Source organism: Phyllostomus hastatus, unplaced genomic scaffold (assembly GCF_019186645.2).
Source record: "Phyllostomus hastatus isolate PE091 unplaced genomic scaffold, TTU_PhHast_1.1 phas_scaffold_21, whole genome shotgun sequence".
In the NCBI taxonomy this organism is placed as follows: domain Eukaryota; kingdom Metazoa; phylum Chordata; class Mammalia; order Chiroptera; family Phyllostomidae; genus Phyllostomus; species Phyllostomus hastatus.
Window position 1 is genome coordinate 22,824,014 of NW_025334017.1, and position 69,190 is coordinate 22,893,203.

A 69,190-nucleotide genomic window follows, 5' to 3' on the forward strand; every position below is an offset into this window, starting at 1 on the left:
CCACTGGGAGAGCCACAGGCTCTGCCCCTGAGATTCCGATGTAAGTGGTGCATCAAAGCCCAGGGACAAACATTCCTTATTTTAAAGCTCCCTGGATGATTCCAACGTGCGCCTGGTGTTGAAGAGCACTACTGTAGCTCTTGCTATTTATTCAAATAGCAGTGAAGGTTTACTGCATCTCCCCAAGTTTTTCTTACATATCTGCCCCAACCTGCGCAAGACGCTACAAAGAGACCAAAGAAATATGGAACTGAAAGAAGTAAAGGACTTGGGGAGTCAAAAGGTTGAGGTTCCAAACCCAGTTCTGCCACTTTCCAGCTGTGTGACTTTGAGGAAGTCACTTACGTTATTTGGTCCTCAATTTTCTCATCTCTAAAATTCTGGGGCCCAGAGAGAAGACGATGAGAAAACCTGGGGTTAACTCTTTCCTCAGCTCTTAAACCAACTCAGAGCTCACATTAAGAACAATTAACTATATCCAGAATCCACAGTGTTGAACTTTACAGAACTTTCCTTCCTGTTGGAGCCGTAAAAATCTACCTAGGGATGTTGGTCTCTAAAGCATCTGACACCCCAGTGATTTACCTCATGCATGCCCACTTCTCACAGAGTCCACTCCCAAGAGCTCTGTGGCCCTGATTCTTATTCCTTCCTCTACCTCTTTGCTTGTGTTATCATCCCCACCTCATATACCTTTTCCTCCACTTCTCTAACCCACTACCTATCCCTTAGTTTTCCAGGCCAGTCCCTTCTCCCCTAAAACATCTTTGGAGATTGGTTCTGCTCACACCGATTCTCCCTCTTCCATCTATTGATTCTTTGCTAATTATGGGGTGCCGATGTGTGCCAAGCGCTTGCTAGGTGCTTAACATATGTCATTTCTAATCCTCGAAGCAACCTGTAAAGTAGGGCTCTCCACTTTTTACAGATGAGAATGCTAAGGCTACAAAAGATCATGTAAATTTATCTGAGGTCCTGGTATAGGTGTCAGAACTCAAGCTGATTTGTCCGGCTCTCAACCCATGCAGTTTCCACCATTCTATGTTGCCTCTGCAGTGGAACATTTGTCAAATGATGGATTTAAATAGCCATGAATGATTACAAGTAAGATATGTTAAATGGCCAACTTGAGGAAAAAGCAGGGAAATCTCTTTGGTCCCACCTTCTCTGAACAGGACATTGACAATCTATATAACCCTAGCTGAACATCTGCTAGATATGTTTAATTTATCATTCAGCTTGATGGATTAAGTCCAATCTGACATAGTCACTAAAATGACATAGAAATATAAATTCCCTGTGGGAGGGAATTATGAAACAGAAAAATAACAGGGCTAAGGTTAAAGGTCTGCAGTTCTAGCCCTATTGCCTTTGCTGTTAACTTGCTACATGACCATGGGCAAGTCACACAACTTCTCTGGGCTTCTGTTGTTTGGTAGATTTTAGGAGTGAGATTATATTAGTTGTTTCCTGATTTGGCTTTGAGAAGCAGGACACTTTCATTAGAGGTGTTTTGTTGAGGGATGGGAAGACAAGGAGACACCTATTCTTAGGGACCGCTTCTTCCCCCTCCAGAGGTAACTCCAGGGGACCTATTGGAAAGACACTGGACTGGAAGATGCTCTCGCAGGATCCCTGCTGTCAGGTCCTGTGGTCCTGTCTCTCACTTACTCTGGACAACCCCTCCAAGCAGTACTTCCTGCACTTAGGTGCTTGATGAATATTTTCAGATGATTAGTGGGAATTTTCTTGGATCTTGTCCACCAGGCACATTCTCCTCCTAAGCACGTGGCCACTTCTCCTCCCTGCCTTCCTCTCGCATCCTATCGTTGATTAGTTCTACTTGGCAAGTTTGTCTTAATTTCCAATCTTCTCTGCCAAGTTCTCTCCTTGTAGGATGAGTCTGCCTTGAGGACCATGATGCATAAGTCCACTGGGGATTCTGGAAGAGAGGGGACTTCCCAAAGTATGTGTTTCTGTGATTTCTACAACTCTTCTCTACTAGGAGTTGTTAGGCTGCCTCTCTCCACTGTGAACTGTGAGCGCCTTATCTCCTCCATCAGTTAAGCCTGCTCCAGACCCCATTAAAGGAGGCACAGACAGGGTGCTTCCTAATCGATGATGCCTTTATTAAAATTTTATACTTCATAAGCTGTTACAGGGCTTAAATCAAAACCAAGACATTATGGCTACTGGGAGAAACAGAGTTGTCTCCAACTCTTCTGTGTCAGCTGGAGTCTTCTGAGAAGCAGACAGCAAGAGAAGCAAAGAAGATAAAAGTAAAATCAAAGAAGCAGAGCAGAATGAGGCTGGACGGGCCAGAGAAATAGTGAGGGACATCTGTAACGAATAAAGGATTGGAGTCAAGAGCAGCCAGGGGGAGGCTTCGGCCCACAGGGCCAGTCTAACTCCAGCAAAGGACAGTGGGAAGGAGGAGCGCTGGAAAGAACAACCTCAGACTGAAGTGCAGCTCTGAGGATGTCCTGGCCGGCAACGAGGAGTCCCACCCACATGGGGCAGGCACACTCGGCTCCAGGTCTCTGCCCTGGGACAGTGTGGCCTTGGTGTGCATGCTTGGTACAGACACACGTATGCAGCTGCACATAGTCGGTTACCTATGTTCCCTGCAGCTTCTCTCGAAAGGAGTTGGGAAGGAAGCACCTCCTTGGCTGCCATGTCTCCATTCTTGATTCATCTTATTTCACCCAAAGGACCCCAAGAAATTGCAGCACCCTTGTCATGGTTTTAAAATTTGGCAGGATTCCGTGAGCACATTTCGTACAGCCAGCAAAGAACCTCAATGGAAAGGTCATAGGAAACCTTGATAAGCCTCACAAATATAAAACCTTACGTAAGAGCATCACTTTCCTAGGGATTGTGTTAAACCATATCACGATTGTACCGTCTTCCGTAAGACCTCAATTAACCGGAAATACAGCTGAAATTTAAAGCTTAGACTAAATTCTTTGAAAAGAGCAAAAGCAATGCAAACTTAGATCAGAGAGTTATCTGAAGTAGCTTTCTAGCTTAAATAAGCAATAATGACAATGAAAGGCAATTTTAAAAAAATTTAATCTTTATCATATTTTTTTCCATTACCATTTAGTCCTCTTATACCCCCTCCCCCGGCACAATCACCACACAGTTGTCCATGTCCATGAGTCCTTTCTCCTTTTTGCTCAGTCCCTCCAGCCAGTCCAGTGGAGGCAGCATTCCAATGAGCTCACAAATAGAGTATAACCACAGGTTAATTCAGGTATTCTAAGGATGAGTCAACCATCATCGATTCCCTTATTTTTTGTATGTTCCTCTACTAAGGCAGGAAAATATATATTTTCTGGAGAACTTTTTGCTAAAAGGGTTAAATTTCTTTTAAAATCTCATTTACCCAGAAAAACCAATTACTCAAAACAGCCCAGCTCCCCGACTGCCTTCCTTCTGAGCCCCCAGGGCTTGGCAGCATTTGGCTCCCTGTGTCTGCCCCGCCTCTCTGCCTCACTCTGATTGGCTAATTTTCCTTTCTCTCCATAACAGTACTTTCACCTGCTCAGTTTGTTTGGCTACCAACCCTCCTCCTCCAGCCTCGGTTACAAAAAAGTAATTATAGAGATTAAAGAGAAAATAAGTAGTTAGCTAATTATTAAGTAGCCTTTCCCAAGAACACTGAAGACATTTTAAAATTGTATGTAGCTTTCCCCCCATTAGGTCAAGCAGGCATGGAAAATCATGAGTGGTTTTAAATCTCTCCTGGGGGCGCATGAGTGGAACATGTACTTTTTAAACCAAAACAACCTCTCTGGAGCCCTAACAGCTTAATGCAGTTGGAATGTGCCTTCTTCATCCCAACCAACATCTTTCCTGAGGAGAACTGAAGCGAGGTGGGCAGCCAATGCAAAGGTCTTAAACACAAAGAAAGGGCTTTTTATGAGGGTCTGTGGCCTTATGTTAAATTAGGGAACAGTGCTTTGCTTGGGTTACTGTTGCCTTGGGGGTTGCACTTGGAGAGGGTGAGAATATAAGGAAGCAGAAGCATCATTTTAATAGACTCTTTGAGTTGTTTGAAGTCAGTATGTCTATTTACTCCATACAAACAGAATTTTTTTTTGAGAGAGAGATCGATCAATTTGTTGTTCCAATCACTTATGCATTCATTGGTTGATTCGTGTGTGTGCCCTGACTGGAAATCGAACCTATAATCTTGGCATAGCAGGACAACACTCTAATCAACTGAGCTACCTAGCCAGGACACAAACAGAACTTTTATATTCTCAAATTTAATACTTAAGAGTCTCAACTCTTTAAGAATAAACATGTACTCTTAAGGTGTCCCTACAAAATTTGTATGTTGAAATCCTAACTCCCCCAGGTGATGGGATTTGGAGGTGGAGATTTTGTGAGGTGATTAGCTCACCAGGGTAGAGGTCTTATGAATGGGATCCATGCCCTTATGAATGAGACTCCAGAGTGCTCACTTGCCACTTCAGCCTTGTGAGTTTATGGTGAGAATACAGCCAGCCTGTATTCTGTAAGGGAACAAACAGGCTTTTCCCAGACCCTGGATCTGCCAGCATATTGACCTTGGACTTCCAGCTGCCAGAATGGTGACAAATAAATTTCTGTTATTTATAAACCACCCAGTCTATAGTATTTTGTTGTGGCAGCCTCAATGTACTAAGACAACATGGAAGTTTTAAAACCTGCATTAACTAATGACTCACCAGTGAAAGTTGTGCCCCCGAGGTTGGTGGGCCAGAGCTCATCACTTTATGTTAAGTGTGGCTAATGAGCCTCCCAGAAGTCCTTTCTCAGCGTGGGTGTGTGCTTCTCACCTATGACTGGATTTCATTCAGTCATCACATCTACCCTCTGGAGTGGAGCAGAGACATCTCCAACATGCCAGGTCCTGCTGTCTTCCTGGTGGGGACCGTTGTGCTTCCTTGCCCCCTTGAAATTAGGCTTGGCCATTTAACTTGCTTTGGTCAATGAAATGTGAGTGCAAGTGACGCATTTCACTTTTGCATGGAAGTACGTTAGCTCTGTCTTCTCTTCCTACTGTGACCTTGAAAGTACATGTTGATATAGAGGTGACTTAAGACCAAAACACCCTAGAAAGATGAACCGGCCCATAGAGAACAGCAGCCTTGGAGAACTACTGGACCCACAGTGGACTTTTTGCATAAGTGAGAAAAAAATGTTAATGGTATTAAGCTACTGAGGTTTTGGAGTCTTTGTTACTGCAGCATGAAATAACCTATGTAGCCCGATACACGTAAATATTGAAGATATTGAGAGAGAAGGAAACTGTAGAGTTTAGATGGTGAAAATTTAATATTCAAAGAACCCTGATATCTGCCTCATAACTTATGATGTCTTTTATCTTTTTCTTTTTCTTCTATCTGCTTTAAACATTCTCAAATCCCAACTCCTCCACTATGCCATATGCACCTTCCATTGGTCCCCATTTTTCTGGGATAAAACCCTTGAGGGCGGAGACTGTATCACAGTGTTCTGCACACAGTGGATGCTCAATGAAGATTAGTGTCATTGAATCACTTCCAATAATGTCATGTTTGCTTTCGTTTTTGAGATACAAAACAACCCATTCTCTGATGATTTTCGTAGAAGGGAAGTCAAACACTTTGAGAAAAATGAAATCTTTATTACCAATATTTATTGAATGCCAGATGCTGTGCTTGGCATTTTACATAAGTGGTCTCATTTGACCCTGGTGTGGTAGGTAGTCCCCACGGTGGCTGCCATCAAGCCCTTTTTTCGGTGCACATACCACTCCTCCCACCCATGTCCTCTGCCCGGGCACCTGGGCTGGCCATGTGACCTGCTTTGACCAACAGACTGAGGAAGAAGTGACACTGTGTCCATTCTGGATGTAATTCTCAAGAGACCTGGCAGCTCCACTTCCACTCTGAGAAAGCCAGGAACCATGTGGTAAAAGTGCTCAGGCTAGATTACTAAGGAGAGACCACATGGAGAGTGAGGCTACTGGCAGGAGCACTAGGCACCCCGCATATGAGCAAAACCCTCTTGCACCTTCTGGCTGAGTCATCTGGCAAGCTACAGGCACCTAGAAGAGTGGCCCCAGCTGGTGTTGTGGGAAGCAAAGAACCACCCAACTGAGCCTTTCCCGAATTCCTGACCTACAGAATTGTAAGACATGAAATTGACATTCTAAGTCAATACCTTGGGCGGTTGGTGCAAAGCAATGGTTACTGGCCACACCTAATAACAACCTTAAACTGTAAGTACTATTTTTTTAAAGGGAGGGAGAAAGAGAAGGAGAGAAGCATCAATCTGTTGTTTCTCACACCGCCCTGACCGGTGACCAAACCTGCAACCCAGGCTTGTGCCCTGGCGAGGAATCAAACCTGTGACCTCCTGGTTTGCAAGATGACACCCAACCAACTGAGCTACACTGGCCAGGGCTGTAAGTACTGTTGGGGCTGGGAGAGGTTAAGAATCTTCCCCCAAGGTCACACAGTTAATAAGTGGCACAGCCAGGATGAGAATCTAATTTCACCTGACTCCAAAGTCTAAACTCCTAACCACACCCTGTATCACCTCTAAAGTCAATCCGTTTGCTTAGGAACTGGAAATACATGTTCTATATAACTTGACCTTTTTATTGACTCAACACAATTAGCATATGAGGAAATTCAATAACTGCAAACTTTCCACAAGTTACTGCCTCTTCCAGTGGTGAAACACCATGGCCTTCCTGTTTGTGACACCTCCTCCTAGCCTTTAGAAAATGAAGGGACGCACCACAGCTGTCATTCCCGCTGCTGGCGGTGATATGCTCCAAGGAGGCTGGGAGGGAGACGACTGTCAGGTCAGAGTGTGCTGTGCGGCACAAGGTGGGCATCTGGGGCACTTGTGAGACTGTAGAGATAACCGTGTTTCTTTACAAGTTGGTGTCAACTACGTGTTCACACGGAACACGCTTATTGAGTGAGGTTGAATTGTCCAAAAGTGGCCATACCATTCCACATCCTCATCCTCAGTGTGACTCACCATTCCTCTCTCAAGGGGTAGAGTCCACTTCTCCACTCCTGTGGCCTGGAAGGACTTCGTGCCTGCTTTGACCAATATCATATGGTGGCAATGACCCAGTGCCAGTTCTTCTTATAGCCCCTAATTGGCCTGGCATCTGCTACATCCCACCTTTTGGAAGCTCTTCCGTGTGAGAAATGCAGCTACTCTGCGACCACCATGCTCTAAGAAGGTGAAGCATAAGCCCTGGATGATGAGACGCCAGCCAGAGAGGGAGACCAGAGGCCACTGAACGGGCCTGACCTGGGAGTGAGAACCCTGTTGGAAGTGGCCTTCTAGCGGCCCCAGATGACATTGTGTAGCACAGAGACAAAGCATTCAGCCGGCCATCCTCCAAATTCCTGACCTACAAAATCATGAGCAAAAGAAAGTTTTGTCTTAAGCTAGTATGTATTCGGACATCTTGTTTCTTAGCTATAAGTCACCATAACACTGAATAATAAATATCTGAAAGTGACCAACAATTATTTCTTAATTGTCCTGTATGTACAATATAAGTCATATGCCACAGGCTTTCACTGGTTATCAGTTCCAGGGGTGAAATGTATTAAGTATATATAATATATATTATTATATACTATACTACATTATAATTTTAGTACTTAAAATATATTATGTATAATATCATATAAACATCAATGTCCAAAATGCAGTGGCTTTGAGCCCCCAGCCCCTTGGCTGCCACCCATAGACCCTGCCACCACCTTTACCCTGTTCAATTCTCCCAGTCACTTCCAGGAGCCCACGTGTGCCCTCAAACCCGTCTGTCAGTGGCAGCCCCCATGGAGTGTCCTGTGTCACTCTCCTCGTGCTCCAGATCCCACTCATTCTCGTCCATTGCCCTAGGTGCCTCTGAAAGCTAACTCAGCGTAGCCACTGCCAAACAGCCTTGTCTCGGCCACCAGTGCCCGGCCTGCTGGAGCGATGCAATATGAACCCAGAGCCTCACCAAGTCTGATGAAAGCAGTGCCTTCAGCTCTGGTCTTTACCCCTCACAAAGGCTTCCGTCCTGCTCAAGGTGCAGGTGGGAAACAAACAGCCAGCACGCAGCTGATCCTGTGGTCCCTGATCCCCCTCTCCTGGCCCCGCTGTTCCCTAGGAGCTGCTACAAGTGCCCTCCGCCTTTTCCTCTCCTCTGCTGCTCACAAAACTAGCAGCTCCCAGGCAATCCATGGGTGCAAAGGAGCCATCAGACAGAACGCCGACGGCTGCCTGGACAAGATGCCCCGTTTGAACAACTCATTGGAAAAAATAAGCAACAAACAGAAACTGATGGAAGTTCCCATACATAAATGGAAACGTTTTTAATGTGGTGGAGAACTAGAAGAATGTCTTTCCTCTTAGACGTTTGTATCTCTGCTTGTGTTGGGCAGTAGGATATAGACATAGGAAATTCTACAAAATCGGGAACGATCCGCAGCACACGACGGGCAGAAGCCTCAGAGAAAGCAGAAAAAAGATGAAAACGTCGGGCAGAGAGAGAGGAAGGGAGAAGCAGCCACGGGAAGGCGCCTAGCCCGGGGCAGGCTTCCCCGCACTTAGGAGCAAGGCTTTAAGTGCCCGCTTAATAATGAATGGAGTGTGTCAGCTCCCCGGGGGGGCCCTGGAGCCTCTGCTCCTAAGGTGGTTGCATTATTTATGGAAAATATGTAATGTTCTGCCAGCTGGAAGACAAGCTGATGGCAATTTAAATGGACTCTGCCCCCAGGAAAGTGAAGGCCACTTCCTGATCTCTGGAGTTGCTCAAGGCCCCTGCGGGCAGAGATGGCGCGGAAGCTGGGTCTTCGGAGTCCGTGACTTTCCCTTACCAGTTGTGGAAGCACCCCGGGCTTCCCCAGGGACGTTCTGCATTTGCGTGTGAAGTCCCGGGCCCCCTAGTAGATCCCCAGGTCTCCAGGCATTTTTCTAGCAGTGTCCACTCCCCCACTCTAATCTGCTCACTCTCACTGACTTCTGGTTGAAGCCTGTACTAGTTTGCCAGGGTTGCCACAACCAGTACCACAGCCTGGGTGGCTTAAGAGACAGATTATTCGGCCCCAGTTCTGGAGGCTAGAAGTCTGAGGTCAAGGTGTCAGTGGGTTGGTTCCTTCCAAGAGTTATGAGGGCGGCTGTGTTCTGTGCGCTCTCTCTGCTGCCAGCTGCCTCGCTGGCCATCTTTGTTGCTCCTTGGCTTGCAGACGAACAGTCCTGATCTGTACGTCGCTTTTACATGGCGTTCTTTCTGTGTTCAGGTATTTCTCTGCCTAAACTTTCCCTTTTTATAAAGACGCAGTTATATGAAATGAGGGCCCACCCTAATGACTTCACCTAAACTTGCTCATCTATTTGGTGATCTTATTTTCAAATAATTGTCCAAATAAGTGTCAAGGAGATCCTATTACCTCCTTTTTAAAATATTTTATTTATTTGTTTTTAGAGAGAAGGGAAGGAAGGGAGATAGAGAGGGGGAGAAACATCGATGTGCGGGAGATACATCCATCAGTTGCCTCTCACACACCTCCAACTGGGGAACTGACCCGCAACCCAGGCATGTGCCCTGACTGGGAATCGAACTGGTGACCTTTCGGTTTACAGGCTGGTACTCAATCCACTGAAGACACACCAGCCAGGCCTATTCCCTCATTTTTCAATATATAAGTGTATCAAATGAATACATTGTGTACCTTACATTTATATAAGGTTTTACATCAATTATATCTCAATACAGCTGGGTGGGGGGATGAAGAAGCAGGGTGAAAAGCCTATTTCCAAATAAGATCATGTTCATAGGTGCTAGGACTTAGGACTTCAGCATCTTGTGGGGAGACACAATTCAATCTGTAATAGCACCCTTTATGCGGGACCCGGCTTTCTTTCCTCTGCTCTAATTCCTGGGCCCCATTGATATAGAGGACTCTTCTGACCTGTCTTTTGGGCCAGACCCCTGGGCATCCTGCTCACTCCTGGAGCTCCTTGCCTCATCTGTGCCCAGCTCTGGCTCCCCAGCACCCCCTCAGGGTGGCACCCCTGACCATGAAGGCCCAGGCTCTTGGGACAATTTGGTGCCCTGGGTCACTGTCATCAGTCTCATTGGCTTGTAAAGGGCCCAGACCACTTCTGTTCCCCCAGTGTGTGCAGGATCCAGCCCAGCCAAACTGCTGCGCCACACCAAGGGTCTGGAAGGGTAATAATCAATACCATAGAAGTGCATTTGCCACCATGTCCATGTTATCTTGTTATCTTTAAAACTAGGGCAAAAACTAGATTTCACCAGCCTCTGAAGTCACCACCAGAGCACAGAACTGGCCCCCAATGGACCACTATACCAGTCCCAGGTCCCACTGACCATCCGAGTGGCTTCAAGCAAGTCACTTAACCTCTCTGGAGCTGTGTGTGTGTGTGTGGTATGAATTGTCTTGTTAAAATATGATTTTCAAGGATTTAAATGTATTTACCTAATTAGAGGTCTATTCTCTCCTCAATATGCGCATTCTCAGAAGTCAACTCACATCTGCAACTGGGGAAGGCAACGTGCCCCTTAGAACAACGTGCCCCGTGGAACTTCCTTCCCTTGTCTATAAAACACGTGCTTGAACGAGGTGTTTCTAAGCTCTTCAGCTCTGTGGTTCGAGATGGGCAGGGGGAAATCAGGCAAGAAGCACGTATGATGTGTAGTGATAGCTGTTTTTCCTGGAAGTTCCACAGGGCAGAGAAAGTCTGTGCCGTGCATTGGTGAGAATTAGGGGCAGCAACACTGCCTGGAATGTGAAAGGTGCTCAACTGATATTTGTCGAATAGATAGGAGAATCAACAAATTGATGAAAGTTGCAAAAATGCCATATTTTCATAAGTTCCCTTTTTTTACCTGATCTGAGACAACCTTGAGGAAAAGGATTTCTTACCATCTTATTGACTCCCCAACTCGACTGAAGCAGTTATAGCTCTGGGGGGCCTGGCTATTCCCCAGCAGATGGTAGGGACCCCAGTAAGGAGATGGCTCCTGAAAGGCTTTTCTCTCACAAGTTTTGTCTTCAGGTTTCTCGGGCACTCTTTTCCCAGCTACTGCTCACTTACTCTTCTGTGGACACAGCCACGCTTTCTCTGCTGTTGACTCAGTGGCTAAACCTTGTGCGAGTTTAGCATTTAACCACAGCCCCACCCCAGGAAATTTTCTCCAGAAAGGAGAAGGTCCCAAGTAAAGCACTGAGGTGATGAGTTCAGTGTGTTTGGGGTTTTTGGGGGGGAGCGGGGGGTGTGGGTGGTGGATTCCAAGAGAACAAAAAAATTTCTTGGGGTAAGAACATGTAAGATTTTGTTGCTTCCTCTATAACTTCTCCTCGCTGTGCCCCTTGCAGCCTCCAACATGGTCCCCCTTCCTCATCCAGGGGCAGAGAAAGGAGGAGATGAAACAAGTATGGAACAGATAGAGGCAAAAAGGAAGGAACGGCCCCAAAATGGATTAATAGAATTCTGGAGAAATGTTTTCCTTACCAGAAAAAGGAGAAAATTGTGCACCACTGGCATCTCAGCAAAAGAGAACTGGGAAACTCTGACCACAGGCCCCTCTGGGGAGCCCTTGCACCCCTGCCCAGACTCTCTGCCTTTCAGAGTGGCTTCATGTGGCCCTGGGCTCCATGACCTCCCTGCTTATCTGGATTCCTGCCCAGCGGGCAGGGCGGGTCAGGGGAGAGAGTGTAGCTTCATCTCAGGAGCCGGTCTGTGGTCTAGGGGCCAGATGTGGAGCTAAGTGCTAGAGATGCAAAAATGGGAAGGCAGGGGTCCTGCCCACCAGCCAGAACTGTAGCAGGCACCGTGGGACCCTCAGGAATGAGTTCCTACGTCTGCGTGGGGGAATCGGAACACCTTCACAGAGATCTAAGACTTGAAAGATAAATAGGTACACGTCAAGTAGAAAAATAAAGGGGGCACTCCAGTGAAAGGGAAGAGCGTGTGCAAAGGCACAGAGGCACTAAGGGACCCCAAAGACCCTGTCAACCAGCAGCAGTTAATTATTGATGGGTTGCACACCTCACGATGGGAAGGAGCAGAAGAGGAGGTCAAGCTGAGGTTGGTTATTAAGGTGCTAAATGACCATTCAGGAAAGGGACACAGTGAGATTTGTCATCTAGATAGGGCACTACCCAAGATTATACAACCAGGAAGAGCAAGAGTTGCTATGGTATTAATGTGCATGTCATCCCCATCCCCCACTGCTCCCAATTCCTATGCATTCAACAGAACTCTAATGCCTAATGTAACAGTATTAGGAGGTGCATAGGACATGAGGGCGGAGCCCTCATGACTGGGATTAGTGCTGAAGAGACTCCACAGAGCTCCCTGGCCTGCCCTTGGCCATGTGAAGATGCAAGGGGAAGTCTGCAACCCAGAAGAGGGCCCTCACCTGACTATGCCAGCACCCTGACCTTTGACTCTGAGCCTCCAGAACTATGGTAAATAAATATCTGGTGTTTATAAACTACTCAGTCTTTGGCATTTTGTTACAGCACCCCAAACAGACTAAGGCAGGGGCCAAGAAGAGAATGCAGATCTAGAAGCAGCGTGGCAAGGTGGAGGTCAGGGGCTTGGTGGGAGATAGCACCTACCATTGGACAAGTTCCTTAGTTTCTCCAAGTCTCTCTTGTGAAATGGGCATAATGGAATCTATACTTCTAGGCACTGTGATTATGGGAAATAATGTCGGTGCCTGGCTTGTGGGAGGCTCTCAATGCACAGAAGTCATGAGTAGCAGAAGAGTGGGTAGCCACTTAGTCACACTGAGGTGTTGCAAATTCAACTAGCTATATTCAGCACCCACCCCCTAAAAAAAGTTCAAGAGAAGAAAAGAATTGCATTTTACTTATTGTGGTTTTCAGAATGGCCACAGATTCTCTGACAGTTAGGTGGGAATCATTGTCCCCTCCCTTTGAGTTGACGCAGTCTCTGTATATCTGTATCATGGAATATTATGCAGTTGTAAAAAGGAGTGAAGTGCTGATACAGGCTACAATGTGGATGAACCTTGAAAACATAATGCTAAGTGAAAAAAGCCAGACACAAAGGTCTCATATTTTGTGATGCCATGTACCTGAATATGCAGAATAGGTAAATCTGCAGACAAAGCAGATTGGTGGTTGCCAGGAGCTGGAGGGAATGGGAAATAGGGACTGACTGCTTAATGGGTGTGGGATTCCCTTTCATGGTGATCAGAATGTTTTGGAACTACGTAGAGTTGTTGGTTTCACAACACAGTGAATGAACCAAATGTCACTGAATTGTTCGCTTTAGAATGATTAACTTTACATCATGTGAATTTCACAACATCGAAATAAAATAAAGCTAGTTGTTCTTGTGAAGCATGAAAAAGTATCATAATTTGGGGTTTCTCCCCTCATATGGGGCTTCAAAGAACATTTCGCATTTGTCAAAAATGGCACATGCTACCTGTCATAGAGGACTGAGCTCAGAATAAGAACGAGCTATTTTCTTTCACAAACTCAATAGCTTTCTCAGTTTTACCAAAATGCTAAAATGATTTTCATCATGGTAATTATTGGGATGTACCCAAAATATTGATTTTATTTTATATTTTTAAAATATTTTATTTATTTATTTTCAGACAAAGGGGAAAGGAGAGAGAAAGAGAGGAAGAGAAACCTCAATGTGTGGTTGCCTCTCACACGTCCTGTACTGGGGACCTGGCCCACCGACCAGGCATATGTCCTGACTGGGAATCAAACCGGGGACCCTTTGGTTCTCAGGTTAACATTCAATCCAGTGAGCCACACCAGCTAGGGCTGAGTTTATGTATATAAATGTATATTTATATATTTAAATATGTATACATAAATGTTTAAATATTTATATATAAATATAAATATTTATTTATAAATTTATAACTATATATTCCTAGTAGCCTAAATGTCTTACATGTTGGGGGAAAAATGCACTTATGTGAACACTGAGAATTTTGGGATTCCACTGAAAATTCCGCAGAGAACGGTTCTCTTATTAGGAGCATTGATTAAAAGGTAACATTTTTGAGGAACAGATACCCCACACGTTACACTGCGGGGAGAAAAGTGGCTGAGAGGAGCAGGGAAGAAACGGAGTTTGCTCCGGAGCTTACGTGTTTCATTTAGCATCCTGGGCGGGCTGAGAAACGGTGGGCGGGTGGGACGCACTGGGAGTGCTTCGGCAATGCCCGGGCGGGGAGAGGAGGAATTCTGGGGAATGGGGATACCGTGAAGCTCAGAGGCCTGACTTCTATGGTTTCGTGGACAAGGGAGCCATCAGGGAGCCGAGCGCTGGTGCGAAGCTTTGAGGAGGCAGTGCTGCCCTACTTCCTGGAGAGCCGATGTCCTTTAAAACTTGCCCTAGATTCGCCGATCAGTCCCTGGAGCGAGGCGAGGGATCTCAGAGGTGGGACTAAAAGCCATCTTCTAGGATTGTCTTCGCATTTGGCAGTGGGGGGATCACCACAGTTCATTTCATAAAAATGGAGATTTAAGGATACAGATTATGAATGCAGGAAATACCCCATTTCAGGGTCAGGGGACCGGCTTACAGTCCTGGTCATGTCACCAACTGTGAAGACATCAGGCAAGTCACTGAGCTCTCTAATGCCCGCTTCTGTCCAGTGAGGGGCAGCTCCAGAAGCCCTTCCCAGCTGCCAGTTGTAAATATGAATTGTTTTAACAAGACTGCAAATAGCATTGTGTTGGTTAGGTCATCGGCACTGGGATGAGCATGTTTTATAAACTATAAAAGCCGTGCAAAGGTAAGCAATTTTTACTAAAGGTTGGAAACACTGGTACACTTAATTATCTCAATCAACAATCATACATGAAGCAACAGTACTTGGTGAGCCCCTGCCCTGGAGGAGCCTGAACCAGGAGAGGGAGACAGCCCATTGCACTGAGAGCGAGGGCTGCGGCAGGGGTTATGCTGGGCCGGCCAAAAAGTTCATTTACTTTTTTCCTTCCGAAGGCTCTAGGAGTGCTTAGTTGTCTTTAACTTTATTCAAAAACAATTTTGTCATTGTATTGTGACAGTTATCATATCAGTGTGCATTTTAAAAAAACTTGTCAGAATTTGTGAATTTCTGTGCATTTTAATATTGAAGATGGAAGAAAAGATGTGACATTTTTAGCATATTATGCTTTATTATTTCAAGAAAGGTAAAAATGCAACTCAAACACACAAAAAAGATGTGTGCAGTGTGTGGAGAAGATGCTGTGACTGAATGTGTCAAAAGTGGTTTGCAAAGTTTCTTGGTACTGTTGACATTTTGGCCAAATAATTCTCTGCTGTGGGGCTGTCTTATGCACTGGAAGATGTTTAACAGCACCCCTGGCCTCTACCCACTAGAAGCCAATAGCGGGAGATAGCCAACATACTCAAATATCCAAATCAATGAAGTTATTAGTGAAAAAGAAAAATGTGTCTTTTATTTTACGGAAAAAAACTAAGTGGACGTTCCAGCCAACCCAATACCAGGGCTAAGGGGGCCCACGGGCAGCGTGGGGAAGGGCTAGAAGTGTGTTCCTCTCAAGAGAAGGTGCGTCTGAGTCTCAAAGAAAAATATTCTAGACAAGGCATCTTTGGCTTCAAGGAACAGAAATCTCTTCAAAGTAGTTAAAGTGAAAAAGTTTTTACTGTAAGGATTAAGGACTGTCGTGGAACTCAAGCTCGGGAAATGAGCTTTGTAGCCCAGGGTCATCGAACTAACTGAACAGAACACTGGAAAGACTAGAGAAGCCACAGCAGCTCCTGGTCCTTCCCTTCCCTTCCTCTGCCCTCACTCCATCCCTGCCCTCCTCTCTGTCTCTGTCTCTCTCATTTCTGATTCCCGATATGTGTCTCTTCCTTTTCTTCCATAGATCACCTTCCTTCGCTTGCTCATCAGCTTGTGAAAGACCTCAAAATGTTACCATGGACCCCCAGCCCAGAATCCAGATGAATTTCTATAGCATTTTTACTTTATATTGTTTTTCTTTGTTTTACCAGTACCTGGCCACAATTTATAGAATTAGTTCAAACGCTAGAAAGAAACAGCAATCTGATTGACCCAGCTCAGCTCTTCAGCCCAGGTTCCCCAAGCTGCTTGGGGCTCAGGTAACCCTCTTGGGTCCAATCAGCAGAGTGATAGAATATTTGGAGCTCCTTCTTCTACGCGCTGTGGGCCAGGCTAGTTACAGGGGAGTGGTTGGTTGGTTAGTTTTTATTTATTTATTTTTCTAATTCACTGGTTTTTAATCTGTTGGCAAAGAAAGAGGAAGAGCAATGGAAAGGGATCAGGGCCTGCCTGGCAAGAGAGTAACCTGGAAATGTAAAAGTTCATGGCGCGACGGAGGCACCTTGAGAGGCCCGGTAAAGCCTGCCTCCTCCAGAGGTACTTGTTTGAGTAACAACATCTAACTGGTATGGCATGGGCACCAGCCAATCAGAACAGGCAACAGGTGTGAACAGCTGGAGTGGCAGAAATGCCTGCTTTTATTATAAAAGCTCCTTGTGTGTGTGTGCATTTTTACTGACGGGTGTGACCCTTGCTTAACAGCCTTCAGTGATGTCACTTCATCCTTCACCAAATGAACTAAGACTGGTGGGAAGTGTAGGCTCCGTAGGGGTTGGCCAGGGTTGGGTTTCATTTCCTGGCTGTCTGTGAAGTGGATAGCACAGTTGCCCCTTCTGGTGGCTGCTTGGGGAGGGCATTCGATCTGCCTGAGGGTGTTTAGAAGCTGGTCTTCCCTTTCCCAGCCTTTCTGCAAATAAGAAGGAGGCGGCAGAGTGTTTGAGCCCCACTGAAGGCTGAGTCTGCAGATGAGTAAGCACCAAAAACGTGGGAAGTTTCTGAAAAGTGTTTCTCAGCTGGGGATACTTCAGCCTGGCTGGGGCGAGTCACTGCCACTCTGTGTGCACAGATGAGTCACCAGCGTGACTCTCTCATTGGGAGGAGCTGGCCTAACTGCCGTCGTGGGAAGGAGGGTGGGGGAGAGGAACTGATACCAAGCATTTCCTATGTGCCAGACAGAGTGCTGCTGTCATGTACATCATCTTACTCAATCACCCTAAATGCCTTGTGAGCGTTCCGTCCTGATGCTCTGGCCCCATGGCCCACATTCGGGTCCACCCCATGCATTTTCCATTCCAAACCTCCCCAGAGCCCAGCTACTTTATGTGAAGCTCCGGGTACTGTCAGAAAAACAAAACCATACAGCACTTAAAAATAAGGCAAGTAAGGTGGACAGAACATTCTTTCAATATCATAGCACATGAGAGGCCACCCAAGAATTGTCTAGAATTGTGCTGCCCAATACAATAGCTACGAGAGGCTACTGAGCTCATGAAATGCAGCCAGTCTGAATTGAAATGTGTTGTAAGTGGAAAGTCAACACTGGATTTCAAGGATTAATATGGCAACAAAGTAACATAGCTTATTAATGATTTTCAGGTTGGTTACATGTTGAAATAATATTTTGGATATATTAAGATAAATAAAATGTTATTAAAATTTATCTTTTCTTTAACGAGGCTGCTCAAAAATTTAAAATTACATATGCAGTTTGCACTACATTTCTATTAGAGAGCCCTGGTCCAGTGAAATGTACTTACTTTAGTATGTCTGTTTTTTTATTAAAAGTCCCAGACTAGTGAAACTTTTTGTTAATTTGTACATTTTTGTCCAGTAGGGGTGCAAATGATATCTATTGAGGTCAATGAATAGCCTTTAAGATTTACGGCCTGTTGGATTTAACTGGTTTTATATCTAACCCAGTAAATTTTATCCTAATATTTTGTTGTTAAATCACCTTGGCTTCTAACATGTTGTTTGTACTGGTCATAACATTGTACTGGTTCCCTCCTTAATTAATGAGTTCTTAAAAAATCCTTGACACATGTTCATTTTATATTTGAGAGTTGTGGCTTTACCAGCACTGTCTAACAGAAATAGAATGGGAGCCACGTGTGTAATTTTAAATTTCCTAGCAGTCACATTAAAAAAACAAAATTAATTTTTAAAAATGTTTTTTTAACTCTATATGCCCCCAATACTATTATTTCTACATGAAATCAAGATAAAAGCAATATCAATGAGATATTTTACATTCTTTTTTTCATGCGAAGCCTTGGAAATCTAGCACATCCCAGTGTGGACCAACCACGTTTGGAGTTCTTGACACATGTGGCAAGTGGGCCCTAGACTGGAAGGGGCAGGCTTGACTCCATCTTTGCAAGTCAAGCAACATGGCCAACACATCAAGGCAGCTCCAGTCATCTAGGGCTCCTGTGAGAGCTGGAAGGCGGCTGTCTCTACAGATGATCGCAGGTCTAGGGGGAGCGGGGGTGTCCCAGAAAGTGTATTTCATGCTCAGAAAATCCTCATCTCACCTTCAGACACTTCCCTCCCCTCCACTCATCACCTTAAGCAAAGCACCTCCATTCTTGGGTTCTCAATTTCTTCATTTCCAAAATGAAGGGGTTGAACTGGAAGACCTCTGAGGCTCTGTCACCAATGTGCCATCACCCTCTGAACTACTCCTTGAGCAGCATCTCTGGGGAAAGCAGCACCCCACTCTTGGAAGCTTTCAGGCACTTCTGAGAGTCTTCTTCCTGTTCTTTCCATCTGTATGGTAAGGGGTGTTGAACATGGAGCTGCCTACCCAACCAAGAAGTGACTGCTCCCCTTGGCTGGTGGGCAGATAAGAGTTAAGACAGGGATGCTGTGAGGTCAGTTATCTTCCTCTTTGGCCTAAAACTGTATGTGGAGTTGGGGAAGGGAGCTTTTGCTTCACGTTCTATAGTTTAATTTTAAGCGATAGAAGATAAAGGAATTCATTCCCTTTTCAGGATCCCTAAGAGATTGTGAAGGAAATTAGAAGCCAGAGTATGACAGAAGAGAAACTACACATTGCTCACTTAAGGAGCTGTAACTAAGTCTTGGTTTCTGTAGTTGAAAGTCACTGGAGCCTTCGATTAAGGAAAGGGATGAGAGTGTGGATATTCCTCTTAAGTCAATGAGAAGGATATGCCCTACCCCAGCCCCAAAATGTGTCTTTGAGGACCCAACAACTAAATAACCGGAGACACCTGATTGCTGGTGCCCAAAACCAGGACTTGTGGGTCAGTTTCCATGAGGAGGGACCATCTTAGGATGGAAGGAACTTCCTGTAAATCAATGTGCAACCTCTGAAGACACACACACAGGTCCCTGGAGGCCCAGGCAGAGGCCAAATGAGCACCTGGAAGAAATATTACATGTAAAGGCTTAGGACCACCTCCTCTGTGCTCCTGCTTAAGTTACCTTACTATATTGTTTAATATAGTAATATACTATATATATAGTGTGTATATATACATAGTATATATATAGTATAGTATAATATATATATTAATATAGTAATACACTATAGTATATTTAATATACTATAGTAAGTATAGTATATTCAAGTTCTGCTTGAATACTGATCAGAATATGAGGTCTTGTGCCTTTTATTTCAGCTTCTCCAGTGATCTGGCCCAGAGCAGCTACACACTAGATGCTGAATGAATGAATGAATGAGTTAATCAGTGGATGGATGAATGAATGAATGATTCTTACATAATAGGTAAATTGAACTAGGGTTTCTTCAACCCTGAGACTGGACAGTTCAATGAACTAGGCGTGAATGAGAATCACCCCCTGCTCCAGTGCTTAAGCCTGGAGGCGACAGTCCTTCCTCCTGACATTTCCTCAGAGCAGAACGGCCAGGCACTTGTGGAGCAGGGCTCCCTGTCCTCCTGGTCGGTCACCCTCAGTGGAACCTCTGCCATGGAGAGGGAGAGGAACAGGGGCTGAGATCTTCTGTCCCATTGGAACTCTTCCATTCAGGCCAGTTCGATGTGTCCCATCAAGCCACACCCTTGTGGCTGAAATACGAAGGCAGTAGAGAACCACCAGTGGCATCATTCGTGAGGTTCTAGGAAGGGTACAAAACATCTCCCTGGTGGTTGCCTGAAATCCCCAAGTGGGGAGCATTAATAGTTCCTTTGTGTCTTGAGAGTAGTCTAATTTCCCTTCCGTTATAATGCTGGCAGACCTCGTTTTATTGCGCGTCAGATTTTTTAACAAATTGAAGGCAAGACCCTCTACCAGCAAAATGATTATGACTCACCTTGTTATGATACCCACTTGATTGTGGTGGTCTGGAACCAAACCCTTGATCTTTGAGGTCTGCCTATACATATGAGTGTAAAAGGGAGAACAGGCATCCTCGGCCTTGGTTTGTTCGTGAAGCAGCTCCTGCCTCAGGGCCCTCTATGATAGAACCGCCTGAAATGCTCTGCTCCCCCTCTCCCTTACACAACAGAACGTGGCCCTTCCCTCCCTGGAATTCAGCACATTTGTCACTCGTGTTGGGACAATCTACCTGGCTTCTGGGTCTGCGCCCAGCCTCCTCCATGCCCATCGTTCCCTGCTTCCACGTACAAACCTCGCGTTTCTCCAGACCTGCCTTCCCTGTTCCCACCCCTGGCCCTCTGGTTCAGGCCCTTCCTGTCATCTGGCCTGCTTGACCCCTTTGAATCTAGGGTCCAGCTCTGCTCGGCCAGCCTGGATGTCAAAGTTGGGGCACACCAGTTGCCTAGTTTCCTCCATGTCAACAAAATGGGAGACTAGTATCAGTGCCATCAACCTCACAGGATGGTTGTACTAACTTCCTGATTGTGAAAATGGCTTAAAACTTCCAAGTGCTACACAAACGCAAGATTTTCATACTGCTGCTCCCAGAGGACCAGCAAACACAGGCACATAGGGTCAAGTTGGATTTTTAAAGTCTGTCACCAGGATGCTTTAGAAAGCATTTGATCCATGGGGTTGCTAGCTAATTGTCCAAGTGTGGCTAGAGGGCGAGTTCAATGTGAGAATAATCTTCGGCATTTATTTTGTTGTGTTTACCATGAAAATCCACTATTAGTCATTTGAGAGTTGAGTGGATAAATCCCCAATGGACTTTTCTTTTTTTTAGGCTGAGTCTTTGAAATGAGACAGGATTCTCAAGTGCTAGAAAGATGACTTAAGTAATGACTTTCCTCTTTGAAGACTGAGGTCTGATCTTTCCAATGAATCATGGCAAATGCTTGATACATTTTTCCAAAACTTGTTTATCCACTTCTACTTATAAACAGGCCCAAATTCAAAAGGATCTGCCTCCCACTTCTATCCCCCAACCACCCAGTTCTTCCAAGAGGCAACCACGTTTCTTGTATATTCTTTCAGAGATAATTGCCATTCCAACAAGTTCCTCAATTAGATTCTTTTACTTAACATTTTGTAGGTTTTTTATTATAAAGAACTTCCTCTTTTTACGGCTGTGTACCATTCATAGTAATGATGGAGCTGCAGGGGCTTTCCAGGCATGTGCTATTTAACAAAGCTACACCCAATACTTGTGAGTATACATGCAGGATGCCTGCTAAAGGTTGGACCTCTGGGTCACAGGGCACGCACATCTGAAATCAAAGGTACTGTCCAGCTATCCTGCAAGGTCCTTTTACCAAGTGATTCCCCACCAGTAGTGCCCAAAGCTGCCTTCTCATCAGCACAGCCTTCTAAACTTTCCGATCTTTGCCAACTTCTATCTTGGACCAGCGCTTTTGGCTTTATTGTTAGACTCATTCCCCAATTTGAATTTATTTTAGCTTTCCAGCTAGTCTAAAACCAGATGGCAGTCTTCTGACATCTAGTATAAACTTCAGGAAAAGCAAAAACAAACCCTTCCTATGCATTATAATTTTATCCAAATGGCCATTATACCTTAGCTTAGGGTATGAGTTGTTCCTTATTTAACCTAATAGTTGGCCTTTTTTCAAGTTCTGAAGTGTATGGGGGTTGACAGCCGGATATACCGTAGACTTCAGAGGATCCAGGTGAGCAGCATAAGCAGATTTGGATGTACACACACCTTTAAGGTCAGTTTTCGTTTTAAAGCGCATCTACTGTGATGGACTCTTGAACACCATTTTGTCATCCAAGAGTATACTATCCTCCTTAGAGGCCTGTTATGAAGTTTCTGTATATACCTGCCTAGACCCAGAAATGTCTTAATTTTAGGTTACTAGTCTTTTAAAAGGAGAGCTGGAATTAACCAGTGCAATTTCGACTGCTATAAGACACACTAAAGATAACAAAATTATTTCACTGATGTAATTTCACATTTACAAAAGCATCAAATCTGGCCATTTTATGGGTCCCCAGTCTCAGCCACCAATATAAGTCTAGGTATTTCCATTCTACCACAGTAATTTCCTATGTGGTATGACAAAATATAACAGAGCTATAAAGACTTGACCTTTCCCCAGCAGGGGTGCCCACCCCGTGGCCCAGGATGCCTACGAATGCAGCCCAACACAAAATTGTAAATTTACTTAAAACATTTAAGATTTCTTTTGTGATTACATGTTGCACTGTATTTAATGCGTGGCCCAGAGATGCCAAAAGGTGGGTCACCCACAGGAACATGTAAGACTTATCTCTGGGCACACAGCACCAGTTAGAAAGTCCCTAACATATTGTAGGCTCGCACGCAGTGACTCTATTATGACATACTTTCATCCAGATAAAGCACCATTCTCCCCTAAGGGAGATAATATAAACCATTTAATGCTACTGCTGCTGGAAAAATCTCCAAACTCCTCGGATCATGCATTCAGTCTGTGAAAGATTTTTAAACATCTCACCACTAGATAGAGTCCCCAAATTCTCCCATCAAGATTTCACTCTCAAGTTGAGATGTACCACAAATAATGTAAGACTGTAGGCTCCAAATTGGCCCTAATTTTAAAACATGCTTTGGGCCATGGCAGGGTTGATGACCATTTTGGAGGGAAGACAGGAAGGAAAAAAAAGTTGGACCCCTATAGTTAAACCACTTGACAACTTTTAATCCTCTATTTTACCATCCCATCCCCGACATTTCCACAATCTTTACAACACAAAGTAACAGCTATTTAAAAAGCCAAGACCTAGGCTAGGGCTGCAACAAAGTCATACTTTCAGCTGATCACACTGCTGCTCTACTCTCAAAGGACAACTCTAAAGTGAGTATACATACACATTCCTTAACAATTTCAATACTACACACACACACACAAATATTGTCAAATTCTCCAAACTCCTAAAGCTACATGTTATATTGACAAAAACAGACATGAAGCCTGAATTTGGGACAATTAAAGAAATAAGTTACAAAAATTTTATTTTTCAAATCCAAGGCAAAAAAAATTCCCAGATCGGAATCATCTATTGGGAACTACTACGTAGAAACATATGAACACCTATTATTAGTGAAGTATTATCACAATTTATTTCAGAATCAAACTAGTTTAGTCGATGACTGACACACATAAAATAGGCAAATGTGACAAGGTTCAGATTTTACTTATAATTTACTTGAACGAGATCAATCTCCTCAGTCTAGCTTACTTCTCCTAAACTATGGATTATTTCATGCCCTTGGCCTTGGGGGTCAGAAGAAATCAATTAAAAAAAAAAAAGAGCTGTGAGTGAAGATGCATTGTGATGTTGTCCCAAATGCGTGAGTTATTTTCTCCTTGAAAAGGAAGACCCCACGGCCTCCATTGCACTTTTATTTGAATGTAATATTTGAGACAATTGTCCTAAAAAGCTGATATTTCCCAATTAATCTGAGGTCATAATAAAACAAGCAACAAAATAGTATTTGTGATTTTGGTTTCTCACCCTTATTATCAAGACTCACTGCCTCCCATCATCAATATTTATTGAGCATTTACAGTGTACTAGGCACAATAGAACATACAAGAAAACATTGTCCCTGCTCTAGAGGAGCTTACATTCTAAAAGAAAAAATACACCTCTTTTAAAATGGTATTTTTGTTTGGTGTTTTTGCAAGGTACTGAGGAAACAGGTTGTAGGGTGAGCTTTGGGTATAACCTAGCCCCATTATTGAATGAAGAGAGGAAGGAGGAGGATTTTAAAGCAGCCAATGACAGACCTTTCAGGATGGTGGAGTTTTACAAGGAGGTAACACAACCTCATGAAATAAGGAGACCCGCTGCAGTGAACAGGGGGAGGGAACCTGTGTGGGATGCAAGCAAAAGGAAGCAGGGTGTCCTCAGACACTGAGTGGAGCCAGAAAGATCATGCGGCCTTCCCCCAAGTGTATGGCCACCAAGTAGGAGTGGTTGCTGACAAGACAAAAGGCTAAAAAAGATAATCCTGTGCACCCGACAAATAGAAAGGCAGGCTATAAGAGTATCAGGAAATTCTTAGAAACAAAAGTGATTTGGAAGCACAAAACTTACGGTTAACGCTACCCAATGTCACGATGGGCCAAGAACATTGTGGCTTCCGAAGTTAGAAAAAGCCATGTACTAAAATTTTAAATGGAACAAACACATTACCTCACCCCCCCAATCAACCCCACATCTTAAAAACAAAACAAAAAAAACACACAAAAACTATCTTTCCCCTCAGGGGGTTGCGGGGGGTGGGGGTGGGGAGGGAGCATGGGATGTGGTTGGGAACAGTAGTTCTAGTAATAGTATTTTGTTGTTATGATAAACTTTGTATTTAAACTTGGTAAAGCCCATTAGCTGCCAAAAGGGAGTAAGGAATAAATTTTCAAAAATGTACAATTTTCTTTAGAATTGGTTTTAGAATTGGTTTTAGAACCAAAAGACTAATTTACATGAAAAGCTGTAGAGAAGTAGTTGAAAAGTCCATTCATAAAACTTTTATTCCACTTACATGAACTTAATACACGTGTTCTTAACAATTATGCTTAGATTGTTCATGAAAATTTCATAAGACATTAACAAAGCTAGCCATCATCTCAAGTTATTTCCCTGTTAACTATTTTTACAGCACATGCATGTTAGGCAAGTATCAAAAAAAACAAAAACAAAAACAAAAACAAAAAAAACAAAAAACAAAAACAAAAAAAAACCCAAACCCCCCAAAAAACAAAACCCAAAAACCAAAAAGCAAAACAAAAACAAAACAAAACAACAAAAAAAGAAAACCTAAAAAAAGTTAAATACATGGGTTTTTGTTTGTTTTACTGCTATGCTTGATATACATACAGTAATGAATACCAAGCAATTAATTTTACTGCATCTTTACTTGTACATTTGTTCTTCGGTTGCCTAAAACATTTAAATACAAATAAAATGAGTGTAGCAAAAATAATGAAAGCAAACAGCAGGTAACTTTACAAATAATGGAATGTGAACCGTTTCTGCCTTTATCCAGAGTAAGCTGGGTCACAACTAAAGGAACACTTCTGCAGCTGCAGTGAAAGGCGTGCACATCGAGATGGAGTATTCCACAGATACACACAGGGTTCATGTGCATTACCCATGGGGCAGCCATTTCTATCTACTACAGCCCTCTAAGTGCTCCAAACTTTTAAGTACCCACAACAACTACACCTGTGACTGGAACCAATGATCCCTTTTATTCCCCACCAGGACAAACCAATATGTAGGCAGTTTTCTTTGCTTAGATAACATGGAAGCAATTTTAGCACTGGCTCTTGTGAAGCCACAATGTACCAAAAGTACTACGCCAAACATTTATAACTTGTATAAAAATTCCACATCCCCATATTGGCCACCTCAAGATGAAAACATAACTCCCTAAATATTAACTGGCTCTACTCCCCTAATATTAAACATAAAAACCACATGGGAAATATAGAAATTCAAATAGAAGTAACATAAACCTGTCATAAATCGTAAACAAAAAACTATTTGTGGGACAGCATGGATGACAAATGGTCTACTGTGTAAATTTGAAAATGAGGCAGACAAAAGTTTGAAGGCCCGTTAATTTTCTCCTCCTTCTCCTGCTTCAGCTTCGTCTCCTTGGGTATCCGATGTCCACAACTGGTTAAAAAAAAAGGGGGGGGGAATAATTTTTCAGCATGTTTCACTTTGGGGGAGGGAAGCCCCTTAATAATTATGCCAAGGTACCAGAATGCAATCGTGGTTTTTGTTAAAAGGGTTTCTAAAAACAAAACAAAACAAAACAAAACACCCCAAAAAGAACAAAAAACAACAATAGCACTGAAGATAATTTCAAGATATAAACATCTCACTATAATATATTTATTTTCTCCCTAATTATTTTGTAAGCATGGTAAGCAGAGATATCTTCAAATAACAAAGTCAAATATGGGAAACTCTTGGTTAGTCATAGAAAGTGAAGAGAAAACAAAAGTTATCAGAATAGAAGACTGTCCTGAATAGCTCCAATGAGACGGATGTAGGAGTTTAGTGTAATGAAACCAGAATCATCTAATCTGGCCTATGTTCAAGATGCTTTCCCCTGGTAGAATTTAGACTCCCACTCCAAAGAGAATCCCACACTTCATGAAATTCAAGAGTCAGGATAATGAACTAAAATACAAATTTAGCCTTCCTAATATTTTTAGCTTAGAAAAATATATTTTATGAATTTGTCTGATTTAAAATAAAATAGTTGAACACAAACCAGTATGGTCAGAACCAAATCTTCTAAGAGGTAAAAAATGAATTGTCCCATAGTGGTAGAATTATGGATTTGATTAATTTTCTCATTAATGTTACAGGGTTTCCAGCAGGTTAAAAAAATAAATCTAAGCTGTTTCAAATATTAATATTTTACAAGTCTTATCATTATATAATCTTAGAGGTAATTATAAAAATTGATTCAAGATGACTTTAAATTTTATATTGCTTACACATTGAAAAACTAAGTGGAAAAAAATCTCAATATTCTTCTAGCTCCCAAATCACCCATTGGTTTTATTAATTAACTAAATGTATGTCTGGCCTGGGAAGGAGACTTCTTCCAAGGTCAAACAGTTAGCTAATTTGACTTCTGGAAGCCTGTGTGCTCCCATTAAAGAGGGAATTTTTTAAGATAAAATGAGATTGTCTTCTAGTATCTCTTTCCAGGTGTAACCTTCAAGGAGATTATTTTTACCTATAAACATGAAAAAACTTGATACAAAATATTCTTCCTAGAGTTAATGTTGACAGTATCTGGTCAACCAGATCCCAATTCCAGTACTAGGGAGTTTGGGAAAAAACTCCTTACTTGACAGGTAACAGCTTAAATCAACCTATGATGGTGATGGCACTGCCAAAGCTCACAGAGAAGACACACAGTCAACAGAGACAGAATCAGAACCTTTTCTTCTCACTCATTTGTTACAAAATGCTCTTTATGCTATACTGATACCCACATTCAGCTGAAAGTATATTTCAGACCAGGACCTCTTAAAAGTGACAGACAAATACAACATTGTAACTAGGTCTCACGTTCTAACTTTTAGAATAATTATCTCACCACTTCAAACAAGGAAAATAAAAAAAAAAAAACTATTACTAAAATTAGCTAGCAAATTGAAGTGCTTCTTTGACATAAAAAGGTTCATTCTTTAAGAAACCATGGTTTATTTTCTTGATTAAAAAAAAATTCTAACAAGTTTGTAGGTAGCCCACCAATTCCACTTTCTAAAATAATTTTAAGAGTTTAATAATAATAAACAGGTATACAACACTGCTTAAGAACTCTCTGTGGAGAACATTTGACACTAGAATGTACAACTGGTTCAGGAAATTGGCAGTGGACTAGAATAAAACTGGAAGTGAAATGTATGAAATGATTTACAGTCCTCAAGAGAAAGAGCAAATAAAAACCAGTAGCCCTAAACTATATAATCTCCATTCCTAGCCATTACCTGGCACAGAGCAGATACTTGATAATTTTTTCACTGAACTTTAATAAATTTAATCTGAAGAAGAATGGGAAAACCCACAGGACCAAAAAGATGTATCAACAAACTGCAATGTGTATGTAAACTTTATGAAAAACAGAGATAACTGCAATTTGAATAACTGCCATTTGAATACTACTGAGATATTTAACATAATTAAGGAACTACTGTCAATTCAGTGTGATAATGGCAATGTGATCCTTTTTTCGTCTGGAGTATACCAAAGACAATCATGACCTTTTTTTTTTTTTTTACAAGAGACTAGGCAGAATAGATTTCTATTTAGATTCTGAAGAGTATCTAAAATTTTCTAAGTCAAGTTATTAACCCCTACCATAGCTATATAAATATGGAGATCATTTACAGTCAAGAAAACTACAACTTCAGTACACTTATGATGCTAAAAGTCAAACTCTTCTGTGATTAAAATGGGGGAAAAGGGGGGGTGGGAGGAATCACCCAGAGTGGAACAGAAAATAAAATGGCCTACGTGTTTAAAAGTCAAAAACCATGAATTACAAAATTATTTTTATTTATTATTATTAATTTTCACCTGAGGACATGTTTATTGATTTTAGAGAGACGAAAGGGGAGAGAAGAGAGAGAAACAGAAACACTGATTGGTTGTTTCCTGTACCAGGGATCAAATCCGCACTTAGGTATGTACCCTTACTGGGATTCAAACCCACACACAATGATTTTAACAATATATATTTAAGTAATGAAACTGTACATTTTTAGTCCTTGGTCTAATATTTCAGTTTCTGTATGTAAGTTGTTTTTTTTTCCCCTGCCAGTCTTAACAGTAGATAGGATTTTGTATTAAAAAAAAAAAAAAAAGACCAAAAATATTCCTTGCAGTAATCTATACACCACCACCTCTTCAACCAGATTAACCGTTAATGACGCTATTCTGTACTTACTGTCAAGTTGTCTCTCAGTAATTGCATTATTAGCGTGCTGTCTTTGTATGACTCTTCACTTAATGTATCAAGTTCAGCAATGGCTTCATCAAAAGCCTGTGATTGAAAAAAGTACATTTCAGTCCCCAAATAATGAAGATCACTATATTTCCATATAACAGGTAAAATACATACTGTCTTTGCAAGAGAGCAGGCTTTCTCCGGGGAGTTCAGAATCTCGTAATAGAACACAGAGAAGTTAAGGGCCAGACCCAATCTGATAGGATGTGTTGGCTGCATTTCCTTTTTGCTGATTTCAAAAGCTTCTTGGTATGCTTGTTGTGACTGATCCACAATCCCTGGATAATAAAACACATCAAAATGTATTGATAAAATTTGCACTCCACCTCCATCCCTCAAGCCAAACCTATAACATCCAATGATATCCTATAAAATATTAAGATGTAGCAAGCTTAACTGAATGAAGTTCTTTAATTTACAAAATAAGCTTCTTTCAGACCACCATACTAGCTATTGGTTAATGTCAAGACAAAAATGACTCTGTAATTGTTTCCCTCTCAGACCCCTTCCCCACATACAGTGCCACAACAAAGTGACATGGGTTACCCCACCCGGGTGAATACCTAAGGCTCCATCCCTCACTATATAACAGGTGCGTGGAGAAAAAAAAAAAATGGCCCAAATGAAAGAACAGATCAAAGCTCCAGAAAAAATACAATTAAGTGATGAAGAGATAGCCAACCTATCAGATGCATGGTTCACAACACTGGTGATCAGGATGCTCATAGAATTGGTTGAATTTGGTTGCAAATTAGATGAAAAAATGAAGGCTACACTAAGTGAAACGAAGGAAAATGTACAGGGAACTAATAGTGAAGGGAAGGAAACTGGGACTCAAATCAACAGTGCGGACTAGAAGAAAAAAAGAAACATCCAAGCAGAAAAGAATGAAGAAACAAGAATTAAAAAAAAAAAAAAAAAAAAAGGACAGGCTTAGGATCTTCCAGGACATCTTTAAATGTTCCAACATCTGAATTATAGGGGTACCAGAAGAAAAGGAAGAGCAACAAGTGGAAAAGTTATTGGAATAAGTAATAAAGGAGAACTTCCCCAATCTGGCAAAGGAAATAGACTTCCAGGAAGTCCAGGAAGCTCAGAGAGCCCCAAAGAAGTTGGACCCAAAGAGGAACACACCAAGGCACATCATAATTACATTACCCCAGATTAAAATTAAAGAGAGAATCCTAGAAGCAGCAAGAGAAAAGGAGACAGTTACCTACAAAGGAGTTCCCATCAGACTGTCAGCTGATTTCTCAAAAGAGACCTTACAGGCAAGAAGGGGCTGGAAAGAAGTATTCCAAGCCATGAAAGGCAAGGACCTACATCCCAGATTGCTCTATCCAGCAAAGCTTTCATTTAGAATGAAAGGGCAGATAAAGTGCTTCTCAGATAAGGTCAAGTTAAAGGAGTTCATCATCACCAAGCCCTTATTATATGAAATATTAAAGGGATTTATCTAAGAAAAAGATAAAAAATATGCAGTAAAATAACAACAAACTCACAAGCATTAACCACCACACCTAAAACAAAAACAAAAGCAAACTAAGCAAACAACTAGAACAGGAACAGAACCACAGAAATGGAGATCACATGGAGGGTTATCAATAGGGAGTGGGGGGGCGGGGGACGGGGAGAGAAGAGGAAAAGGTACAGAGAATAAGCAGCATAGGTAGTAGGTAGAAAATAGAAAGTGGAGGGTAAGAATAGTATAGGAAATGTAGAAGCCGAAGAACTTATATATACAGCCCATGGACATGAACTAAAGGGGGAGGGGGGATGTGGATGGGAGGGGGTATGCAGGGCAGAGGGGAGTGAAGGGGGAAAATGGGACATCTGTAACAGCATAATCAATAAAATATATTAAAAAAGGATGATTCTATAATCATCTCAGTATTATCTTTTATCAATTTGCACTGCTGTATGTAATGCTGTGACTGTTGTTTCTTCAAACTATGAGGAAACATTTGTATGCACAAAATTGGCTTTTCTGCAAGCATACATTTTAGAATACCAATATTAGCCAGCAGATATCCTTCTCCCTCCTTGTTGAGCTTTTTTTTTTTTTTTAAAAAAAATTCTTGTTTCTTCATTCTTTTCTGCTTGGATGTTTCTTTTTTCTTCTAGTCCACACTGTTGATTTGAGTGCCAGTTTCCCCCCCTCTCTAAACATATATAAATAAAATCTTAAAAAGAAAAGCTCAACAAAAAAACGTGCATATACTTCAGAAAGAGACCACTTCCATAATGTTATTTTATACAAGTTCAATAAACAGGTTAGAAACACAGCATACCTTTCTTGTCATCCCCAGCAGCAACCTCAGCCAAGTAACGGTAGTAGTCTCCTTTCATTTTCAAATAGAAGACTTTGCTCTCTGCTTGTGAAGCATTGGGGATCAGGAACTTTTCCAAGAGAGACTTAGGAAGAAAAGAAAGTCATAATAAGAATAAAACACAAAACTAAAAGAACCTGTATTTCTTAAGAGCATAATAACCTAAGTTATGAAATTTTAATAATGGTCATCGCCAGTAATACAGTAGCTAAATGCAGCAGGCTCATGAATTTGTGGCTTAAAAGCAGAATGTTTTAGATAGCAACACTTAAAATTTGAAGTGTGTTCAGTTTATTACTCAAGTTTCATACATTTGAATATTACCCTCCCCTCTCTCCCATAGTGCAATCTATTTACATGTCAATATAGACTTCCTGTTTCAATGAGTTCATAACATTTTCTAACAAGCTGGCAAGCTTTCCATTTTCAAAGTTGTCATAATGTTAGGAAAAAACATGAGATTAATCTTTTGGGACTTGAGAGGATTAATGACTTAAGCAGAAACTACTAGAAACTACCAGAGTCCATTACAAAGAAAACAAAAATTAACTTCATTTGTAACACAATTCAAGGAACACCTCACAACAGATAAAGATCTTCAAAGTATAAGTTAACTAAACTAAGACAGTGGCAGAATTACGAAAATTATAGTTCTGAAGAGTAAACCTTTAATTTCATTAAAGGGGTTTTTAGCTAACAAGATAGATTTACAAATCACTTCTAACAGATAAAACTTCTAACTGAAAAACGATCTAAACTAATTTTAATCCTAACATGCTAATAAGTATATCCTATAATTGATTTAAAGCAGATATTCATACTGGGGGGGAAGTAATAATAAAATAGTGATTTTTCTCCTCTTAAAGGGAAAATATAATCCTGTTAGCAGAATTAGGAAAATGTTTAAATAAAATGAAAGACTCTCACCACTCATTTTCCCCTTACTAACTATGCTTTTGGAATCAAGGTGAAAGTCAATCTTCAACTGGGCTCAGTCCCAAACAAGTCAATTTTACAAGGAAAAAAGGGTACCTAAAATTCTTGGTTTCTATTTTTCTGGTACTTACCTTAATATGCAATATAATATAAAAATGCTTCTTAAAAAACTCTAACTTTGTGTTTACCCCATTGTTATATCCCAGTGGTGAGTATGTGAATAGACTTTAATTCGCCTTCTCTCTCCTGTGTATGAGGTAAGTAATAAGCTACAGACACCCAGACGAAGTGAGTAGTGGCCAAGGTGGCAGTAGGGCTAAGCTGCAGTGTATTATAAAACAGGAAACAAAGGTGACAGAAGTCAACCTGAAATGTCTCCTGTGATTAACTAATATTTAAAACTACTGGTTTCAAACCAGAAGAGCACTTTGACCAGTGCTTTCATATTCAAAGACCTCTCAGCTGAAGAGTATTTTGACCGCTGAACATGCTCTTTGGGGCATGAAAACTTTGAACACTATGGCTGCTCTTTGGGGATCTGCCTTGAACAAGAGAAGATAGTTCCATTTAATACAATAAGCAGATTTTTTTTCACTTAAGAAACAAACCAGCAGGCCCTTTTAAGGTAACTAACGTTATTCACTCAACTATAGGACAAGGTATAGCACAGTGGTTTTGGAATCACTTTAAGTTTAAACCATGGTAACTCCCCACTTTTAAGGGCAAATTCTTTTTTGATTGGCTAAGCGAAAACCTAGACTATAAAGTGCAACAAAGAAACAGTGTAATGTGATTAAAGAATCCAAAAATAACTTCAAATTAAGTAATGGGAGAAGATACAGAAATTTTAAAAGTCTTCATATACAACTCAATTGTGAACTGCTCTCCAGCTCACTTACAATATTTAAGATATTAGAAAGTGAAGATATTTTCAAATAAAGTAACTAATAACAGCCAAGCCCAGGCACAAAATCCATTCCCTACCTAAGGCATTCCTATTCATATTTTACAGCTTCAAAATTCTGTACATCCATTTATTCTCCAAATACTAAATGCCACTGTGCCAGGCACTGAGAAAATGGTGAGCAAGATAGTCTCTGGTTTGTGGATAAGTGGTCTAGCAGGGAAGACAACTGAAACTAAGAATAACACTCCTTAGTCACGTCCTTCACTTTTCAATTACGTCAACCCACTCTCTGTATGTGTAAAGATGCAGGCCACCAAACATGCAGGTGGTTAAGGGTGAAATCATTTAAAAGATGTAAAACTTTAAAGTATACATCAGAAAACTTGTAAAGGTATTTAGAAATGGTGTCAATAAATGTTATGAGAATTACATCTTTTATGAGTAGTAACTTTTGCACCCCTAAAAATGTTGTTTTACACAAAGGTAAACTCATACAGAGAATTTTTAAAATAGCATTTAAGCACATCTTCTCCCCCAAGGTGAACACTAAATTAGCTATTACATCTGATTAGAAGAATAATAGCAACAAAAATAATTTTAAATCTACTAACCAGAACCCACAAGTAACAGGAAAGTTGAAGTAACAACACTCAGGCTGCACACTGGTGTAATCATGGCCAAAAGAACCAAGTATCAATCATGGCCAATGTTTCTGGTGAAATGCTGACTGCAGTAAGTTGACTAGGGATGGGGAGGCTGGGGGGAGGGAATGTCACTTTGTAGAGTGAGATTTCCTAATCACTACGCCATACACCCGAAACCAATATAAAACAATACTGAATATAAACTATAAGTGGAAAATAATTTTTTAAAAAGCTGAGACAATAAATCCATCAAATTGTACATGTTAAATATGTATAGTTCTTTGTATATCAATTATACCTCAATTAAACTGTTCAAAATAAAGGAAGTTGAGAGAGGGTAAATGGCATACTTCTTTCTATCAAATCTTCCAATTATATAAAGCTAAGAACCATTATGATTTGAAAAATAAAAGGCAAGAAAGACTGGATTAAAGATCTAAGGGACTAACCAACACATTGATTCAGAAAGCTAAGTATGAAAACAGAACTGAGGCAGGCTGTCTCCAAAGACGGCCTCCATCCACCACTTCCCTTGTGGACCCTGTTCATGTACTTGTATGCCATACCTCCTCCTGTCAAGAGGTAGGACTTTATTTCCTTTCCCCAGAGATGGGGGCTTACTTTGTTGACTTGCCTGGACAAACAGAATATGGTGGAAGTGACTGCAGTTCCAGTTCTGGGCCTAAGCCTTAAGAGGACTGGCAACCTCCCCTTTTGCTTTCGTGGAGAGCAGAGGCATCATGCACAAAGTCAAACCACTCTGGCAGCAGAGAGAAAGGCCAAGTCAGCTCCAGTCATGGCAGATGTTATCAAGTGAAGCCACTTGGTTAGTTATTTCAGCCCCAGCTGAATGCAGAGCAATGAGAGACCTCAACCAATACTATGTGAAGAACGACCAACAGAGTCTAGGCAAGCCACAGAATCACAGAATAAATCTGTTTTAGTCACTATGTTTTGATTGGTTTGTAATGCAATAGACAAATCAGAAAAATAATCATAACATTATTTCAGTAACAAACATAACATTTCGACACTTCATTATGCATTTATGGATTATTTAATTGACCCTTCCATAACTTTACCTATGAGGCAGAAACTACAATTATCTCTATCTTATAAAAGACAACATAATGCACTGTTTAAAACTACAGCTAACTTGTGAAAATACAATTCCAACTAGGCAATTGACCTGTACTACCATTCTTACATTTTCTCTGGATGATATGTCTACTAAAAAGGATGCGATCCCAAGATATTAATAAAATTAGACGGAAGTTAAAGAAATGATTCCGTTCTACACTGGGCATACAAGACCATATCTACAGTGTATTGTTGTTGTTGTTTTTTAAATGTACCAAGACAGGTATTTTCAAACTGGAGAGTATCCAGGAAAGCAAGCAAGAATGATAAGGAAACTACAAACTGTCACGAAGATCGAAAAACTGTGTATGAATGACTCCAGAAGACAAGATTAGTAAAGTTTAGGTAGAGGCAGACGTCTGCTCTATATGAAAAAACTTTTATAAATGGTCCAAGCTTGGAATAGGCACCACCCAGGTGAATAGTGAATTCCACTCTTCTCATAGAGATTTTAATGAGAAAATGAATCACTTGAGAGAATATTCATAAATCAGATGGCCTCATTAAACTCTAATGAAAGATATGGAAGATAAAGAGCTCATTGCATTAAGATAATTGTAACACTAAACAGGTGGGTGGTTGAGTATGTTAATTTGTCAAACTGACCAAAGAAAAATAAAAGTTCAATTCTCTAGATTTGGAAGCCAGGAAAAAAGAGGCAAACATAGGTAGAATAAGAATAAGAACAAACAGGAAAAAAGAAAACACTACTTATCAGAAAGCAGCAGTGATAAGAAAAAAACTGGGAGCAAACAAAATAGAAAATGGGAGAGACAAAGGACTAATAGGTATTTTCAAGATATACAAAACTGAAATCTGAATTTAAAAGGGACACACAGTGTTCTGTAAGAAGTGTGGATAAGGCCTGTCACAACGTCAAAAAAGGTTAGGCTGACTACTGATGTCCCTTCCATTTTTAAGATTATTCACGTAATACTGCACATTAACTTTCTAATCCAAATGTTAATTTACAATGGAAAAAGTTAAGTCAAACACAGTCTTTATAAACATCTTATACTTACGCATGGAACTGAAGCTACGAAGTTCATCAGAGTATGAGTCTCACTGAACTGTAATTTGACTTAGAAATTCACAGTATTTTCTAAAGCAATTTAAACTGTTAAAAAACCACAGTCACTGTCTTTTAAAGATATCATGGCTAACATTTTAAAAAATACCTAAGATTAATTTAGAGTTGAGGAATATTTCAAAGCCCATATCCAATTCCTCTCTATAAATGATTCATAACCCAGAACTAAACACACGGTTTGGAAGACAGGGCACTGAACCTTACTTAGTCTAATCAACGGGTAAAAGAAAATTATGTCAGGCTTGAGATCTTAGTAATAATGTATTTTCCTCTACCACATTGATAATGGGTTGGCCAAAATGTCCCTTAACATTTTCCTATGGCTCTAATAGTGCTTAGTTGTCTTTAAATTAGAACAATTTTGTTAGACTGTCTTGTGACAACTGTTATATTAGAATGCATTTAAAAAAGTACTTTAATCAGCCCTGGCTGGCGTGGCTCAGTGGACTGCCAGCCTGTGAACTAGAGGGTCACTAGTTCGATTCCCAGTCAGGGCACATGCTTGGGTTGTGGGTCGGGTTCTCAGTGGGGGAGCACGTGGGAGGCAACCACACACTGATGCTTCTCTCCTCTTTCTCTATCCCTCCCCTCTCTCTAAAAATAAATAAAAAATTAAAAAATTTATCAAAATTGGTGAATTTTTGCACAGCCATTTTAATACTGAAGATGGAAGGAAGCAGGCAACATTTTTGGCATATCATGCCTTACAATGTCAAGAAAGGTAAAAATGCAGCTCAAACACAAAAGACAGACTTGTGCAGTGTGTGGAGAAGGTGTTGTGACTGACCAAATGTGTCAAAATTGGTTTGTGAAGTTTCTCAGTACTAACTGACATTTTTGGCCAAATAATTCTTTGCTGTGGGGCTGTCTCATGCACTGCAGATGTTTAGCAGCAGCCTGGCCTCTACCCACTATAAGCCAACAGCAGGAGACAGCCGACATACTCAAAACATCCAAATGAATGAAGTTATTGGTGAAAATGAAAAATGTCTTATTTTACAGAAAAAATGTAACAGATTTTTGGTAATCCAATACAATAGATATTCAGGGTCAAATAGTAATTCCCTCCCACCCTCAAGCCAGTCAAACTAGCCAGGGCAGACTGTATTAACCATAGTTTTTATAACACATGTCTTGATCCAAAGATGGTCTATATAGCATCAATGCTTTGCTTTGGAATGTATAAAAATTCAGGAACCACATAAACTGACAGGTAATCTAGTTCTGACAGCCCTTCCAGGGGTAGGCTCAACCTGCCTCCACTAATAGGAAATCAAACATCCAATTCTGATTATGGAGAACTTATTTCTAATGAAAGGTTTATAAATGGAAAATCTGTGTCTATTCTAGTGATTAATACCTTTTGCTGGGCCTTTAGTATGATCATAGTCTAAAATAGGAAATGTAAAACATCAAATCTTTAGGGAACAATTAGACTAAACCATGCAAAACACCAAAGTGCTGTCTGAACCAGTGACACTTCTTGAAGCAATAGCTTGGTGTAAGAAAAACAGTATAAACTCTAAAATTAGCCAGACTTTGAATTCCTCTCTCATCAATTTTGAGCTCTCAGGCAAGCTAATCACTCAGGGCCTTCATTTCCTCATCAATAAAATGATTAAAATAAAAACGACTTCAAAACCTATTAAGTCTAAATGAAGAGTATAAACAAGAAAGCACCAATCACAGCTCCTGACAGAGTTGGTATTCTATGTATATGTGAATATAAGATACAGGATTCTGAACAGTAATATTTTACTTTGGATTAAGTAATCTAAAATTTGCGTAACTAGGAAGAGTAGTGAAATACTGCACACAAAGTTTTCTTTTAAAAACACAGGATTAAACTGTATCAAAGGACGAAAGATACTTATTTTTTAAAGATTTTTATCTATTTTTTTTAGAGAGGGAAGGAGGGGGGAGAGAGAGAGACAGAGACAGAGAGAGAGAGAGAGACAGAGAGAGAAACATCAATGTGCGGTTGCTGGGGGCCATGGCCTGCAACCCAGGCATGTGCCCTGACTGGGAATCGAACCTGCGACACTTTGGTTCACAGCCTGTGCTCAATCCACTGAGCTACGCCAGCCAGGGCTGAAAGATACTTATTTTTTTTTTTTTACATCAGACTTGTAAAGGGCACAGACTATGGAGACAGACTGCCTTACTGCCCAAATTCAAATCCCAGCTACTGCTTATTAGTTGTGTCACCTTGACTAAGTTCTGGAATCTCTTTGGGCCTAGGTTTCTCATCTGTGAAAGGAAGATAGTAGTAATAGATATGAAACACAAGACGGTTGTAAAGATTAAATGAGTTAATACATAGAAAGCACTAAGAACAGAAGTGTTATCCTTTTGGAGGATAAAATAGTCCAACCTGAATCACATTACCTAACCGTTTTTTCCCCCTGCAAGCACCAAACTAACAGTAAATGGCCACAATACCCTTTTTACACACACACACACCAAACCCAACAACAACAAAACCCCACCTAGTAGTAACAATGAATGCTCCATATTTATAGTTTATAAGTTTTTGGTCTTAAGATCACTTTATATTCATAAAAATTTTTTTTAGAAAGCTGTCAAGATCAAGGTGGTACATACAAGTTTTCTAAAATTCTCATTTTTGTTTCAAAGCTTGAATTTTATCATTAAATACTATTTATTTTCCTTAAAGTGATATGACAGGAGAGTTTGTTATGATCCCATTCATGTATGTTCTTCAAGGAGTGCAAATTTTCAGGACATGAAAATGCCTAATAAAGATTACTTCTCAGGTGATGGGATGTCAGTTTTAATTTTTTAGTTAATATCCTATTCTCTTTCACATCTAAATTATTATTCAAAACAATTTAAAATAAAATTAGGATTTCTTTTCACACCTAACTTGTCACATACATACACATTCTTAACCTACTTATTGGCTGGCCCCTTAAAGACACATTTTGCACGTTAGGCACTCAAATGTTAAACCCAAGGTTGAACTGTAATATACATGCATAATTTAGACATCCTCATTTAAATATAATAGGAAACTTAAAGCTATCTTAAGAGAGCAAAGGAGAAAAATCTTAGGCCAGCCTGCTGAAAACTATCAAGGCGTCACCATCCTACCAAACTTCTAAATGGTTAAAACACAAAAATTATTGAAGCTGATATTGTACATCAGACAATAAAAAAACACTCAATGTTCTGCTTCTCATAAGACTTAAGAAATTGCTCAAAAGTTACACATACTATAATAAGCACATAGATTCAGAAACAGCAGCCAAGGAGCAGACTAGGTGTATCCTAACATGCTTCCAGAATGCTTGGATAAGCTCTAGGATTCCATGTAGTAACCCTGAAGGAGGAGGCAAAGGGAGACGAAACACCCATCAAAAGAGAGAGAGAGGGTGGGGGGGACAGTCTGAGGCAGCAACAGAGAGTAAATCTGCAACTTAGGAGGCCTGGATTTTGGTTGAGTTTCAAATACAACATCACGATCTGCACTCTCATTCAATCTTGTTTTCACTATAGCATTAATTCCAAAATCTCCCTTCCAATTTTACTCCAGGAAACTATCTCTAATACACTAAACACTTGCCACCCCACAATTCCTCAGATGCTCCTCAACAGTGGGGTTCTATCCAAATAAACCCACTGTAAGCTGAAAAAGGTTAAGTTGAAAATACATTTAATATGCTCAACCTACTGAACATCACAGTTTAGCCTAGCCTACACTACATGTGCTCAGAACACAATATCCAAAAAACATTGGTGACACAGTACATCTTGTAGCGTGTTGGTTGTTCACCCTCGTGATCGCATCCCTGATTGGAAGCTGTGGCTCACTGCTGCAGCCCAGCATCATTAGAGTATTGTACCACACATCACTAGTCTAAGATCAAAATTCAAAATTCTAAGTATGGTTTCTACTGCATGTACATTGCTTTTATACTATCGTAAAGTCAAAAAAATCACTAACTCAGACCACTGTTAGGTCAGGGACTGTCTATTAATTTAATGAATGGCCACTTGTCACTTTGCACTCAAATCACTGCACTGTGTGCTGTCATCATTTGGGCTTGCCAATTAGAATATACGTGAAGCCAACTAATGAAAAATGTATTTCAAAGGAAAATTACAAGTTATACAGCTGAGATATAACAAGAATATATTGTGTGTCTCCTACTATGATGCACCAAGGAGGGCACAATATCAATTCCAGAAAATTTCCCCAAAATGCACAATTTGAATTTAATCATAAGGAATCACCAAATACAAATTGAGGGACACTGTACAAAATAACTGATCAATACTGTTGAAAAGTGTCAAAATCATGAAAGGCAAAGACTGAAAAAAAAAAAAAGGAAAAAAAAAAAGGTGCAGAATAAAAGAGAGTAAGGAGACATGACAATGAAATGCAAAGTGTGATCCTGGATTGAATTCTGAACCAGAATTAGATTATTGAAGTAGTATAAATTTGTGAATAAATTCAGGTTAGTTTATGTTATCATTTATTAATTTATGGATTTTGATAACACTTGATAGGTGTGCATAAAATGTCATTAACAAATAGTAAATAGCCCCACAATATCCAAGCAAAGGAATCAACCACTAATAAGACATTTATGGACTGCAACTTGAAAATATAGCTGAGTCTCTGTTAACTTGATCTCACCAAATATGTGAGTGGGAAAGACTAAAGCCTCCATAATCTATTTCTGTCCTTGACTACACTACCATGGCCCCTCTTCCATGAACACAAGAGATGGGGAGAGAGGTTAGGAGAAATGGACATTCCACTTTCATACAAATCATGCACAAAAAAATATCCAGCGGTTAAAAGGGAAATGGTGACAAAACACACAAGGGCCCTCAAATGTAATTTGTTATTTTCATTTAAGTATAGAACCCTAAAATATAGTCTGAAACTGTAGTCATCACCCCTTTTAATGAAATTAAACAAAGTCCAGTTATTCTGACAACCTCCAACCCATCATTCCTAAAACTGTACATGATAGCAGAGTAAATATGTTTCAATCTATAATTAAGTAAATACTAGCATAGGGGACAAAATTATCAATGCTTACAGGATGACCTAATGGGAAGTCACTGAACCTCTAAGCTTCAGTTCCCTGACCTGTAAAAATGAAAGAAAACTCAAATTTGTAGTCTTGCACAATTTCTTTGTACACAAAGAGGAATTTCCCAGAACTTTCACTTTATTCTGTAAAGCCACTGAGCCTTTATTTTCCTAGATTTCTAAAAATTCTAAAACAAATGCAGGCCATTTTTGTTGCAATAGGGATCCGTTCATTTGAAAACTAGTCTCTTACTCCCCCTTGTGGCCAGAATGGCTTCCTTTCCTTCAATAGCAACCATCCTTTGCTTCCAATTAGAAAGTGCTCCATCAAAACTGCTAAAATTCAGGTAACGTAAAGAACTAACTAGTTTAATAAGCATTAGCAGACATTTTGACTTTAAACCCATTATCCTGTGCAATGTTGGCTTAAGAAAGTAAAATTTTAAGTGTTCTATGAATGATAAGGTCACACACATATGAAGAAACAAGCACTGTTCAATTAATTTCATGAATGGAATCATAGAAGACTGACCCATCACTTAATTGATGCATTTCCCATTAATAACAGATGGTAAGTCTTTACCATTTAACTTTTAAAACATCAGTAAATGAGATAAAGCCAAGTATATTATCCCTGGTGTTTAAGGAGTGTTAAAGCCAGCCTAAAATTTCATTATAATTCCCACTAAAAGCTGGAGTGTTTGCTTTTATTTTTTTTTTACCCAGAATGAAACAAACGATCGGCACAAAACTTAGTGCTGATAGAAAACCAGCAATGTTCTAAAATGTTTTGTTTGTTTCTTGAAAAATCAACAGAGTGAAAGGGCTAACTCTGAGTGGGACTAAAAACTACTGAATTAAATCAGGTTCAGGGAATCACCTGCCTCTGTATACTTAATGCTAGCAAAATAATCCCAGGAAAATCAGCGTTTTACCTCATATTCAAAATGTCACTTCTAAAAGTAAAATGGTAAAAAGTACTAAAAAAACACACTGAGTATCAGGCGACAACTGTTAAAACTGTTCTGACACACTTGAGGACTTTCCTTCTATCCTTCCCAGAGCCCCCTTTACTGTTGGCATCAACCTTGACCCTGGGGCCCAACCAAAACCCCGTTTCTCACTATTTTCATCACAAATCATTTTTTGGGTTAAAACACTATTTTTTATTGTTTTGTTAACTTGTATACTGTATATTACGTATAAACTGCCTAGTGGCCCTAGATTTTATCAGCGGTCTTTAAAAAAATGGTCGAAGACCAGCTCTTCCATATCCAACTAACATAATAGTAGTACTTTCCCTCTTATTCTGCTGTGCTGTTTGTGTCCATGCCTATTTTCCCCTCTAGATTGGAGATCTTTTCTTTCTTTTTTAAAAAATATATTTTATTATGTTATTATAATTGTCTAATTTCCCCCCTTTCACTCCCCCCTCCCACCCACTTTCCCCCCTTTAAGTTCATCTAGATTGGAGATTTTTTAAAGAGCAGGGTTTAAAAAATATATATATTAAATTAATTTTTTATAACAGAGCCCACAAAATAGCAAATAATCAATAAATATTAAAAATAAAGATTTTAAGCAGCTTATTAAAATTCTATTAAATTAAATCTCAAAATTGATGAAATTAACAGTCTTATAATAATCCCCCCTTATCAACTAGAAACAACCAAAGGTGAAACTGGAGGCAAAAGTCATTATTCTTAACAAAAAGCATGATCACTCTGGGATGTTGTATTTCCAAACACCTTCCAAACATGGTAGAATAGTATTCAATAATTTACTGAATTGAGAACTTGTCTGTCCTGAGTATACTATATAGCCTGTCTATATAATACTGCCCTCAACTGTCAATTCCACAGAATCACATTTCAAAAGTAATGTGTTTTGGGTAGAACTTTCATCAAGCATTGCTGGGATAAATGTGGTCTAAGTATGTCCTTTCTACACTTTGGGCAAAAAATTATGAGCTGACAGTTTATGAGTCTCGGATCAACAAAGTGGGTCTTTTTCAGAAAAACATTTATAATCACTTAGGTAAGAAACATTCAACTCACCAATGAGTTCTCCTTAGTAATACCGCTAATTTTATACACCTAGATCCCAAAACTTGTTTGCAAGATGGAAACTAACCTGCACTAAAAAATGTTTCTGACTTTTCTAATGATGTCCAAGTCATTAAACAATCCAAGCAAATAAAATTTCAACAAACAACAAAAACTGGGCATGCCTTGCAAATTAAATGCAATAGGATCTTTCCTAGGTTTTAGGAGAACAAACATGCATATACAGGTTTGTCAACCCAGTGGACAAAGTCTTATTTTCGTCTATTTAACTCTACAGATTAACATTTGAGTGACTGTACTTATTTACTTACTTAATTTATTTGTAATTACATCTTGTCTCTCATGTGTCCCCTACTGGGGACCTGGCCCGCAACCCAGGCATGTGCCCTGACTGAGAATCGAACCGATGACCCTTTGGTTCACAGGCCGGCACTCAATCCACTAAGCTATACCAAGCCAGATCTGTACTTACATTATTAACTTGCCATCCTGCCGCCCGTGACTAATATCACTGTAGTATATTTTCACTTGGGGGAGAGAAGGGAAGAAGGCTCACAATAAATTCTGTCAAAAGAAACTCACAAATGCTTATTTGTTGAAACCTGTTAGTAATCTATTCCAACGTAAACATTTCTCAAGCAACCTGAGATCATATTGATAACAAATCAGCTATACTCAGCCATGCTTTGCTGCCCCCCAAATCCACTATAGCAAAAGAATGTCAACACAAAGAAATGAGTGAATTCTGCCAAGATATGACTATTTTATACCAAGTTATGACTTACGTCACTTAATGCTTTAACAGAAAATGCAGAACTGGATCAATGACAAATGACAACTGCTACTGCACAACAATTTCACAAAGGTAACAGTTCATCGTTACAGAGAATTATTCACTAGAGAACAAATGGACAATGCCCATTGCACAGAACTGTACTGAGTACAATGGGAACTACTGAGATATGGTGGCTAAACACACTGTTCCCCTCAAGCCTAATTCAAATTTGTACCACCTAAAAAATATTAAGCATATCCTACTCCTTCAGTGTACTTTACAAGTTAATTATCACAAATGTTAATGGTTCTGTTTCCAAGGAAAATGAAGGGATTGAAGTCAATCCTCTAAAGTGAAAACAACTTAGACATCAAGTTTAAAATAAATTCTGAATCTGAGTAATAAAACAAACTCTCAGGACATAAAGATGGGAACAAGCAATGGCTTGTATTAGGTTTACTGGAGAACACCAAACTGGAGCCAAAGGCTTTGTGTATACAAAGGGATCTGGGGGAAAACTGAGCAGATGGAATAGTTACTTTATACAAAGGTAAGAATAAGAGCTGTATGCAGCATAGAACTGGGAATAGAAAATTAAGGTAGCAAGTCTGAGTGAATCAGCACCAGATACAGTAAAAAGTTTATAATGTAGCTTTTGTCCAATAAATCATATTTATCCTTACAGTATCACTTTCTTGCCAATATGCTTGAGTGGGAGAGTAAGGAGTAGAACTACTACTGGTACAATGGGAATGGTTAAATAATCGTGGGTACTATAAATGAGTTATCACTATGAATGTAAAAAGTTAAGAACCTAGTCAACATAGCAATAACTTGAGTCAGAAAATGAAGTCCAAGCTGGGAACAAGATGTCATTTTAATTAAGTCTAGAAAACATGCTAAAATTAGGTAGTTAGAAAGAACAGGTATTTTCAAATGGAAGATGAACCTTGACTTTCGGCATATTGAAACTGACCACAATTCTAAATCACAATTATTCTTGATGTAAAACCATCATAATAAAGCAAGCACTATGAGAACCAAGATGAAACCTCAATAGGGATCTCAGAAACTCTAGGAAAAAAAATCATCCCAAGGCATATCAGAATTTTAATGGACAAACAAAACACATTGTCTTTTAAAAACTTATTTCTCTCTCCAACATAAATGTGCCAAAGACCATCTATTTTGGGGGAAAAAAATGTATGATCAAATTTATCTCAATAGTCCAATAACGTTTAATTCCAAATTATACTGGGCTCCCTTTATGTGCTAGGACCACTTACCACACTTAAAAATCGGTATTATATTCACAGGGTAAAAAACCCCTAAATCTTTCATAGGTTGAAGCCCAAATTCCAAGAAACAACAGGATTAATGTATAAAAAGGCTTTTAAATTGAGCAGCATTGTGTCCCTCTAATGTTCTGATACCATGATGCAGAATGCAACAGCTTTTACAAAATTTTCACTTAGTTTGTTGGGATAACCAAATTTCACTTAATGGAAAACCTACCTTACATTAAGTTCTTCATTCCTGGGTAAATGATGATAATGCCCTTTACTTGACCTAAATGCTTGAGGATGGTTTTCCAGCTACTCTCTGGTTCCCTTCAGCTTCTATCAGCAGTTACGTCCTTATTTAAGAGCCTGATTATTTTGTCTCCAAGGCTATGCCATTATACTGACTATAAATAACTTAAAATGCGATACTACTTAAATGCTATGGATAAATATAAAAAGATGTATTCCTATGAAAACTAGGCCGAATTCTTCAAACTGCCTTTCATAAAATTTTACAAAAGATGCACTTATGGGGTGTTTTTGCGAATTATTTCCAAACTGCGGATCTATACATATTGAAAGAAGATCTTTAAAAATGGGCTTACAACCCCCCCCAACCCCAATAACCCAGGTGAGAGATAATGGTGGCTGAGACCAGAGTGTAGTATGGAGGTGGTGGCAAATGGTCAAACTCTGGACATGAATTTTTTTGAAGATTTTATTTATTTTTAGAGAGAAGGGAAGAAAGGGATAGATATATCAGTTGGTTGCCTGTCACATGCCTGCAATTGGGGACCTGGCCAGCAACCCTGGCGTGTGCCCCCGGCCTGGGAATCGAACCTGTGACCTTTTCGTGAGCAGACCAGCACTTGCTCTATGGAGCCACACCAGCCAGGGAATCCTTACAACTTCTTCCTCTTTTTTGGGTAGATTAAAGGAGTTGGATCGCCCTGGCTGGCGTAGCTCAGTGGATTGAGCGCAGGCTGTGAACCAAAGCATTGCAGGTTCGATTCCCAGCCTGGGCACATGCCTGGGTTGCAGGCCTTGGCCCCCAGCTACCGCACATTGATGTTTCTCTCTCTCTCTTTCTCCCTCCCTTCCCTCTCTAAAAATAAGTAAATAAGTCTTAAAAAAAAAAAAAGAGTTGGATCAAAGTGTGCATGTTTTTTCCATATGGGAGTCATATTTTTTCACTCTAATTCCAATGTGTCAAATCCTTTCATCTCTTCCTCTTAGTTAACTTTTAACTATCTTCATAGCTCATCTAATCACCAAACATCTCCAGGTCATCTGCATCTCTTACTAGAACAGGTAGAAAATTCCATTCTTATTTAAACATTGTTTTACTGGAAAAAAACAAAAAGGTAAATACTATCTTTCTTGATCAACTTGTTGGTTACTCTTCCCCTTCCCACCACCAAGAGCAAACATCTGCCTTTCCACTCTTGTTCCTTTATTTTCTCATTTCTACTTTATATACCTCAGACTTTCCAACTATACAAAATCTCTCATCAGTGGAATACTTAATACCTACTGTGAAAACTCTTCAGTTATAAAGATGAGTATAACACTGCAGAATTATTTCGAGAAGCCCTTATTCCAATAAGTGGGCTGTCTAGTGATTTTCAGCTTAAAATTCTATACATGCTTTTAAAGTCCAAAACACTTACTAACATATTCAGACAAGGAAGGACCTAAAAGCTGCCTGGTTCCCTAGCATGCACCTGCTTAATGGCAGTTCTGTGGGCATGAAACAAAAATGAATGCCTGGGAAACACACACCTTAACCCTGCCCCCGGCAGATAAAAACTCAGAGAAGCATAACAAAGTGGGATTCAGTCAAGTTAACTGAATCACTATTACTAAACTACTGTTGCTGAATGTTAAGACTCACAATTTTGTTCCTGTACCTGCTGGAAAAGGAAGACATTTTTTGCCTTATACTGCAAGTTTTTCAATCATTTAAACAAAACTTTGAAAATCTGTTGGCCGGTAACAAACCCTCTATCCCAGAAAATGCAGTTTTTAAGGTTTCTTGGCTCTTTTAAATCTCATCCTTGTACTCGAGTTAAGAGACCTCGAGCTATTATTGGCAGGCTTGTCCTGTTGCCACTGCTTTTAAACAGAACCCCAGACCTGACATAAATGGCGCAGGAGGTAGTCAAGGGCTTTACCTGATTTTTATTCTCTACAGCAATCCTATGAGGTGGATATTATTTCCACTTAATTGAGCTCAGTTCTCTCACAGGACTGAGTGATTTCTTTACTCCAAGAAGGTATTAAATGGTAAAAAGTTGTCCAACTCAAAATCTGGAGCTCTTTTTACTTACATCACTAAAATCTTTTTTGAATGTGAGTTAAGTTTTTTAATACGTATTTCCTCATTTTGTTTTCCATTTCATCAGTCAAGACAAAAATATACAATTTTTGGTTACTTCTTATAGATTTATGCAGAAGAGGTATCAGTGATCCCTACCCAATTTGGTAGGTGGGAGGTTAAATCTCTCCCGACTACTACCCAAGAGAGCTTTTTGGTCTATGATGTGGGAGGAAAGGCAGATTACATTAGTTCATATATTACAATTTCAAATTAACACGCAAGAGAAGAACCCCGAGTTCTCTTGCATAAAGAGAAGTCCATATTGAAAGAATATGCCAGTGATCATTTCCCACAGAAATGTTCTTCAACTATTATACAAAGTAACATGGTTCCTACTTTGTCTGCCTGGTAGATGGTATTAATTAAAACCTATAGAAAGAGGGTATTTTTTTGGCCAGGGGCTCAACAGTACAATGAAGTCTATGACAACCACCAGCCAGTAACACTAATTCTAAAATACGATTACCTGCATGTTTTTCCTCAAATCAAGTTCATAAAAAGTGAGTAATATAATTATAAGTGATTATATGTTAAGACCTTAAAATATAATTAAAAGATCATTTTTACTAACCATAAAGTATCAATTCAAAGATGTTTTTCTCAAGAAGACAACGTATCAGTTCTGCTATATTTTACTACTTCATTTTACTAGAAAGGGGTAAAGAAATTTTATGCAAGATGTTTCCAGAGTCAATACGACCTGTTTGAAAAGATGACAGGGACAAGAGGCTTTGCTTGTAAAAAGCCACATTATCTGTAAATATCACATTTTCCCAAGTTGAATCAGAAAAAGCCTTGGAAAATTAGCAGTGCTGCTGACCTAGTTCTATTATCCTCTTTTCCAAAAGAGGCTCTTTTGCTCATTTACTCAATCAATACTTGAGTATCTACTTTGGTGTCAAACTAATTTTCACCAGGGGCCACATCAGTCTCACCACTGCCTTCAAAAGGCCGAATGTAATTTTAGGACTGTGTAAATGTAACTACTCTTTAACAGTTAAGGGAGAGCTTGGAGCTGCCACCACGTAGAAATAAGGCCACATAAAACCCGGTGGAGGGCCGGATTTGGCCTGTGGGCCTTGTGTTTGCCACCTGCGTATACATTAGGAGGCACAAACCATGCAAAAATCACCAACAGGGTTTTACTCTTGAAGAGACGGAGGATGAAAGCAAAAGCTTGTTTAGAATTCTGAGCCTTTTGTATAGTAAAGGAATTAAACTTTCATTTATCTAAACTTTCAATATTCAAATTTCAGTCAAATTTGGTGATAAGCCAATGCTATTCTGAACAAGGATAGTGACCAGTATCAAACCCTCTTAATAATTTTATCAACAAAGAGCTATTCAGAGATTATCTTGTTATTATCACCCACTGACCCTATGCAGTACTTTTTTTTCTTGGTAAGGAAACCAAAGGGAAGCAAAATCAAAACTGCTACGAGGCTTTTCCTAGGAAAATCCTCAGGAGCTTTTATACTTTCAGCATGGAAAACGTGCAAATACCTACCTGGAATAGCAAATAAACTTGTTAGTAGAGGGTAAATGTTACTTCGTCCCCCTTAATCCTAAAATTGACTTTTGTCTTAAGGAAAATTATAATGTATAACAAACCCTTTGAAACCAAAACAAAAATTATTTGATTAGGTGTAATAATTGAGGGGAAACCACCAGAGCGAACAAAATTCAGTAACATGTACATAGGGACCAGTTAATAAAGAGCAAGGGAGGAAAAAACCCAGCACATTTTAAAAAAATGTTGCAGAATCCTAAAACTCATACATAAACTTATGTTTATTAATTGTTAAAAGGAGTATAGTAATAATTATTTTAAAATCTAATTTATTTCTAAATACTCGGTGTGTTTATTGATTTGATGGGTGAGAGGGGTAGGAGTGGGGGAGAGGGAGGGGGAGGGAGGGGAAAGGGAGGGGGGGAGGGAGGGAGGGAGGGGGAGGAGGGAGGGAGGGAGGTATGTCAGCTGCATCCTGTATGTGCCCCAGCCAAAACCTGCCACCCTGGTGTGTGCCCTGAGCAGGAATCAAACCCGCAGCCTTTTGGTGCACTGGACAATGCGCCACCCTGGGAGGGTCCGACACTTTGGACCCTCATGTTTTTTATTGGAGAAAACATGATCATTTTTAAATTTTAAATATTCTTATTACCTTTGCAATTAAATGGGTTGCGGGCCAGGTCCCCAGTGGGGGCCATGTGAGAGGCAACCACAGATTGATGTTTCCCTCCCTCTTGTTCTCCCTCCTTTCCCCTCTCTCTAAAAAAGTAAATAAATATTAAAAAAATAAATAAGTAAAAGATAAGCATTGTCATCTAGCTTAAATAAATCACAGAATTCTTTTTTCTCATCTTAGAATTAAATGGCAGTGTTCAATGTAAGGATTTCAAATAAAAGCAGTTTAAAATGAACCCAAAACAGATACCACATGAGAAGACCTGAGCTCATGTTAATTAAGATAAAAAAAATATTTATTGTTCTTTAGACTAAAGACAGCCTGAAGTTAGGACACATGCCTGGGTTGCAGGCCCTCTGGTGGGGTAGGCACCCAGGAGGCAAACACACATTGATGTTTCTCTCCCTCCCTTCCCCTCTTTAAAAAGAATAAGTAAAATCGTTTAAGGAAAAAAAGAAGAAACCACTTAAGGAAAGTACTCATAACTTAGGAACTAAAGCTATTCTACTAGTAATTAAAGACTAGTTAAATGAATCATAATGCCATCACAACTTAGACAAAAGCCTATATATTTGTTCATTATAGTAATTCTTCCATGAACAAGATTCAAATAAATAGTGCACCTGGATTTCCATACTGAGTCCCAGATTCAGTAGCCCATCCAGAGAAACTGATACTGTCTCTCTCTATATACCAGAGTTCTACCCAATGTGTAACCTAAAGTCCTGCTATATAAGAAGAATTATTTTAGTAACGGCACCTTAAATATTATCCCCAAAACTCCTGGTTCATTAAATAGGTAACATATGGATATATATATACACACACATATACACGAATGAATGACATTATATGCTAAATGGTTGGATCTTCCACCAATTTATCCTCAGATTACACTTTTGAGTCAGTCATCATTTGTTAAAAAAAAAGTAGTTTAATTCTTTAAAGCTTTTAGAAAGGCAGTGCTTCAACAGAGTAAATACCGAATACCTGAAATACTTTGACTAAACCTGGATAATCAAGCTTGAGTTATTCATAACCTTTTATTGTGAATGTCTGTGTACAAAGTTAACTTCCAACACTTAAAATGCAGGAAGAGGCAAGAGTAACTGATGCCAGTGCTTCCTGCATGGCTGACTCATTACATTAACATTACAGTGGCTAATCCAGGGAAGGGTAGGTACTATGTCTACAAAGGGTCTCCTATTACACCTCTTTTACATAAAACCAAGATATGTAAAGTTACTACATCCACGTATGTGCATTTAAAAAATTAACTCTACAAATACTACCAATACTCCAACCACTAACTGAAATGGCAATATTACTAATCTTTTTAATTAGTACAAAAAAAATTACTGCAGTCATTTTTATAGTCTCTTGGGACAGATTTAAAACAAACTTTAAAACAAAAACCAAGGTAAAAAATGACAGTATCAAAACTGACTTCATTATAAGAACCCTATAGTACAGTGAGGCTAAAATGAAATGTTGGATTCTCACCAGGACATCATTGCAGATATCTCTTAGCTCGGTCTCAATCTTCTCTCTGTATTCCCGAGCCATCTGCTGTTTTTTCTCAGCACCTTCTGTCTTTTGCTCAATACTCGAGACGACCCTCCAAGATGACCTACGGGCTCCTACAACATTTTTATAAGCAACCGAGAGAAGATTCCTCTCCTCATTGGATAATTCGGCTCCTTGCTCAGTTACAGACTTCATGCAGGCTGCCATGTCATCATACCGCTCAGCCTGCTCGGCCAGCTTGGCCTTCTGCACCAGCTCATTTTTATCCATGACTGGATGTTCTGCAGAAAAAAAAAAGTATTTAGATATGTTTCCCACCAAAACAAATAGACTCAAAATTATACCTGTTAAAAAATTAAAAAGCTGTATCTAACACCTCAAATCCAACAGCCTATGGAAGACTGGTTGCGTATAGAACATTCTTCACAGGAGGAATTTAATGCAACCTCACACATACAAAAATCATCAGAATAAGAAAAAAAAAGCATATCAGCTTTCAAAGGGTAAAATTTAAAGTCATTAACATCAGTTTAGCAAAATTTAAACTGCATTACCTTTTCTTTGTTCAGAAGATCCTAATTTCACATGTAGTCAAAACACAGAGGCCACCTTAAAAACCAACCCTTATCTTACTTGGCCAAAATTTCAACTCCAGTTTCCAATATCACTAAGTAATCAAAAATTAAGCAGCTTTTCTTTAGTGAAAACACTGCCTACGAAGAACAACACATTTCCATCATACTTCCAGAATCACGATTCATGCCAGTTTAATGCGTAATTCATGTTTTTTTTCCTTTAATAAAACCTACTTTTTTCAGGACTGTTTTAAGTTTAAATTTTAGTGGATATTACCCCCACTCCACTGATCATTGTAACATTTGCCAGCTGACCACAGAAGGATAATTTTCTGGAAAGAATGACCAAATTTGTTTTAAAGATATTTTGAATACAAAATAACCACTAAAAAAATCGATAACTGACCTTAAGGCCTCATTTAGCTGTATCTTGTTATATACACACCCGCTTAACAAAATTTACCCATGAGTCCTGGAACTTCAACTCTTACCATTTGTGAGCACTAAATTTATATATTAAGTGCTGTCAGTGGGACCAGTGATTCCGGTATCATTATTCCGGTTTAACATAGAAGTCAAAATTTAATTGAAAAGCGCTAAAACACACACAGATACCAAAACATACAGAGACCCAACATAAAAAACGATTTAAAATAAAAATATACAGTCTGAAGTACACTAATTAAAGGTGAACAGAGGAAGCACTGTCACTATGGGAATTGATTCACCAATACTAGATCCTTTATCTTCCCAGGGAAATCCCACAAAACTTAAAAAGAAAAATCGGAACAGATCCCCAGTATTTAAACAAATAGTAATCAGCTACCTTGAATGCAAGGCAGTGTTTCAATGCTAAAATTATTAAAAATTTGTGACCGCGTAATTCCCCCCCCCCCGCAATAACTCAAAAAAATGCTCTCAGATTAAGGTTGCTTCTAACACAGAATCGTCTAAAACCAGTATAAAGGTTTTTCTCCCCAACCCCTAGGGTACAAGGGGGAAGTGCACTGGGTTTCTCACATAATAACTAGTCCTCCAAGGCCTCGCCGCACCCATTTAACCCTTAACCGACATTAAGACGTCGAGTTGAGGGTACCGAAAACCGGCCGACCGGGACTTAAAAGCGCAAATCCTTGAGTCCGCGCTATCTGCAACCCCCACTGCTTGGCTCCGCCCAAGCTTGTGCCTCTGCATAAGTCCCCGACTCTCCCTCTTTGTCATGGCGGATCTGTGTCAAGGAGCCCAACCTACTGCCGAGTGTTAATTTTCCCTCACCAGAGCTGGAGGGAGGAGCAGCGCGCTCCCGCCCGACCCGGGGTACAGGGGAGCCGCCGCCTGCCCCGGGGGCAAAAGGGCCAGCGAGGCCAACGCCGCCCGCGGAAGCAAAACCAAGGCCAGTCGGGCGCTGGACACACCCCACTCTCCCACCGGCGTCCCCTCCGCCACCCGACACCGCTGGTGCTCATTTAGTCTGTATCGGCCCGACAGCTGCAGCAGGTGGGGGAGGGGACAAGAGCCACACCCTGACCAGCCGGGCCACCACCGGCTGTTAAGCTCAGGCTTCCCGACCCCGCAGAGCAGGGTACGCACCCTAAAACAGATCGCAGAGACCCTCCAATTTAGCCCAACCAGTAGGCGAGCGAGATACGCAGGCCTATCATAGCCTTGCCCATAGTCTTGCCCATCTCTACCCTACCTGGGCTGGGAGGCCCCATTCCCCAGAGGAAAAGGCCAGCCCCCTCCCCCACCCCGGAATATTCGAGCCCCCTCCCCCGCGGAATCCAGGAAATTCGGCTCTGTCTCAGGTGACCCCCCCACACACTCACACCGCGCGAAGCGTGGCCTCGCCCTAGTCTACCTGGCGGGCGCCTCCCAGGCGGGCCTCTGCTCGGGACCGGGTCCCCAAGCCCGGGCCTCCCGCTGCGCCGCCGCCCGAGCTGGGGGTGGTGCTGGGTGCCGCCGCCGCCGCAGCGCCAAGCGCGGAGGCTGCGCCGAGGAACGGGCTGGGGGCAGGGAGAGCCGCGGGGAGGGGGCGGCCTCACCTGCGCCACTGCATTGCCCGCAGCCACCGAGTCATTATCTCGGGCGGAAAATAGGAGCGAGGCGGCGAGAGGGAAGGTGTACCGACATTAAGTACCGACTGGAAAGGATCTCGGATAATGGTGCCTCAGCTACCCCGGGAACAGGCGACAAGCAGGTCCCCGGGGATCTCGCGTGCGGGCGCCCCTTCCAGCTCCCCGGGGAGGGGAGCCAGGAACGGGCGCTTATCCGGGCTAAGGCGCCGATCCGGAAGCAAGTAGCCCGAGGCAGGCGCGAGCCACCCGCCCGAGTCCAGCGGAAGGAAAGCCGCCGCCCGTCTCCGCTTGCGGAGACTCCGCCTTAGCCCAGCGCCGCTACCGCCGGGCCAGCGGGGCTGAAGGGACGTGGAGCGGGGATGGTCCCCACGCTTTCATTAGGTTGGTCTGGAAGGGGAAAGAGTGGGGCGAGGCGACGGCGGCCGGGTTCCTTACCTGTGTCCCGAGTGGGTGGCGGCGGAACGACCGGGGCTCAGTAGTCTCTGGGCGGCGGCGGCAGCAGTGGCGGCGAGGCTGAGACTCTGTCCCTCGATCTTACTGCTCACAGGCTACAGACACTCCGCAGACACGGGGTTTCCTCCAATCACCAGCCCCGGCAGCAGGGGCACCACACGCACGATGACGTCAAACGCTGCTATGGCAACCGTTGATTGGTGCCCACAGCTCTGGGGGCCAGCACAACCGCCGCTCTGTAGCGCGCGCGTCCCGTCCGCCCGCGCTAGAGGGCGAGTAGAGGAGCGCGCGCGTCCTCTCCCGCCACCAATCCTCCTTCCCAACCTGCTCAGCTTCCAACTTCTCTAGTCCCAAGTGCGCCTGGGCAGGAAGCTCCTTTTTTTTTCCTTTCTCCACACCGCTACACTCTAAGTCTTCCCCTCTAGCTTCAGGAACTCTTAGTCTAAACCAGAAAGAAAACTCCTCCCCACCCCCACCTTAGCTTGCCTTGTGGGCCTGCGCCTGCGCCAGTTACTCCCTCTGGAAGGGGCTCTAGTTCAGCAACATCCGGGACCTTTCACAAACCCCTCCACCCTATCCCCGCGGCCCACCCCTCCCCTCCCTCGGTGCTTCGCAGTGGTAACTGTCCCCAAGGATGTCAGGGGGCTGGATTGCGAGAGTGGCTCCGCGGTTTGGGCATTGTGATCAGGGCTTGGCGTGGGGCGGGGGAGGGACAGGGCACGGTCTGGCCTGGAGAGGTTATGTGGCGCTCGCCCCCAAACCGCTGCTCCCCCCACCCACCCAGCACCGGGCGGGCCCCTCCCTTACTTCCTCCCTCCCTCCCTCCCTTTCTTCCTTCCTTTCTTCCTTCCTCCCTCGCTCTTTTCCTCCCTTCCGCTGCCGCGGCTTTACCTGCTGGCTCCGAGAACGCTGTCTTAGACCTTTTAAGGCTGGGAATAGGGAGTGTAGCGTCCGGTCCCAGAGTGTGGACTGAGTGACGGGAAGGTTTTCCAATCGGCAGTTCGGGATCTGCGCGCATTGACAGCTGCGAGGGGACAATGGGTGGGCGCGAAGTGGGGGTGAGGTGGCTCCCTAGAGCGGACGGAGCTGACGGGAGGTGAGGCCTGGAAGGAGACGCCGTTGCTTTCAGAAAGCCTACAACTTCCGAGTGCATAAGACCACCTTCTCATATGGAGGGTTAGGGGCAATCATGGAAGTCTTTTTGTACTAGCTCATTTATCGTAGGTTAGATTTTAATACCCAAATAAGACATTCACTTGAAGACCTTATGCTGTAGTGATTTAAAATATACAGATCAGTACCTATTTTATTTTGGAAACAAAGTTTGAGGCAAGTGGTAGTTGTCAGGGTTCCTGCGGACCCAGCCGTCGTGGGGGGGGGGAGCGGGGAGTGGGCCTCCGGCGAGGACAAGGACCAAAACCCAGGAAGCGGAGGGGGGGGGGGGAGTGGACGGGGCGGGGAGTGGGGGGGATGGGTAGAAGGGCGGATATTGCTAGTGCCTTACAAACCTGCCAACCTAAAACGGTGGGGCCTCCACCCAGGCTACTTAGGGAAGTTCAAAGAGCTACATTCACAGTGTAAAATGTCTCTGCCCCTTCTCCTTCTAACTGTATTAGAGCTGAGGTAAGATCAGTGGCTTGGATGACCTGCAAAACCAGTTGCAAAAGTCGTTGAGAGCTTATCGATAGCAATGAGAGAATGCAAAACTCTCCTACTGCTTTTGAGTAAATTCCATCTTGTTCTCACTGATTTTAACAACACGTTTACTGAGCACCTACTAGGGGCCTGCTTTAGGCACAACTGACAAAGGTGCCTCACAAGAGTTGAGCAAGCTCTGTCGAGGATTTCTATCACCAGCAGACACAAAATGACTCCTCAGTCTTCTAGCACCTTGTCGATTTTGTTTGATGGATACAATGTGCCAGAAGGCTGTTCTACAAATTACATTTTGTCTGAAGTTCCAACTGGCATTTAGGTAGCAAAGTAAACCGGGAAGAACATTTTTAGTGGCCAGTTCAATTTCAGTGTTTTTCATCCCCGCCCCGCACCCCCCGCAAGTTTCCGTATCAGCACATTCATAAAGGACTGAATGGATGAACAAATTGATCAGGGTTTAATTTCTGAGATCGAAAAGTCATCTTTCTTTAACTCCCAATTAGTTTCTTTTAGAGAGTGAGTCATTTCAATGACTAATATTTCAAAAGCTTTCTTTTTGTAAAGTTGTCTCCAATTTTATGCTAGGCACCCAAAATTTGACAGAAGATATGAAGTTGAATATGTCTTAAAACAAATTGATGTTCCTTCAGTACCTCAAATGTGTGTATAGATCCTTTTTGTTTTAGAGGAAGTGAAAGGATTTCTCCCCATAAGTTATGGATTTACCTTAGGAAACAGCTAAATTATGTTTTTGCTTCGTGCTTTGAATAGCAAGGCTTTTTTTTAAATGAAGCAATAGGAACTATTAGGTTTTACATACTCATATGAACGTGTTCATGGAGTAAAGGTGTAATGAATGAGGTTGCTGGGAAGCAAAAATAGAGAATGCCAAGTGATAAGTATTTTGAAGAATAGGAATAATATACGACAAGGATAATGGCAAAACACAAAATAAAACCAGTGAACTTGAACTGAGGGAAAATTACAGGAGACTTAGACTAATAGGCTGCCCTGTTTTATTTTCTCTGTTGTTCATCTCTCGTGCCTCCGTCAACTTGCTTAACCTGTGCCTTGATTTCCACGTCAATAAAATTCTGGTAATAAAAACACTTACTTCCCTGGCTGGCGTAGCTCAGTGGATTGAGCGCGGGCTGGGAACCAAAGTGTCCCAGGTTCGATTCCCAGCCAGGGTACATTCCTGGGTTGCAGGCCATAATCCCCAGCAACCACACATTGATCTCTCTCTCTCTCTCTCTCCTCTCCCCCTCCCTTCCCTCCCTAAAAATAAGTAAATAAAATCTTAAAAAAAAAACAAACACTTACTTCATTAAATGATGTTGAGGATTAAGTGAAGTAATGTATATACACATCTTTATTGTTATATCTATAAATATGTAATATGCAGGTGTATATATAATGCTTAGCACCATACTTTACACAAATTAACTTAGCTATTATTCACTTATGAACGGATATCTTGAATGTCTACTTTTTAAATGTTGTGAAGATAATTAAAATGTATTTTAAAAGTGTGAAGTATAAAGGTGTTCACTCTGAAAATGCGAATTTGCGCCCATCTGTTAGCACCAATGAGATATAAATGATGAAACAGTGCATATCACTCCATGCCTATACCAGGGACTGCCAGGATCGCTTCAGATTTATGCTATACATTAAAATGTGAAAGAGTTTAGGTGAACTGGCATAAGTGCCAATCACTCCAGTTGGAAAAACACAGAAGATGGAATCTACTGATGATGCGCAGTTACATGATCATTTAAATTTAATCACAATTCAGTCAGGTTATAATCTCCCTTCGACTTCCTGATTTAAATGAAGAATGCAGCATGGTACAGAGGGCTTTTGGAGTCAGAACGAGGTACAAATCCTGGATTGTTATTCAGAGGTATAGGTTACTAAATTGAACATACTATACCAGCACTGGATTCCATCAGATTATTGCAAGGATTAAGTGAGAAAGTAAGAGGGCTGCACAGAGTGCCGTAGATTGTAATGATCTACTGTTGGAATACCTTGGAGTTTGTGGCTGAGGCAGGCTAGTACTCACCAAAGCCATTTTTTCTCTATCAGAGCCACAGCTAGACTCCATTGCCCAGTCTCCCTTGCAATGAGGTGTGATTATGTGACTGAGTGCTACACTACTGGGATATAATAACATGATGTGCTCCACTTATGGTCCTGGTCCACAAAAACCTCTCTGGACCTCTATGTGGTCCCTGAATGGAACTCTATTTGCCAGCGGAGTGGAGAGGATTCCAAGGCTTTCCAGGAGGGTAGGCCCATAAAATAAAAGGAGCCCAAGCCCCTGAAAGTCCGTGAAAGCCAGTCCCCATCATTTTAGACTTTATTGAGGGATAATTTTTGTTTCTGTCGCTGAGATTTAGAGTTTATCTGTTGTGACACTGAGCACTGTGATGTCTATAGACATCACTGGCAAGTCAATGCATGGGAAAGATGTTTTTTTTTCAAAGAAGAAAATGGGAGAGATAAAAAAACGTTAAGTGAGCAAGAAAGAAAAGGAAATCTGAGCTTGTGATAAAAGGCAGTTTAAAATTTCTTAGTTAATTTGTTGACTTCTAGAATGACCTAAGGAAAGTAAATTTTTTCCTCAATTCTAAAATTTAAATTTACCTTTAAAATTTACTATTTACCAAATGATATCTTTATTCCTTTGCCTACTACTTTAGCCTTATTTTTCTAAAAGTCTTTTGTTTTCAATCCATACCTTCCAACTCTGTTCCCACACCCCAGACTCTGGTCTATGTTCTATGATACTTTGGTCACAGACTCAGTTCTCTGCATGTTGATTGGAAAAACAAAAATGTCTACCAACACGAAAGCCAAACTGATTGTGAACTCCATTTCATACATTTATGAAGACCTTAATGAGGGCCCACTGGTCAGATTATGCTGCTGGGAGGGGTATAAACACCTATGTAGATCACGGTCACTTCCTGGAGGAGCCCACATTCTAAGGACAGAGACAGACACCAAATGCAATTACAGAACAGCACAGGAAGTAAGAGCTAATAAGATGAGCGAATTGTGTTTTGGGAAACCTGACCTATGAGCACTAACTGTCCATGCGGAGGCGGGGAAGATTCCCTGGAAAAACTCACACTCATACTATAAGTTACTGATTTGATTATCAATGACTCAATTTTGCTTTCTTGCCTCCACAGTGAAATTTTTTTCGTTTCTTTGCATTCTGAACTTATGGGTCACTGTTTGATAGATACCAGATCTACTCGCATGCTTTTGAGGACCCAACAGACATTTTCTAGTGCTTTCTTTTCCTGTAGTAAAGCATCTTCAAATATATGCTCTTTCTTGAAGTCTTCAAATAGTGTTTTGTTTCCTTGTACTATAGAAATTTTGGTAGATCTTATGCTCTGGTAGTGATAATTTTCCTATTACATGTCGATGAAGTAAGTTCCTTCCAGTCTCAGAGTTGGCCAACTGACAGGTGAAATTTCCTGTGCTTCTCTACCATCCTCTTGAAAAATGACACGTCTAAAGAGTTGGGAGTGTTCAAGTGCACGCTGCCTTGCCTAAATTCTGGAATCCAGCAGACATTTACACCTATCACCCGTTGAGCAGCCTCCGTGAGAAGAGCTTGCCCTGACCTATTGTCCAGTTGCCTGCTATGAAGAGAATTTGTTGTCAAGAATCAGAGGCTCTCTGTGGTTCATCTTGAATAAGCTGTGATAAATTAAAGAAAAACTACAAACTTGAACGCCATGGGGTTCTCAGCATGCTTCTGAACATTGCTTTATCTGTAGCTTCTTATTCCAGGCCTGGCCATCGCATTTTGTAGCCAGCCGCTCCTGGCTCTCTGGTCCTCTGTACTCCTGCTGGCCTTCTGGGATTTGTAGATTTGATTGAATAACACTTTGAAAGTTCAACTTCTTTTTACCAACTTTGGTCTTTCTCAGAGGCTAAAATATTTGTGATAAATTTCTTGGTTTAACCTCTGCATTCTAGTCCATGGAAATTTCTCTTGCAAATGGTTGATTCTTATTTTTCAAAAACTCATTATAATGGGAAGATGAGAAAGGTTGTAACAAGAATCTTGGTTTGGCAACATTTTAATGTCTTAACCTTTAAGTCTCCAGTAGTTCTCTCTCTCTATATATGAATTCTATTTATACATTCTATAGATATATATGTATAGAATTTCTTTTTTTAGAGTAGTTTAAGGTTCACAGCAAAATTAAGGGGGAGACAGAAATTTCTACATACCTCTTGCCCCCCATTCAACCCCATTCATGCATACCCTCTCCTATTTTAAAAATCTACTGCTAGAGTGGTATACATGTTAAAACTGTTAAAAGTGTTTTTGTTAAAAATTGACTGGTATATTTTATTAAAATACATTCACAAATCATTATCACCCAAAGTCCAAAGTTTACATTAGGTTTCACCTTTGATGTCGTACATTCTATGGGTTTGAACAAACCATTGGAGTATCATACAGAGAAGTTTCACTGCTCTAAACGTCTTCTGTTCCACTGTTTGTCTTTTCCCCCTGAACCCGTGGCACCACTGATCTTTTTGCCATCTCCATCAGCTTGCCTTTTCCAGAAAGTCATATAGTTGAAACCATTCAGTATGTAGCCTTTTCTCATTGGCTTCTTTTATCTAGTAATGTGCATCTGAGGTTCCTCCACATTTTCTCCATGGCTTATGATTTTTCTCCATGGCTTTTCATTTCTTTTTAGTGCTGAATAATATTTATTGTCTGGATGTATCACAGTTTATTTATCCGTTTACCTACTGAAGGACATCCTAGTTGCTTCCCCGTTTTGGCAATTCCAGCTTTTGGCTGCGGTAAACATTTGTGTGAAATTTTTGTGTGTGGATAGTTTTTCAGCTCCTTGGGAAACCAAGGAGCGAGCGAGATTGCTGGATTGTATGTTAAGACCATGTTTACTTTTGTAAGAAACTGCCCAACTGTCTTCCACAGTAACTGTACCATTTTGCATTCTAAGACTTCCTATTGCTTCATATCCTCACTGGCATTTGGTGTTGGTGGTGTTCTGGATTTTGGCCATTCTAATAGGTGTGTAGATAATAGGTATCTCTTTGTTGTTTGAGTTTGTATTTCCCTGATGACATATGATAGAAGCATTTTTTCATTCTCTTGCCATCTTCTCTTGGCATCTTCTCTGGTGAAGTGTCTCTTCATGTCTTTGGCCTACTTTTTAATCTGGTTGTTTGTTTCTCACTGTTGAGTTTTAACAGTTGTTTGTGTATTTTTGGTTAACAGTTCTTTATCAGATGTGACTTATGAAAATGTTTTCTCCCAGTCGGTAGCCTGTCTTCTCATTTTCTTAATCCATTTTATTTTAATGTATTATATTTTTACATTCTGTAAGCAAAGGTAAAGACTAAAGACTTTAATTTGTTAAGCCTTAGAATAGCTTTTGAAAGTGTGAAAATTAATGAATGGAAACCTAATTTAATTGATATGGGAGGCTAGAAGAGAGAACTCTTAAAATCGTACCTCTCAACATCACTCAATACACACTCCTGACCAGGACCGGAAGAGATATATCTTGCATCTTCCACAGGAAATGATACTACTTTACTGCCTCAGCTGGAGGAAGAAAAGATTCCTCCCTGCCCAGTACCAATTTAGCCTGTGGGAGATGGCCATAACTCAGCCAATGAAAAGTCACTATACTTTGAACTTTCTTCTTTCCTCCAATGGACTGTTCCTTTACAAGATCCCCTCCCAAGTTCATAAAAGAGCCTTTCCCTCCTTTGTTACCCTGGGCTTGCTCAGATTTGTCATTAGACCACATGTCCTGAATTGCAATTCTTTGTTGCTCCTGAATAAACCCATTTTGCTAGAAAAATATTTGACTGTTTGTTGAAGGTCAACAGAAGTTAACATTGAGATTAGTGGCACAGAGATGAAGGTTCTGGTTTATAATACCAGAAATTTTGTCTGAATTTAGGAATCATTTCATATGAGAAATATTCATATGCACAAAGAAAAGTGAGAGGGTGCAAGGGTACTACCGTGTCTGCTCATTTGGTGAAACTTGCCACCATGTGACAGTGGCTCGAGGCAGGTGGAGGCAGCTGGGAGCTCACAGTTTCAAAAGTACATCATTTACAATTCAAAAGTGATCAGTGGCGGTCAAGGGAGCAGAGAGGTCAGATGAAGAATTTGTCCCTTTCCGGCCTGTGTTTCAGTCATGAGTATCCACGAATAAGCAAAAGGAACATTTGGAATTTATTAAGGGTTTAAAATACAATAAGAATGCATATGTATCTAAAGACATTAAAAAAAAAATTCCCCCTCTAGCAAAACAGGCATCTGGAGAAGGAATTAAGGGCAATGTGGATTTCTGGCAGTTTTCCTGGAACCTGATATAAAACTTTTCCTGGACCTAGGAGCAGAATTTCTGTATTCTAGTTTTCTTGGTCCTTCCTCAGCCGCAGTTGCTCTCAACCTGAAATTACTTTGAGGAAGAGTTCACACACATTTTTAGCCATGAAATCCTCAGGAATCTCTGGAATATTTCAATATTTCAGCAATGTGATAGGAAATTGAAACCAAACCCACTCCACGGGACATGAGATGGTTATTCTGGGTAAGTCAGATGTGTGTTTTGACATGATTAACTTTCATACAGTTAATGCCTCACTTCTTTGTTAAACATTGATTTTTCAGTCAAGCTAATATAGGCAGCAGGGTTCAAGCTTGGACAATTAAATGTGAATAACAACTGCAGGAATATTTTCAGTTGGTAAATGACCAATAGAAGGGAAGGACACATGTGTTGAACTGTTTCACTAAACCACCATTTGTCAAAAGATCTTTCTAAGCAATTTATAGGATGAGGTCACCTTCCTTTTGTGACTTTCCTATCACAGCAGTGCAGCTCACAAGAGCTTATGCACGCAAGTGGCATGAATAAAATATATCAGGTAGCCAGCATCTGCAGATATGAGAGTGTAGATATGAGACATTAGAAACAGTACAAAGTTCAAGCTTTAGAAAGAACAATTAACCCTGAGTGGCTGACAAAGAAGGCTTAATCATTTTATTAAATAATGTTGAGAGTCAGAGGTCAGTGGGTGTGGCATTTAACCTGTGGTGAAGGGGATACTAAGTGTAAGAAAAGCACCTAATGTCTGCTGCACAGAGACATAGAATGGACAGCACATTCTATGACAATTCCTTGGGTGTGATACCCTATTGTTCTTCACTGAAACATCTCAAGGGCCTTTCTGGAAGGGCAAATAAATAATATCAGTTCTGGGGATTAAGGAATGTCAGTGAAACGTTCAACAACACCATGTATGGTTTTTATTGTCTTTAGGAAAACAGATCACCATCAGTGGATCTGGGTTCTGGACAGACCACATTTATTCTTTCATTCATTCTTGAGCAGATGTCTATTGAATAGCTGTTTATACACCATGTGTAACAGGTGCTGAGAGTGGAAAGATGGAAACAAAAAAAGACACTTCTGGACCACAGTAAAGCCACATTTTGGTGGGAAAGACAAATATATTAGCCCCTTCTTTGTAGCTAATTGGTAAAGATTGCTTGATGGAAGAACAATGAATAAATAAATGGATTTTTTTAAAAGAAGAGAATAGCATTTTAGAGATTACTAATACTGCTACTTATGAATAACATGAATAAAATTCACTGACAAACACATTCTCAGTATTTATTTAAGCCCAGAAATATTATTTTATTATAAAAACTGAGTAAATATTCTTTGTGTTTATATTTCTGCAAAGGACCCCAGTATAGATTTGGTTAGTGATGAAATGAGGTAGGAAATAAAAGGAAAAGAGCAGTACCCTAAATAATCCAATGATACATAAATACTGACAATAAATAGGACACTGTCATTTTTGAAATATTTTACTTGAGTCAGGAGACAGACTCAAGACTCACAGCTGACTTCCAATAGGCTAATTATTTCCTGCACAAGTTGCCATGGCTTGTGCCCTCTATGTTGAGCGACCAACCATGCTCCTTAGCCGTAGCTGACAGGAGGGGTCAGGGGGTCACCACAGCCCCAGGTGGCCATACACAGATGGCTTGATGTAAAACTGTAACATTTTGAATGGGGACAAACCAACTCAGAACTCCTGTTTTGGAAAACTCAAACATTACATACACAGGTGGCGTTAAAGCGTATGCTCAAGCTGTATCCTAAAGGACACTGAGCTATTGTTTTTCTCTTCTGCTGCACCAAGCTGTCCAGAGAGCAATGGGACCTAGAAGCCCTGTTGTTGCCTGAAGAGGCAACGTGTCTTTTGCTGCCCAATATCCTTGCAGGAAATCCAATCATCACAGATGATCTGGGCATGTCCATTCTTCAGAGTGTCTGTCCTTTGAATTTCAAGATGACAATGCTGGTGGTTATTTCTTCTTTGTGAAAATGGGTAAAAATAAAGATGGACCCTGAATCTCAAAGAACTGTCCTTTTGTTCTCGGTTTGAGCTACTTTGGTAAACCTTGAACATATTCAGCTTGCTTCTTCACCTCCCATAATTATTTTTCCCACAGCAAGAGCTGTCACATCTCTTCATTTTAAATGTCAGGCTAATTAGTCTGCTGCACTTTTACGACATTCCAAAAAACTATCAGGCTACCCAAAGTTGCCTAAAGAGACTATTTTCTGCATCATTTTGCTCCCTTGCATTGAATTCCAAAAGGATGAAGTGACTTGTGCAATGAACTTCTACTTTCGCTCTGCCGTAAAGCAGTCCTACTCTCTTGTTCTTTCACCCATTTATTTATTTATCCATTTTTGTCCCCCTTCTCCACCATTGCATGTATCCTGCCCAACTGAGTTCAAATGCACTGAATGGGCAGATATATTTTGCAACCTTTATGATTCCAGCCTGCTCTCTGTATTTTTTAAAAAGATTTTATTTATTTATTTTTATGTTAGAGAGGGGAAGGGAGGGAGAAAGAGAGGGAGATAATCATCAATGTGCGATTGCCTCTTGTGTGCCCCTTACTGGGAACCTGGCCTGCAACCCAGGCATGTGCCCTAGACTGGGAATTGAACCAGTGACCCTTTGATTTGCAGGCCAGCACTCAACCACTGAGCCACACCAGCAAGGGCTGCTCTTTGTATTTTTAATCAAGTTGTTACTGTCAGTGTTTAGCTAGATATTGAGAAGGGGAGCAAAAGAGAACTTACATATTGAACAGGGAGATATAAGCCTGCTTGCTAGTCCGGTAGCTTCATACCCCATAGGGTTACAGCAGTGCTCGGCCAAGGGGATTAATACTCCTCCCTTCCCTGCTCCAGTACCTAATTGTTGGGGGGCATGGGGGAGGGGGGAGGAGGTACTGAAGGAAAGAGGCCAGTCAGTCTAAGTAGGGGATGTAAACCTATTCAAAGCCCAAAGACACTTGGGAAGTTGACTGGTCATTTTGAGAGAGTACTTGGTCCATCCCAAACCCAAGTTCCTGGTTATAACCCCAGGGGGAAAAAGAAGTTCTCTTTTGCTGGCTCATGACCTGCACTTGAGGTCACTTGAATGGTGCACATACCTGTTCTCTCCTCGGCCACATGGCCTTTGCAGCCACGTGGCCCATGGCCTCCAGGAGGGAGGGAGCCTGAATCCCAAAGCACAGCAATGACAACACCTATGATCACACGCTAAGCCAGCCAGACACTGGACTGGACTGGACTTTAATATGGAACATGAACTCTGGGCAGTGGCCTTCACCCTGGCCCTCCTAGAGACAAGATTGAACTTTTTTCTATAGCAAGAAGGATGAAAATGGGACATTTGGAAGTCAGGAGGAGAACCTCCTTAATTATATGTCATCAACAAATCATCCCACCGAGCCACACCCTCCTGTTCAGGTCTCAGGAAATTCTTTCCCTTAACACACCACAAGCACCCCACTTCCACCAATAACAAAGTCACTCGTGAAGCCAGATGTGACAATTGTGTGCAGCTTGGATAGGATAAGGACAGGCCAGAATAGACTAAGGCTCTACACTTCTTTACCCTATTCTGATGCGTGCGGGTTTCTCCCCCAACACCACCAAGCAATGCTCTGACACCAACCAGCTGGGTGTCCTAATTTTAACTCAATTCTGATACTATTCACACAGAGATAGCATCAGATCCCACCGGTTAAGGATGCAGCCCTACGAAACTGTCCCCTCTCCCCTCCGACACCCACTTCAGACTTCCACTGCAAGCCCAGGTTGTCACCTGTGCTTCTGACTATAGATGGAGAAACATTTTGTGTACTGGATACTGCTTTATTATAAAAGGATATAACTCAGGAATAGCCAAGTAGAAGACAGGCATAAGGCAAGGTGTGGGGGAGAGGGTGCAGGAGCTTCCATGCCCTTCCTAGGTGTGCCACTCTCCTCAAGTCCCCATATGGTCACTGACCCAGAGGCTCTCAGAACCCCTTCCTTTAGGGTTTTCATGGAAGCTTCGTTGCATGGGCATATTGAGTAAGTCATCAGCCATTAGTGGTTCAGTCGACCTCCAACCCCTCTCCACTCTGGGGAGGTCAGCCAGTGGGACGAAAAGTTCCAACTTTCTAATTACATGGTTGTTTCTCTTGGCAACCAGCCCTCATCTTTAGGTGCTTTCCAAAAGTCACCTCATTAACATAATGAAGACACCTTGGTCACTCTCATCACTTGGGAAATTCCAAAGGTTTTAGGAGTTTTATGTCCAAAATAGGATGAAGACCAACTATATATTTATTATTATAAATCACAATAACTAAGGAATAATTACTTGCTTTGCAGAAGGATTTTTTAATTTTTAAATAAAAATAACCACAAGATCATCTTAGAATGTCTTCATGATGCGTTTAAACTCTTTGATTTGCAAAATTTGAATTTATACTTCACCTTCTTCAGAAGTAGCAATGAAGGTAAGTAAATATAATATGCTTGACATAATTGCTCTTTATAATTGTAGAGGACACAGTGATAGCTTTGCTTTTTTTTTTTTTTTTTGCTTATATATGACTGAAAATACTGGGGGAAAACCTGAAGAAACGCAGTAGCAAGACTTAAAAGAGGCTAAGAGGCTTTCAAAATGAAGAATGTCGCCAAAACAATCTGTCATTTTATGTTTTGCAAACAATAACAATAATACAGCCAGTTGTAGCTAAAGGTAAATGAGACGCGGTGAGAAAACCTTTTGAGTGGGACTCCCCGCCCCAAGCACTTGACCCCTCCTTGGCTATCACCCACTGCTTCCATTCATGTGTTCATTCAACAAATACTTATTGACATCTACCTAGTGCAAGGCACTGCTCTCAGGGCAAGGAGACAGACAGCAGAGAATAAAACAAAATCCCTGCCCTCTGGAACTGACGTAGTGGTGCAGAGGCAGACAACAAGGAAAAACAGAATATACAGTGTATCTGATGGTTGCTATTCAATATAAGGAGAGCCTGATCAGGAAGGGTGCTATTTTTAAAGGTTGGTTTTGGAAGGCTTTTCTGATGCGATATTTAAATAGATACCTGAACAAAATAAGCAAGCAAGCCACATGGCTCTCTTGAGAAAGCTTCAAGGTTATAGGGAACAGGAAATTGCATGTTCTAAAAAGATGTGTTTCTTTTTTAAGATTTTTTAATTAATTAAAAATTAATTTAATTAATTAATTAAAGACAGAGGGGAAGGGAGGGAGAGAAACATCAAATGTGTGTTTGCCTCTCGAGTGTCCCCCACTGGGGACCTGGCCCATAACCCAGGCATGTGCCCCAACTAGGAATCAAACCAGCAACCCCTTGGTTCACAGGCCAGCGCTCAATCCACTGACCACATCAGCCAGGGCTGAAAAGATTTGTTTCTTGGACTGATCTGTTATACGAGTAACTTTTGTACCTCTTTGAAAGGGAGGCTCTTTGGAGAAATCACCTTCTCGATATTTTATTTAAATCTAAAGGTCGAAGCCCTGGCTGGTGTGGCTCAGTGGGCTGAGCACCAGCCTGCGAACCAAAGGGTCACCAGTTCAATTTCTAGTCAGGGCACATACCTGGGTTGCAGGCCAGGTCCCCAGGAGGGAGCATGTGAGAGGAAACCACACATTGATGTTTCTTTCTCTCACTTTCTCCCTCCCCTCCCCTCTGTCTAAAAATAAATAAAATCTTTTAAAAAACGATTTGTTAATAAATACATACATACATACGTACATACATACAAACATCTGAAGGTTGAACCCTGACTGGTGTGGCTCAGGTGTGGCTCAGTTGGTTGGGCATTGTCCCACAAAGAAAGGTCACCAGTTCAATTCCCAGTCAGGGCACATGCCTGGATTGCTGGTTCAGTACCAGGTGGGGCAGCCAATGGATGTTTCTCTCTCACATCAATGTTGCTCTCCCTGTCTTTCTCCCTTCCTTCCCCCCTCTCTAAAATAATAAACAAACAAATAATTTTAAAAAATAAGTAAAATAAATGTAAAGGTTGACCTTCTATTGATCAGGGTGGTGTTTGTTTTTTTTCACACTTAGCAACAAAATATATTAATCAAGCCATTTACTTATAAGAAAGGATCACTTCTGTTTACGTGTACTTTGTTTAAGTACTTTTTTGAAAGAATACAGTACGTGTTGATGGAATTTTTGTAAATCAAATATTTTTGAAACATTATAAAATGTTGTACCAACTCAAAACCCAACTAGTGTTGTGAGTACTTCTTCTCATCGCTCTTCAGTGATAACTTCAGAGCAGCGGTTCTTCAGCGGGGGTAACTGTGCTCCCCAGGGCACACTTGGCAATGTCCAGTGGCACTTTTTGTTGTGACAACTGCAGTGGAGGGAGGAATGGCCACTGGCATCTAGTGGGTAGAAACTAGGGATTCAGCTAAACATCCTGCAGCAATGAACGGGACTGCTCCCCACCCAGCAAAAGATTACCTGGCGCCAAATAATAATAGTGCCAAGGCTGAGAAATCCTGCTCTAGGATCATAAGCTTCAGCTAAAGCCTGGAGAAGAGAGTCGAGAAGAGAAACAGGCACACGCATCCTGATCAACTTAAAGCAGAGGGTGTGAGGTCGTGTTTTGTGTTGCTCTTAATCCAATTCACTCACTCATTCATTGAACAAATATTTACTGAGTGCTGGTACTTGTTAAATATTGCTGTGTACAAATTACCTCAAAAGTTAGCAGCATAAAATCACAACAAATGTGAATATTTTTACAGTTTCTGTGGGTCAGAAATTTGAAAGTGCTTCAGCTGGGTGTCTCTGGTTCAAGGTCTTTCAAGGAGGCTGCAGTGCAGATGT

General features: G+C 41.0%; 1 protein-coding gene across 2 annotated transcripts; it reads right to left on the reverse strand.

Moving 5' to 3' along the window:
- Positions 1-23,243: 23,243 nt before the first annotated feature.
- YWHAZ (tyrosine 3-monooxygenase/tryptophan 5-monooxygenase activation protein zeta) lies at positions 23,244-54,713 on the reverse strand. Of its 2 annotated transcripts, none has more exons than XM_045861084.1 (6): positions 54,229-54,713; positions 51,120-51,424; positions 31,103-31,226; positions 28,926-29,089; positions 28,752-28,847; positions 23,244-25,951 (listed from the first exon to the last, which is right to left on the reverse strand). In XM_045861084.1, exons 2-6 carry the CDS (start codon positions 51,411-51,413, stop codon positions 25,892-25,894), a joined length of 738 nt encoding a protein of 245 aa, XP_045717040.1. In that variant the 5' UTR covers positions 51,414-51,424; positions 54,229-54,713; the 3' UTR covers positions 23,244-25,891. The 2 variants fall into 2 exon arrangements, with proteins under 2 accessions (XP_045717040.1, XP_045717041.1); XM_045861085.1 differs by lacking the exon at positions 54,229-54,713 and adding an exon at positions 53,761-53,945.
- Between the last annotated feature and the right edge of the window lie 14,477 nt (positions 54,714-69,190).

Bases quoted from the DNA above. Each gene is read 5' to 3' on its own strand.
- YWHAZ (XM_045861084.1), bottom strand. From the start codon at position 51,413: ATGGATAAAAATGAGCTGGTGCAGAAGGCCAAGCTGGCCGAGCAGGCT. The intron at 28,848-28,925 runs GTATGTATTTTA...TTTCAATCACAG, and splicing joins CCTGCTCTCTTGCAAAGACA to GCTTTTGATGAAGCCATTGC. The intron at 25,952-28,751 runs GTAAGTACAGAA...TTTTTTAACCAG, and splicing joins TACTGAGAGACAACTTGACA to TTGTGGACATCGGATACCCA.